The 72089-nt window shown below is 43.6% G+C and overlaps 3 protein-coding genes and 1 pseudogene across 3 annotated transcripts; all 4 read right to left on the bottom strand.

Moving 5' to 3' along the window:
• Window positions 1–24659: 24659 nt before the first annotated feature.
• Window positions 24660–26474, bottom strand: LOC123083533 (uncharacterized). Its single transcript, XM_044505556.1, has 2 exons — window positions 25714–26474; window positions 24660–25306 (listed from the first exon to the last, which is right to left on the bottom strand). Exon 1 carries the CDS (start codon window positions 26471–26473, stop codon window positions 25826–25828), a length of 648 nt encoding a protein of 215 aa, XP_044361491.1. The 5' UTR covers window position 26474; the 3' UTR covers window positions 24660–25306; window positions 25714–25825.
• Window positions 26475–27720: 1246 nt separating this feature from the next.
• LOC123083532 (putative disease resistance protein RGA3) lies at window positions 27721–29218 on the bottom strand. The gene has a single exon (XM_044505555.1). It carries the CDS (start codon window positions 29029–29031, stop codon window positions 27721–27723), a length of 1311 nt encoding a protein of 436 aa, XP_044361490.1. The 5' UTR covers window positions 29032–29218.
• A 5712-nt stretch (window positions 29219–34930) lies between these two features.
• LOC123084494 (putative disease resistance protein RGA3) lies at window positions 34931–40742 on the bottom strand (annotated as a pseudogene).
• A 6221-nt stretch (window positions 40743–46963) lies between these two features.
• Window positions 46964–52969, bottom strand: LOC123083535 (disease resistance protein RGA2-like). The gene is made up of 2 exons (XM_044505557.1): window positions 52348–52969; window positions 46964–47031 (listed from the first exon to the last, which is right to left on the bottom strand). Exons 1-2 carry the CDS (start codon window positions 52967–52969, stop codon window positions 46964–46966), a joined length of 690 nt encoding a protein of 229 aa, XP_044361492.1.
• Window positions 52970–72089: the final 19120 nt, after the last annotated feature.

The raw sequence follows: 72089 nt of genomic DNA on the forward strand, positions 1-72089 counted from the left end.
TTTTGCTAAATTTCTTTGAGCGACAATCAGAGCAGAAAATTCAGCATATTTCACTACAACAGCACTGTAAAGATGAAGAACAGTTCTATAGCAGCCCATTTATATACAATAGCATCTTTGGTCATACCAATTTCTGAAACAATTCAAATCTGAACTGTATCTTTGGTCATACAAATCTCTGAAACTATACAAATCTGAAATATATATTTGGTCATACAAATTTATGGACCTAATCAAATCTGAACTGTATCTTTGGTCATACAAATCTCTGAAACTTTACAAATATGTGGTCATAAAAATTTACGGAACTAATCAAATCTGAACTGTATCTTGCGTAGGCACCACTACTGCAAGTGCCATACTACTGCAAGTGCTATACTACTGCAGGAATGGAGGATCATCATACACATATATATGTGTAGCAATTGACAGGAGCTGCATCATTTTTAGTAACAATACATATATATAGCAATTGGAAGCAAACAGATGTACACATAAGATAAAAATGTAGTGCTGAAAGTTTAATGCTTAAGACTTGCTGAAATAGTGAAAAATATGGAGTCACCAAGATGGCTAAGAAACTCCCAAAGTCCACTAGCAAATCCAAGATCTAATCCTGTTACACACATGATAACAATTTAAGATAATTAGGATAGGGATAGTAGGAAATGAAAAATAATAAAAACCTAGTCCTAGAAGTAAATAAATCCTAAAAGAAAAGAAATCCTAAAATCTGGAGCAAGTCCTAGCAGTAGTAGTCCAACTAGATGGCCACCACTACTACTCCTATCACTAGAGTAAACAATAGTTGTGTGTTCAACATCTTTACTAATAGTAAATTGGCAGTACTCCATTATCTACTCCTGCAACTTCAACTACAATAACATCCTACAACTACTACAACAACATAAAACTACTATGCATCATCTTCCTACAACTACTCATCTTCAATAGCAACAACATAAAATTCCTGTTTAGTTAAATTCATGTTAATAGCCTGATCCAACCACTCAAACAGAACAAGAGCAAGAAACCCAGAAATGAATCATGAATTGTTATTCATAGCTGAGACAAATGAGGGCCCCATCTGTACAACAATCTGTTACAATTTTTATTTATTTACAAGTAAAATGAAATGAACTGTCTTTTTACAACATGATGATGATGGTTACACTAAACATTGCTGTCAAACTAAACCTGAGTCGAGGTTAACTATGATGTACAATTTACAAATGAATGAAGCAATGCAAATATGAATGAATTGGGTGGATTAACGGATCAGAACTACAATTAAGTTGTGCAACAATCAGTGGTGAGATGAGATGATTGATTGTATCATCATCACCATCTCATCTGATGACGGCCCTCGAGTGCCTCAGGATCATGCTGAACGGCGGCGCGGGCGGCCGCACCCGGAGCGGACGGCTGCAGGCCAGGGCGCGGCCCCGCGACCAGGGAATGGACAGGGGCGGGGTGAGTGCGGTCTGGTGCGGCTGGGTGACAGCCGGAGGTGAGGTCAGGAAGTGGGCAGCACGTTGCAGCCGCGCACAGAGCAAGGCCCGACCATGGCGGATAGTGGTGCGACAAAATCACAAGGGCGGCGCTAGGGTTTGCAGGGGAGGAGTGGAGGAGAAGGGAGGAATCACCTGGGGAGGGGATGGAGGAATGGAGGAAGACGCCGGCGTTGAAGCTCCTGCAGCGGCTGGGCATTGAAGCTTCGGTGACACACGGCGGGCTCCTCCACTCGCATGTCTCTATGTCCCGCCCGATCCGTTCCACGCGGGTGCCCTCGAGGCTTGGGCGGGAGGACGTCGAGGGAGCGGGCTCGGGCGGAGGGGGGACGGCGAGGGAGGCGGCGCTCGGGTGCGGAGGGGGCTGCGAGCACGGCTGGGGACGGCGAGCACGGGGGCGTGCTGGCGCGGCGGCGGCGTACGGTTGGGGCGGAGGGGGCAAAGTTAGGTCGAGTGGGGGGATCTAGCGAGGGAGGGGAATAGGTGGACTAGGGGGAAGCTTACTAATGGCGCACCCCGCAGAGGTGCGCCATGAGAATGTTTTTTTTACAGTTCGAGCACTCAGGTTATATTCCACCTAACCCAATCCACATCAAAACCCGCCCACTAGCCCGATTGGTCAGCACGTAGCACACACATCAGGAGGTCCTGGGTTCGATTCCCAGGCTCCCCAATATTTTTTTATGCATTTTAAATGCTGTTTGATATTTATTTGTGTTTAAATATGTTCAAACTTGTTTAAATCATAACATTTTTTTTTTTATAAAAACAGTAATAATTTTTTTAAAAAATATTTTCAAATTTGTTACTTGAAAATATCATCGGCGGCGGCGGTGGAGCGGGGGAGGGTGCGGGGGGTGCCCGTTAGCAGTGGTGGAGCGGGGGAGGGTGCGGCGGGCCGGGTGCTTGTCGGTGGCGGTGGAGCGGGGGAGGGTTGCGGTGGGTCGTCGGCGACGGTGGAGCTAGCGGTGGAGGGTGCGGGTGGGATCGAGATGGAGGGGGATCGAGATCGAGATGGAGGGGGAATCGAGATCGAGATGGAGGGGGATCGAGATCGAGTGTCCTCGTGAATTCAAAAAGTGCCCATGAAATTTAAAAATATTCATGATATCAAAAAAGTTCCCATGAAATACAATCGAGAAATGAAGACTATGATTTAAATACAATCGATCTTAGCTAGCTATCTGTTCACAATCTTCTTGCCCTTCTTTTTTGCAAATGGAGTTCTTCTGTGGAACGGACGTCCTTTAGGTAGGGTGGTCCTACTTCTTCTTGTGGTGTGTGCTGCTACTTCATCGTCGTCGTCATGTTCGATCTTTGGGTTGCCGTACTTGTCAAAGTCTTGCTCATTGGCTACTCCATCCATTCCGACGATCTTCCTTTTGCCTCTCCTCACGACAACACGACTGGTTTTGACGGGTCGGTAATGAAGAAGCATTGGTCCACTTGGGAAGCCAGTACCCATGGCTCATTTTTCGCGGTGACGTTTGCGCCCGCGGTCTTGGATTTGACTTCGGGTATAGCCATGGTGGTGAAATACCGGTCTTCTTTTAGGACGCTCTTGGCCCATCTGACATGGAACATCGGGACCTTCTCTCCAGCGTAGCTCAGCTCCCAGATCTCCTCGATCCTTCCGTAGTATCTGCCCTTGTCGCTACCGGTGTAGGATTCCATCGTTACCCCGGAGTTCTGATAACCATCGCTCTTCATGTCCTTGTTCTCGGTGTAGAATGTGTAGCCGTTGATATCGTACGCCTCACAGGTCATCAGGTTGTGCTCGGCGCCCTGTGACAAGGCGAATATGAGTTGTTCTTCCGCAGAAGAATCCTCATGTGAAGGGTACGACAGAAGCTTCTGCTTGAACCAATGCGTGAAACATGAGTTGTGCTCTTTGATTATATCTCCGTCCGTCCTCTGTTGGCCTCGGTCATTGTACGTCTTCTCAATAAAGGTTTTGTTCTCTACCACCCAAGGATCCACCACGTCTATGTGTTGTAGCGCGACTAGGTTTGCTCTTTCAAAGTCGGCGAGTCGACCCTCGAAGTCGACATGCATTTCGCGGCGACCCTCACGGTGACCCCATCCAGCGAGCCTGCCGAGGTGCCTGTTGACGGGCAGACCAACGGGGTTCTCGATGCCTAGATAATTCATGCAGTAGGAGATGCACTCTTCGGTTAGAAAGCCCCTAGCTATACTTCCCTCTGGACGTGACATGTTGCGAACGTATCCTTTGATGACACCATTCATCCTTTCAAACGGCATCATGCTGTGCAGGAACGTCGGCCCGAGTTGGATGATATCCTCCACGATATGGACCAGCAGATGCACCATAACACCGAAGAATGCGGGCGGGAAGTACATCTCAAGCTAGCATAGTATCACTACGATCTCTTCCTGTAGCCTTCTGAGTTGCCTCACGCCAATCGACTTCCGAGAGATGACGTCGAAAAAGTTGCATAGGCCAAATAGCATTTCACGGACGTGCGCGTCCATGATCCCATGGATTGCAACTGGAAGTATCCGCGTCATCAGCACGTGACAGTCGTGAGACTTCATCCCGCTGAACTTCTGCTTCGCTGGGTCTAGGTATCTGCTTATCTTCCCCGCGTAACCGTAAGGAAGTTTTACTCCTACGAGGCAGGTGAAAAAACTGAGCGATCCCCTCCTGACTTAGAGTGAAGCACGCGGGAGGGTAGTCATTTCCGGTCTTCTTGGCCTTTTTGCCTTTGCGACGAGTTTCTGTGTCCTGCTTCGCCTCATCATCATCATCATTAGCGTGAAGCTCCTGCCTGATGCCCTTTGATTTCAAGTCTGCCTTTGCTTTCGGCCCATCTTTGGTCCTCTCTGGCATGTTGAGCAGGGTACCAAGAAGACTCTCGCACACGTTCTTCGTGATATGCATGGCATCAAGGCTGTGAGGCACACAGTGGATCTTCCAGTATGGCAAGTCCCAGAAAACAGACCTCGTTTTCCATACCTTCAGCAGCGGCTCTGGCGCCTTTCGCTTCTTTCCCGGCTCTGGCGCCTTTTGCTTCTTTCCCGGCAGTGGGCAATCTTTCCAATTTTTCAACAGCTCGTCTATTTCCTCGCCGCTCCTCGTACGCGGGCGTTTTCGGGGTTCGGCTTCACCATCGAAAAGATCCTTGCGTTTCCTCCGCGGGTCATCGTCGCGAAGCCACCTTCGATGTCCCATGAACATGGTTTTCGAAGACCCGGGATCTCTATCTAGCCGGCGATACGTTGTGTCATCCATGCACCTTACGCATCCAGAAAATCCATGGACTACCTGCCCCGCGAGATATCCGTAACCGAGATAGTCGTGCACCATCGTGAGCAGTGCGGCTCTCATAGGGAAATATTCTTTCTCTGCGGCGTCCCACGTATTGGCTGGCGTTTTCCACATCGTGTCTAGCTCCTCTTTTAGCAGCCCCAGATACAGATTGATGTCGTTCCCTGGTTGTTTCGGCCCTTCAATTAGCATACTCATATGAATGTACTTCCTCTTCATGCACAACCAGGGGGGAAGGTTGTACATCCACACAAACACAGGCCTTGTGCTATGTGTGCTTCTCTGGCTGCCAAACGGATTGACTCCATCGGTGCTCACGCCCAGCACGATGTTCCTTGGATCCTTCCCCAATTCTGGGTATTCGAAGTTCAACGCTTGCCACTGGCTCGCATCCTTAGGGTGACTCAGCATCTTGTCTATTTTATTTATCTCCGGATCATTTCCATCATCTTCCCGCTTCTTCTCCTCCCTATCTGCGTGCCAACGCAGAGCTTTGCTACCTTAGGGTCTGCGAAGTACCGCTGCAGACGAGGATGAAGGAAGTATGCCCTAGATGCAATAATAAAGTTATTATTTATTTCCTCATATCATGATAAATGTTTATTATTCATGCTAGAATTGTATTAACATGATACATGTGTGAATACATAGACAAACATAAACGTCACTAGTATGCCTCTACTTCACTAGCTCATTAATCAAAGGTGGTTATGTTTCCTAACCATAGACATGTGTTGTCATTTGATTAACGGGATCACATAATTAGGAGAATGATGTGATTGACATGACCCATTCTGTTAGCCTAGCACTTGATCGTTTAGTATTTTGCTATTGCTTTCTTCATGACTTATACATGTTCCTGTAACTATGAGATTATGCAACTCGCATTTACCGGAGGAACACTTTGGGTGCTACCAAAGTTCACAACGTAACTGGGTGATTATAAAGGAGTACTACAGGTGTCTCCGAAGCTACATGTTGGGTTGGCGTATTTCGAGATTAGGTTTTGTCACTCCGATTGTCGGAGAGGTATCTATGGGCCCTCTCGGTAATGCACATCACTATAAGCCTTGCAAGCAATGTAGCTAATGAGTTAGTTACGGAATGATGCATTACGTAACGAGTAAAGAGACTTGCCGGTAACGAGATTGAACTAGGTATTGGATACCGACGATCGAATCTCGGGCAAGTAACATACCGATGACAAAGGGAACAATGTATGTTGTTGTGCAGTTTGACCGATAAAGATCTTCGTAGAATATGTAGGAACCAATATGGGCATCCAGGTTCCGCTATTGGTTATTGACCGAGAATAGTTCTAGGTTATGTCTACATAGTTCTCGAACCCGTAGGGTCCGCACACTTAACGTTACGATGACAGTTTTATTATGAGTTTATAAGTTTTGATGTACCGAAGTTTGTTCGGAGTCCCGGATGTGATCATGGACATGACGAGGAGTCTCGAAATGGTCGAGACATAAATATTGATATATTGGACGACTATATTCGGACACCGGAAGTGTTCCGGGTGTTTTCGGAGAAAACCGGAGTGCCGGAGGGTTACTGGAACCCCCCCCCCCCGGGAGAAGTAATGGGCCTTATGGGCCTTAGTGGAGAGAGAGAGGGGCAGCCAGCATGGGCCGCGCGCCCCCACCCCCTCTGGTCTGAATTGGACTAGGAGAGGGGGGGCGGCGCCCCCCTCTTTCCCTCTCCCTCTCCCCCTTCCTTTCCCCCTCCTAGTAGGAGTAGGAAAGAGGGAGTCCTACTCCTACTAGGAGGAGGACTCCTCCTCCTTGGCGCGCCCCCTAGGACCGGCCGGCCTCCCCCCTTGCTCCTTTATATACGGGGGCAGGGGGCACCCTAGAACACACAAGTTGATCTACGTGATCGTTCCTTAGCCGTGTGCGGTGCCCCCCTCCACCATATTCCACCTCGGTCATATCGTCGCGGAGTTTAGGTGAAGCCCTGCGCCGGTAGAACATCATCATTGTCACCACGCCGTCGTGCTGACGAAACTCATCCCCGACACTTTGCTGGATTGGAGTGCGGGGATCGTCATCGAGCTGAACGTGTGCTGAACTCGGAGGTGCCGTACATTCGGTACTTGGATCGGTCGGATCGTGAAGACGTACGACTACATCAACCGCTTTGTCATAACGCTTCCGCTTACTGTCTACGAGGGTACGTGGACAATACTCTCCCCTCTCGTTGCTATGCATCACCATGATCTTGCGTGTGCGTAGGAATTTTTTTGAAATTACTACGTTCCCCAACAGTGGCATCCGAGCCTGGTTTTATGCGTAGATGTCATATGCATGAGTAGAACACAAGTGAGTTGTGGGCGATACAAGTAATATTGCTTACCAGCATGTCATACTTTGGTTCAACGGTATTGTGAGATGAAGCGGCCTGGACCGACATTACGCGTACGCTTACGCGAGACTGGTTTCACCGTTACGAGCACTCATGCTTAAAGGTGGCTGGCAGGTGTCTGTCTCTCTCACTTTAGCTGAATCGAGTATGGCTACGCCCGGTCCTTGCGAAGGTTAAAACAACACTAACTTATTTGTGGGCACTGCCGTTTAGGTCATATCGGTGTAAAGCGCATGAAGAAACTCCATACTGATGGGCTTTTGGAATCAGTTGATTATGAATCACTTGGTACTTGCGAACCGTGCCTCATGGGCAAGATGACTAAAACGCCGTTCTCCGGAACTATGGAGCGAGCAACTGATTTGTTGGAAATCATACATACTGATGTTTGTGGTCCAATGAATGTTGAGGCTCGCGGCGGGTATCGTTATTTTCTCACCTTCACAGATGATTTGAGCAGATATGGGTATATCTACTTAATGAAACACAAGTCTGAAACATTTGAAAAGTTCAAAGAATTTCAGAGTGAAGTGGAAAATCATCGTAACAAGAAAATAAAATTTCTATGATCTGATCGTGGAGGAGAATATTTGAGTTACGAGTTTGGTTTACATTTGAAACAATGCAGAATAGTTTCGCAACTCACGCCACCCGGAACACCACAACGAAATGGTGTGTCCGAATGTCGTAATCATACTTTAGATATGGTGCGATCTATGATGTCTCTTACTGATTTACCGCTATCGTTTTGGGGTTATGCTTTAGAGACGGCCGCATTCACGTTAAATAGGGCACCATCAAAATCCGTTGAGACGACGCCTCATGAACTGTGGTTTGGCAAGAAACCAAAGTTGTCATTTCTTAAAGTTTGGGGCTGCGATGCTTATGTAAAGAAACTTCAACCAGATAAGCTCGAACCCAAATCGGAGAAATGTGTCTTCATAGGATACCCAAAAGAAACTGTTGGGTATACCTTCTATCACAGATCTGAGGGCAAGATTTTCGTTGCTAAATTCGGATCCTTTCTAGAGAAGGAGTTTCTCTCGAAAGAAGTGAGTGGGAGGAAAGTATAACTTGATGAGGTAACTGTACCTGCTCCCTTATTGGAAAGTAGTACATCACAAGAACCGGTTCCTATGACAACTACACCAATTAGTGAGGAAGCTAATGATATTCATCATGAAACTTCAGATCAAGTTTCAACTGAACCTCGTAGGTCTACCAGAGTAAGATCCGCACTAGAGTGGTACGGTAATCCTATTCTGGAAGTCATGTTGCTTGACCATGATGAACCTACGAACTATGAGGAAGCGATGATGAGCCCAGATTCTGCAAAATGGCTAGAGGCCATGAAATCTGAGATGGGATCCATGTATGAGAACAAAGTATGGACTTTGGTTGACTTGCCCGATGATCAGCAAGCCATTGAGAATAAATGGATTCTTAAGAAGAAGACTGACGCTGATGGTAATGTAACTGTCTATAAATCTTGACTTGTTGCGGAAGGTTTTCTACAAGTTCAAGGGGTTGACTACGATGAGACTTTCTCACCCGTAGCGATGCTTAAGTCTGTCCGAATCATGTTAGCAATTGCTGCATTTTATGATTATGAAATTTGGCAAATGGATGTCAAAACTGCAGTCTTGAATGGATTTCTGGAAGAAGAGTTGTATATGATGCAACCAGAAGGTTTTGTTGATCCAAAAGGTGCTAACAAAGTGTGCAAGCTCCAGCGATCCATTTATGGATTGGTGCAAGCATCTCGGAGTTGGAATAAACGCTTTGATAGTGTGATCAAAGCATATGGTTTTATACAGACTTTTGGAGAAGCTTGTATTTACAAGAAAGTGAGTGGGAGCTCTGTAGCATTTCTGATATTATATGTAGATGACATATTATTAATTGGAAATGATATAGAATTTCTGGATAGCATAAAGGGATACTTGAATAAAAGTTTTTCTATGAAAGACCTCGGTGAAGCTGCTTATATATTGGGCATCAAGATTTATAGAGATAGATCAAGACGCTTAATTGAACTTTCACAAAGCACATACCTTGATAAAGTTTTTAAAAAGTTCAAAATGGATCTGGCAAAGAAAGGGTTCTTGCCCGTACTACAAGGTGTGACGTTGAGTCAAACTCAATGCCCGACCATAGTAGAAGATAGAGAGAAAATGAAAGATGTTCACTATGCTTCAGCCATAGGCTCTATCATGTATGCAATGCTGTGTACCAGACCTGACGTGTGCTTAGCAAGCTTGGCAGTAAGGTACCAAAGTAATCCAGGAGTGGATCACTGGACAGCGATCAAGAACATCCTGAAATACCTGAAAAGGACTAAGGATATGTTTCTCGTATATGGAGGTGACAAAGAGCTAGTCGTAAATGGTTACGTCGACGCAAGCTTTGACACTGATACGGACGATTCTAAATCGCAAACCGGATACGTGTTTTTATTAAACGATGGAGCTGTAAGTTGGTGCAGTTCTAAACAAAGCATCGTGGCGGGATCTACATGTGAAGCGGAGTACATAGCTGCTTCGGAAGCAGCAAATGAAGGAGTCTGGATGAAGGAGTTCATTTCCGATTTAGGTGTCATACCTAGTGCATCGGGACCAATGAAGATCTTCTGTGACAATACTGGTGCAATTGCCTTGGCAAAGGAATCCAGATTTCACAAGAGGACCAAGCACATCAAGAGACGCTTCAATTCCATCCGGGACCAAGTCCAGGTGGGAGACATAGAGATTTGTAATATACATACGGATCTGAATGTTGCAGACCCATTGACTAAGCCTCTTCCACGAGCAAAACATGATCAGCACCAAGACTCCATGGGTGTTAGAATCATTACTGTGTAATCTAGATTATTAACTCTAGTGCAAGTGGGAGACTGAAGGAAATACGCCCTAGAGGCAATAATAAAGTTATTATTTATTTCCACATATCATGATAAATGTTTATTATTCATGCTAGAATTGTATTAACCGGAAACATGATACATGTGTGAATACATAGACAAACATAAACATCACTAGTATGCCTCTACTTGACTAGCTCATTAATCAAAGATGGTTATGTTTCCTAACCATAGACATGTGTTGTCATTTGATTAACGGGATCACATCATTAGGAGAATGATGTGATTGCCATGACCCATTCCGTTAGCCTAGCACTTGATCGTTTAGTATATTGCTATTGCTTTCTTCATGACTTACACATGTTCCTGTAACTATGAGATTATGTAACTCCCGTTTATTGGAGGAACACTTTCGGTGCTACCAAACGTCACAACGTAACTGGGTGATTATAAAGGAGTACTACAGGTGTCTCCGAAGGTACATGTTGGGTTGGCGTATTTCGAGATTAGGTTTTGTCACTCCGATTGTCAGAGAGGTATCTCTGGGCCCTCTCGGTAATGCACATCACTATAAGCCTTGCAAGCAATGTAGCTAATGAGTTAGTTACGGAATGATGCATTACGTAACGAGTAAAGAGACATGCCGGTAACGAGATTGAACTAGGTATTGGATACCGACGATCGAATCTCGGGCAAGTAACATACCGATGACAAAGGGAACAACGTATGTTGTTGTGCGGTTTGACCGATAAAGATCTTCGTAGAATATGTAGGAACCAATATGGGCATCCAGGTTCCGCTATTGGTTATTGACCGAGAATAGTTCTAGGTCATGTCTACATAGTTCTCGAACCCGTAGGGTCCGCATGCTTAACATTACGATGACAGTTTTATTATGAGTTTATAAGTTTTGATGTACCGAAGTTTATTCGGAGTCCCGGATGTGATCACGGACATGACGAGGAGTCTCGAAATGGTCGAGACATAAAGATTTATGTATTGGACGACTATATTCGGACACCGGAAGTGTTCCGGGTGCTTTCGGAGAAAACCGGAGTGCCGGAGGGTTACCGGAACCCCCCCGGGAGAAGTAATGGGCCTTATGGGCCTTAGTGGAGAGAGAGAGGGGCAGCCAGCATGGGCCGCGCGCCCCTCCCCCTCTGGTCCGAATTGGACTAGGAGAGGGGGGCGGTGCCCCCCTCTTTCCCTCTCCCTCTCCCCCTTCCTTTCCCCCTCCTAGTAGGAGTAGGAAAGAGGGAGTCCTACTCCTACTAGGAGGAGGACTCCTCCTCCTTGGCGCGCCCCTAGGGCCGGTCGGCCTCCCCCCTTGCTCCTTTATATACGGGGGCAGGGGGGCACCCTAGAACACACAAGTTGATCTACGTGATCGTTTCTTAGCCGTGTGTGGTGCCCCCCTCCACCATATTCCACCTCGTTCATATCGTCGCGGAGTTTAGGCGAAGCGCTGCGCCGGTAGAACATCATCATTGTCACCAATGCAGCTGAACGTGTGCTGAACTCGGAGGTGCCGTACGTTCGGTACTTGGATCGGTCGGATCATGAAGACGTACGACTACATCAGCCGCATTGTCATAACGCTTTCGCTTACGGTATACGAGGGTACGTGGACAATACTCTCCCCTCTCGTTGCTACGCATCACCATGATCTTGCGTGTGCGTAGGAAATTTTTGAAATTACTACGTTCCCCAACAGAGGAGTGATCGGAAAGTACCACACCGATTTTCGAGGAGCTTTCTTCCTCTTCTTGTATCGAGTGACGCCGCACACCGGACATATGGTAGACTCTGCGTGCTCGTCCCGATAAATGATGCAATTGTTCATGCACACATGGTATTTCACGCGCGGTAAATCCAGAGGACACATGATTTTCTTCGCCTCCTCGAAACTGGTCAGGAACTTATTCCCCTTGGGAAGACGTTCGTGCCAGAATGACATGTTCTCGTCGAAGCATGCGTCGGTCATTTTGTGTTTTACCTTCATCTCCAGAGCCATGAGCGTTACTTTCAGGCGGGTATCCTCGGGCCTGCATCCTTCATACAATGGAGTAACCGCGTCTATCTCCAGTTGATCCAGCTTGGCTTTCTCTCTGGCGGCAGCTCTTGCGTTATCCGTCTGCTTGAGAAGCAACTCCTGAATATGGGGGTCCTGCACCCAGCCACCATCTCGTCTGCTCCGGCATCTTCATCTTCATGATCATGCCCTTCGTCTTGATCTTCCTCATCATCATGTACGACATCTTCTACATGATGACTGTGTACAGCATCACCGTCGTGATCATGTCCTGAAGATTCTTCATCTTCTCGCCCGCCCTCGCCGCGGTGGTTGTCTTCTTGCCCTTCCTCATTTCTTGCCCTGCCCCCATGGACGACATCATAGTCATCTTCATCACCTTGCCACCGATAGCCATCCATGACACCACACAAGAGCAGGTGGTCCCGCACCTGCCCGGAATCCGGGTCCGCAATAAGGCTCTTCAGCTTGCATCTTCGACACGGACATCTTATCTCCGTCATTCTTTTGAAGCATCTCGGCCTTCGCAGAGCTCAAAAACCTATTCATGATGCCTTCGGTCATCGTGCGGACCATGGTCGCCTGCGGGGTAGAGCAAAACGATATTTTAGAACCAAGAAAAAATTTGGCATGACCTTCCCTAAAAATAGGACCAAAAAGAATGCATAGTGCCAAAATTCTTGCCGAAACGGAAATGAATCAACATTCCAGCAAAATATTGGCAACTATCGCATTTCAAATACCGGTACCTGCAAACACAAACATATATGCAACACCACAAACATACATAGATCTAGCTAGGCCACAAAAAGTGCATGTGCACGTTGTTGGAGCGAGCTAGGGAGAAAAAAAGTAGATCTACATCATGAAGATAGCTTTCCCCTTACTTACCTATCAAAAAAAGGTAATTTCACCACTTAATTTTGATGAATCTATGGTGCAAATGAGGTGAGGAGAAGGAGGCAGCCGAAAGCTTGAAGAAGGAGGTGGAGGGAATGAAGTGGGGAAAGTGAGTGGGTAGGTGTGGCTGTCCAAAATATCTTGTTGGGGTCCCAGGTTACTAATGGCGCACCACCTGCCAATGCGCCAACCCTGGTTACTAATGACGCACCTGCAGGTGGTGCGCCATTAATAGTTTTGCAAAAAAGTATATATATATACTAATGGCGCACCATGTAGTAGTGCACCATTACTAGTTTAAACTAGTAATGGCGCACTGTGACACGGTGCGCCATTAGTAGTTTTGCAAAAAAAATAAGAAAAAAAAGAATACAGTACTGGCGCACTTTGTGGCTGGTGCGCCATTACTAGTTAGAACTAGTAATGGCGCACTTCGGTCGGATGCGCCATTAGTACGTATGGAAAAATGAAAAAAAAATATCACTAGTGGCACACCTTTTGTCTAGTGCGCCATTACTGTCTTCCACACTAATGGCGCATCACCAAGTGGTGCGCCATTAGTATATAGTAGTGGCACACTACTTCCCTAGTGCTCCATTAGTGTCCATCTCATCTATAGCCCTTTTCCTAGTAGTGGACTACCAACACTATCAGATGTCAAGTTTCAACTGCGTTTTGTGGGATTAGTTCTTGATAACCATTGTGTTCCTTGCAGTTATGGCTTGTCCTTTTTGCCGTATGCCTGGTGGCCCGTGTTCTTCTGTTGATTCTTCTGTAGATGGGTTCACTGTGGTCCTGGATCAGTGTTATTGGAGGCGTGTTGTAAGAATGTCATTTTATAATTGTTCAATTTTTGGCACACACGCTTATTTCTTTTGGTGCTGCCCATGCTGTTTAGATTTTGATTATGCTCCTTTGTTTTGATTTGTTGTGCAGTATGTTCCTTGTAGTGTTAGAGCTCATCTTGCTCGTTACATCGAGGAGTGTAGGGCTTTAGCCATAAGGAGGGGTGACGAAGATACTGATCTTTCTCTTTAGTGCAATCAGGGTTATTTGTATGGTGTTCTGTTTAGTCATGGTCGGGTGAGGAGCAAATTCAATGGTCCTTCCTGGGAACGATTGGTCAGTGATTATGGTGTCCGTCCTCGTGATACAATGACCATTAGGCTTGAACATTATGGAACTTGGATTAATATTGATATTTATCATGTTGGTCATGGAGATGCGTTGTCTCCTTTACCGTCTGTTGGTAAGGTTTATTTTAAGGAAGTTTTTATCTTGTTTTATTGTACATTTTGATTTTTCTGTTTCCTTGAGCCTGTGTAATTATATTTTGTAGCTTTACATGGTTTGAGCGACTTTGAGAAGGAACTTGTTGGGAGTTGTTATTACACCCGTGGTGTTTTTCTTAATTATCAGCAGATGTATTTCATGAGGTGTCAACTATTTGATGGTGAGTACATACCCTGTTGTCCTTTTGTTCACAGGATTGAATCCATGAATGTTAATCGTCATCATATGGTCAGATTTTTTTCATTGTTTTTTCTTTGTTTTTGTTTATTTATTTATTTTTATTACCTCTTATATTTATAGTTTTGAATTTTTATTCTAATTCTGATAGCTTGATGTTTTTTGTGAGGTTATTCCTGGTATTGTTGTGAGGAATTTCAAGGAGTTTGTGACTTTTCCTAGGACTGACGTTTTAACTCTTGAAGTTACTCTGGAATCTGGTGATGATGATATATATGTGAGCACTCCTTGCTCCTACTTTATTGGTTTGGGTAATAGAATGGTGTTCAAATAGGAAGGTTTCAGTGATTTTCTCTAGGCATCGTCTATTCAAGTAAACAGCTTGGTGTTGATAACTTTCAAAGAGCGTGTTGGGAGGCTTGTTGTTATGTTCAATCTTCTGCCGCAGTGATGTTAGTTATAGCCTTTGAACATAATGTATTTTGTTTAAAAATCTATGCTGCGGTTTAATGTTATTTAGATATATGAGACGACATGAACCTAACTGTTCATTGCTGTTGTTCGTTTGTAGAAGAGGCGTGGTTGTGCATCTCTTTTAAAGATGTTTTTTGGACGGATGTTATTTAATTGTGGTCATAGTTATAAACACAGTAGAGGCACGTGTGTTGTTTACTCTGGGGCATGGCTGTGCATCTTTTTTATGTGAATTGAAGTCAGAATAGGCACGGTTGTGTGGAGGCACGTGTATACTAAGAGGAGCGTGTGTGCAGCACCAAAGTTGGATAGGCGATCATGCGTGCGGAGCATGTAGAGTTACTGTGGGTTTCATGTGAGGCACGTGGATTGAGCAAACGGAGGCATGGAATTGCAGTCAGTACAGGCACGGTTGTTTAGAACACGGGCGATGACGCGTGTTCAGCATCAAAGTTATACTGAGAGGAACGTGTGTGCAGCACCAAAGTTACACGCGCAATGACGCGTGCCGAACACATAGAGATACTGTGGGTTTCATGCGAGAGGCACGTGTGTGTGTAGCACATAGAGCTACAGTGGGTTTCATGTGAGGCACGTGGATTGAGCAAATGGAGGCACGCACTAGTAGAAAAGGGGCCAATGGTCCAGGCCGGTCCAGCCCATAGGCCCGGTTCAACCCAGAACCGGGACCAATGGGGCATTGGACCCGGTTCGTGAGCCCCGGGGGCCGGCTGGGCCACGTGGGCCATTGGTCCCGGTTCGTCTGGACCTTTTGGTCCCGGTTGGTGGGACGAACCGGAACCAATGGTCCTCGCTCCTGGCCCACCACCATTGGTCCCGGTTGGTGGCTTGAACCGGCACCAAAACCAGCCCTTTAGTCCCGGTTGGTGGAACGAACCGGGACTAAAGGGGTGGTCCTCATTGCGGCCAGAGTTTAGTCCCACCTCGCCAACCGAAGGGGGCTCACACCGGTTTATAAGCCCCTCCCTCTCTGCCTTGTTGAGCTGCTCTCAAAATGAAAATAGATGCCCTTATACAGGAAATTTGACCTAAATTCATATTGAATTTCTCTGAAGTTAGTAGAAATTTATTATGAATTTAGGTCTAATTTTCTCTATAAGCGCGTCTATGCTCATTTCTGAGTAGTTTTTTATATAGTTTTTTTTCTGCTATATTTATTTTTTTCTTTTTATTTCTGAGTTGTAATAAGTCATTAAAAATAAGCATCTATGCTCATTTTTTAATTAAGTTAATCACAACTATTTTTTCTTCTATTTATTTTTGAGTAGTTTTTTATATAGTTTTTTTCTTTTCTGCTATATTTATTTTTTTATTTTTATTTCCGAGTTGTAATAAGTCATTAAAAATAAGCATCTATGCTCATTTTTTAGTTAAGCTAATCACAACTATTTTTGCTTCTATTTATTTCTGAGTAGTTTTTTATATAGTTTTTTTTTCTTTTCTGCTATATTTATTTTTTTCTTTTTATTTCTGAGTTGTAATAAGTCATTAAAAATAAGCATCTATGCTCATTTTTTAGTTAAGTTAGTCACAACTATTTTTTCTTTTATTTATTTCTGAATTGTAATAAGTCATTAAAAATAAGCATCTATGCTCATTTTTTTAGTAAAGTTAATCACAACTATTAAAAATAAGTCATTAAAAATAAGCATCTATGCTCATTTTTTAGTTAAGTTAATCACAACTATTAAAAATAAGTCATCAAAAATAAGCATTTATGCTCATTTTTTAGTTAAGTTAATCACAACTAATAAAAAAGAGGCGGAATGCTCGTTAATTTGCTTCAAGCCTTTCAGAATAGTGTCAACTGCACTGCGCATAGCTCTGTACAGTCTACCCTATTCCTCAAGGCTTGAAGCTAACCAACGTGCAGGTGAGCATTGAGCCTCTTCTTCATCGTCTATGCACTCGGGGCTTATAAACAGCTGTGAGTGCCTCTCGCTTGGCGAGGTGGGACTAAAAAAACAGCTGCAGAAAGAATCAACTAAAAAACAGCTGCAAAATAAAAAACTAGACGGGTCCATTGGTACCGGTTGGAGGCGCCAACCGGTACCAATGCCCCTCTTTGGTCCCGGTTGGTGCCACCAACCGGTACCAATGCCATCCTTTTGTCCCGGTTGGAGCCACCAACCGGGACCAAAGGTCCTCGTTTCCCGCCCTTTGGGCTGCCGAAAAGAGGCCACTGGTCCCGGTTGGTGGCTCAAACCGAGACAAAAGGCAAGCATTGGTACCGGTTTGCCGTACGAACCAGGACCAAAGCCTTTGCTATATAAGTAGCACTGCCGCCCCGCCCCGACTTCGATCTCTCCCGACGCCGTCCCCTGCCGCCACCTCGCCGTCGCCGCCCCGCCCTGACGCCGTCCCCTGCCGCCCAGACGCGCGCCGTCGCCCCCGCCCTGCTGCCGTACGACGTCGCCGCCCGCCCTGCCGCCCCGACGTCGCCGCCCGCCCTGCTGCACCTCGCCGTCGCCGTCGCCGTCGCCGTCGCCGGTCGTGAGCAACTTTACTTTATTTTTGTTAGATTTTTTTGTATAGTTCATAGATTTATTTGTTAGATTAGATGTGTAATTAATTTGTGTAGTTCATATTGTGTAATTTAGATTGTGTAATTAATTTGTTCATATTATGTTAGATTTTTTTTGTTAGTAGATTTTTTGTTAGTAGATTTTTTTAGATTAGATGTGGTTCATATTTTTGTTAGTAGATTGTGTAATTAATTTAGATTTTTTTTGTTAGTAGATTTTTTTGTTAGTAGATTTGTAGTAATTTAGATATGTAGTTCATATTTTTTCTGTTAGTAGATTTTTTTGTTCATATTATGTTAGATTTATTTGTTAGATTAGATGTGGTGTAATTTAAATATGTAGTTCATATTGTGTAATTTAGATTGTGTAATTAATTTGTTCATATTATGTTAGATTTTTTTCTGTTAGTAGATTTTTTTGTTAGATTTTGTTAAATTTTTTATGATTTTTGTTAGATTTTGTTAGGATTTTTTGTAGTTCATAGAATTTTTTGTTGGATGTGCAGTAATTTAGATGTGTAGTTCATAGATTTTTTTGTTTTCATAGAATCTTTATGATTTTTTTCTGTTGTAATTTTGTTTATAGAATTTTAATGATTTTTTTGTTCATAGTATTTAGAAAAAGGAAAAAAATAAGAAGAGAAAGTGTTTAATATAATTAGTTAGAAAAATACTAGTTTATTTTTAGTAAGTACTACTTTATTTTATTTATAGTAAGTGCTTCATATATAGTTGAACTAGCTAGTTGATTTAATAAACTACTTTATTTTACTATATATAGAAGTAGTTTGTTTTTACTAACTACTACTTTATTTATTTATAGTAAGTGTTTAGTAGTTGAACTAGCTAGATGATTTAAATAATAAAACTACTTTATTTAACTATATATAGAAGTAGTTCCCGCATCGACGTCGGCGATGCGTATCCCGCATCCTCGTCGTCGTCGACTCGGCGGTGGAGGCTTGCTTGATGAGGGCCATGTTCGGGACTGGGCTCCGCCGGGCTGGTATTGAGAGGTGCTACCTTCCGGGGGACGTAGGTTGGTGAGGAGGCAGCCCGTTGTTGACCCGATCCTTGTTTGGTGGCGGTCGCATGGGCCAGTGACGGTGCCGAGGCTTCCGGACACCGCGGAGGTGGTACGTCACCGTGTCAGCGAGGAGGACGAGCACGTCCGTCGCTACATGGTTCCATTGGAGGGCAGGTTCGACAATACCTGGCAGGTTCTTCAGGGATCTCACTGGAGCTATGATCCTGTGATGGTTCCTTATCTTTGGGTGTCCACCGCCCGCGTCGATACCCGTGGGGCGCTATAGTTCTAGTTGTATTAGTGATGCTATATTAGTGATAATATTCGACGATGTACGGAGACCAAGAGATGATGTACTTTTGCTTATAATTATTGAATGCATGCTAATTTGAATACTACTTTATTTTATGATTTGGTTTTGCTTATTTTATGATTTGGTTTTGCTTATTGAATGCTCATATTGGATAAGTTCTCCTTCATTCCCGTGTGCTAGACAATTTGGTGTAATAATGCACTCGGGAATGAAAGGAGGAGCTACGTACATCACCGATAGTCAACCCGTGATTAATAATAATGATCTAGTTTAATATTTGAATTATGAACATAGGCCGGAAATGTCGTACTCATCGGACGACGAAAACCGCCCGGGGGAGTGCGACTGGTGCCACGACGACCGAGGTATCTGCGACAGGTTCATTGAGCTGGACGAAGATCGTCGCTTCAGCATTAAGCTCGAGGAGACCTTCGATGTTCATACGGTACGCAACCGACGACAATAGTTTTTTTCGTAATTAATCATGACTTCAACTATTTTAATCATGACAATATTTTTCATCTTTTCCAATTCGACTAGCTTATCCCATGTTTTGCAAGACGCTATGTCTTGGAGAGGATGGGTTTTGAAGACCATGAAAGTTTCGAAACCAAAAAAATTATCCTAAGTACCCATCATGGTGTGGATTTTCAAGTAAACCTGTACAATGCTCAGAGTGTAAACCATTTTGGTTGCAAAAATTGGGAAGCACTTTGCAAGATGTATGGTCTTGATGAGGGTATGCTTGTCACCATGGATCTTGGTGATCCTACAATCGAGCAAGAGAGACCTTCGATTTGGGTCCTTGTGGATACACCTCCAATTCTTCCCCCATGTGAGCTTAACATAGTTATTAAGTAATTTATATTGTTTATTTCAAAATAGTTGACAACTTATCTCCATTGACATCTTATTTTCATTCTTCAAAGAATGTGCGGAAGATGGTAGACAGAACCTACTACAGCGAAGGCTCCGAATTAACTTATCAGGAGAAAATCATCTGGTCGGATTTTATACTGATCTTGAGAATTACAATATCTACAATCAAACTCCTCAACATTATGGTCAATACGTGCCACTAGTGCACGTGTTGAACTACGGTAACTACCATGGAGATACCCTGGTAAGATTATTTTTTACTATTACAACATCCGTGCATCTTTTTGCACACTTCTAGAACTAGTACATCATTGCTAACTACGAAGTTATTACTATATTTTTCAACAGATAATCCCGAATGATTGTGTGCCTCATCTGATGTATACGCATGGTAGCCTTCATGTTTTGAACATACAACCAGGTCGTCCTACGAATCTCAACTGTCCATACCGGGTTTCTAAAAGAAGTGGAGACATAACAATCAAAGAATGGAAAAAATGTATGGACAGTCGTAAGGAGCTTCTTGGAAGCAATAAGCAGCGAAGGGCAAGAATTGGAGACAGGATGATCGCCATTCTTCATAATGGAGAGTCAGGGTCTATATTGTTTTATGCTATTTTACCTTAAGGGTGTTTAGGTCCTACCTGAGATACTGATGATCATGTGCTAAGAACAATTATGTAGGGTTGGGTTCGATGACTATGAGGATGATGATCGTATGACTTATTATTAATAACGAGTAGAAGTTGTATGATGATGCATGATTAGTAGGACTTGTTATTATATATGATGATGTATGATGCGAGCATGCATGAGCATGTTATATCTGCGGGTGCAATGAACATAGCAGCAGCGTTGATAAACCAAGGACGAAGATATAAGAGGGGACACTTCTCTCTATTAGCTAGCTAATAACAACCTAAAAATAACCCCCAAAACCCCTAAAGCAGCCACTTTTGTAGAAAAAAATGACTTTTGGTCCCGGTTGGAGCCACCAACCGGGACCAAAGGCCCCCTGACTGGGCTCGGTGCACAGGGCCACGTGGAGGCACATTGGTCCGGGTTCGTGTTTGAACCGGGACTAATGGGTGGAGGTATTAGTAACGACCCATTAGTCCCGGTTCATGAACCGGGACTAAAGGCCCCTACGAACCGGGACTATTAGGTGTTTTTCTACTAGACACGGTTGTGCGGAGGCACGGGTATACTGAGACGAGCGCGTGTGCAGCACCAAAGTTGCACGGGTGATCACGCGCGCGGAGCACGTAAAGTTACTGTGGGTTTCATGTGAGGCACGTCGTGACCCTAGAGTTACTTCGGAGGCACCGAAGTGCAGTCAGTACAAGCACAGTTGTGTGGATGCATGGTTTTGAACCCTCTTGCTGCTGTCAAGTGTCTAGAGGCACGGATGTATGGCATCAGAGGCATCGGTCCGAATATTTGGTTACAGAGGCACGGTTGTGGATGCACAGGTGTGAAGTCTCTAGGGTCACGGGTGCGTGGCACCAGAGGCATGGGTTGAGTTGACATTTAGAGAGCCACGGTTGTACATAGGTCAGTTGCACACGGTGGTGTAGTTTTGTGGCATCGTGAAGAACTGGTGTACGGAGAGTAACCTGTGTGCAATAGCAAGGATGTTGTGAATGGACGGAGCGGTGTTTGATGTGAAATGGTTGTGTTGTGTGATTTTAATTTTTTTTCAATGTGGTCAAAGTAGCAAAGTTCTTGTCCCTTGCATCTGTGTACCGAATGTTCTTCTGCAATATTTATGAATTGTTCATGCCAATGTTGAATAAGCATTCTACGGAAAGTTTACAACGATACCATCACATATTCTTGTAAATGCACGATGCATCTTGTAAAGGTTGAGTATGAAAATTATAATACAATATTGTGCGGCATATCTCTCGTTCTATGGTCATGGATACAATATATGCTTGCTCAATACTGGGACATAACTTACTAATTGCATTTAGACACGCACATCACTGTGTTCAAAGTTGAAACGTAAAATAGTAATACAATACAGACAACATCTTTGAGTAACAACAAACAGATTTACAATATGGGTTCATTCAACCTAAATTATCATAATAGTTGTGCCACGCACCCGATCCCTCGATCATGGCAGATCAATCAATCACGGCACGATCCTACTAGTTTAATATAGACATCTATTTTCTCGCAATTTACCAACCATTGTTTCCCTTCCAGCGCTTCCAACCACTGAAAGATCCCTCGTCTTTGTTCTTACGTGGGCGGAGTCTTTCTTTCACTGGTTGTTGGTGGAGGTGACGTAGCACATTCTTGATGATTAGGATTCTACGGTACAACTCGTAGCTAACATACCCGTCCTTTGCCGCGTACTCAAGGTGTATCGGGGAATGTGGCTTCCACTCCCAGAACTGGTGCTTCTCCTTTGGGAATGATTTCTTCATGTTCTTGTATGTGGGGTCGATGATGGCCGCTGCAAGGTCACCCATGGAGTCCCTTTCTCCACCACCCTTGATGCAGAATAGCCTCTGAATGTCGACGTGATACTCGTCTGGAATTTTGATCCATGCACGGGCAAGCATGGTCTTGTCGTTCCTGGTGTCGACGCTAGTGAAAGTTACCGCTTTCCGTTGCAGGAAGTCAACTAACGCCTGGGAGCGCTCGGACCTGCAGTAGTGGTATACAAGAACATGCTCGCGCATGGCAAGTTGAATGATGGCGATCCCTTGTCGTATGTAACTGCTCTTACGGATTGTATGCCAGGGTTCCATGGCAATATAAGATTTGCATTGAATATCTTCTGAACTAGATAGCTAGCTCTCAAATGGCTGCTCACAGATCTTGTGCAGGTGTTGACCCGTGGGTACAAACAAAACAACCGACAGCCGAAGGCGTTGGTGAAACATCCGGCTGTGGTATCCCCTTCTCTTTGCTACACCAATCCATTTGAGTGATCAGTGTGCTGCTGCAAACCAGAGGTGGTGGCCATGGTGGTCGTATCTCTACAGGAAGGAAACCGACGTCAAGCACCTGACACACAGGGCTGATAGAAAATCGTGATAGTGGCGCCACAAAAGACATGTTCCTCTCCGGACTGTCCTTGTCGATGCATTCTTCAACGATGGCACTTGTCACCATGGACTGTATTGGGACGACAGTGACGATGGCGTTGAGCTCCGCTGACCTGGGAATGCAGATGGATTCATGGGCATCCAAGTGCGCAGAGGTGACAGGCATGACCAAAGTTGTTGGCAGTGACGACTCCATGATTTTAGTTGCTGACTTTGCTTGTATCGGATGTGTAGCGCTGCTTCGGAATTCAGTCGAACAGTGGGTAGGCGTCATTGCTGCCATGGTGGAGCGGTGGATATGACCTTTGGAGCTTCGATCTGAATCACGGTATGGCTTGGACACTCAGTTGAACAGTTGGTGGGCAGCTGTGTCAAGGCTTGCGCATATGAAGGAGCCACTGCCCTGGCTAGACGAAGGCTGCGCAGGGGCGCGCCGATGACACTTGCCGCTGTGGGGGTGGGAACGGAGGTGGTGAGGGCTGCAGTACACGTGGTGGTGACCGCAGGAACGCAAATCGGAGCGGTGGTAGTGGTGGTGACCACACCAGGGGTAACGCTCCGAGGAGCGTTGCAGACGGCAATAGAACGGGCGGCGGCACTGATGGCGGCCATGGCGGCAGCATGGGCGGCAACCAAGGCGGTCCATGCAGCAGGATCCCCTGCCAAAGCACGGATTGGAGAGGGAGAGGTTGTGGACGAGCGGTGTGGCACAGCTTCAGCGGTGGCGGAGGTCGGACATGGCAAGGACTCGAGCCACAACGGAACCTTCTCCCTTCGCTGTCGATCTGCGTAAGCCATAGGGATGGGATTTGGGTTGGGAATTTTAGAGTGGCAAAGCACAAACCCTAGACAAAATTCATCCAAATCAAGTCGATGCCGAGGAAGGAGATGGCTCTGAATACCATTTGTCAGATCCCGGATGGATCAGCCATGGATTTGAAGTGGATCAAGAACAAGAAATTGGGGAAAGGTATGAAATCACCAAGAAAGAACAGTGAGGAACTTGTGTATATAGTGTATGTATGTAAAGGTACTGTTGTATTGATAATAACCAATAGTATTCGGCTGAATAGTTGATCGATACATCTCCTCTAGTTACCATATACCTTATATATAGCCTTAGGTTATAGAGAGTAACTCGAATATAGAAATAATAACAAGGACGGAAATGAATAAACGTTGACAGCCGTAGATCTTCTGCCATTGGGTTTCCTTTTTATCCTGGCCATTCAATCTGCCATGACACGGCAAGTCCTCCTCCGACTAGTACCTGACATGACACGGCAAGTCCTCCTCTGAGTAGCACCTGACAGGGAAGTGACTGCCGAAGCTCAAGTACGTGGACGCCATGGGGCTCCCCACTGCCGACGACATCACGCACCTCACCACGCAGGCCCACATCCGGCTTGGCAAGATGCTCGCTGACGCATACATCGCCACACTCTGATGATAATCAGTTAGTGTGCCGGCATCATTAGTAGTGTACACTGGAATTCTACTACCATTGATTTCACGGAAGAGTTAATTTGGTGATGATTAGTTATGGGCAAGAGCTGAATAAATCTGCTTTGGTCTGTACTCTGTAGTAGTATTAGTATCAGGATAATTCATGTCAGGCTCCCAAAGGTTGCAACCAAATGAAGGAAAAGACACAAACTCAGAATATTGCTCCCATTCTTATGCACTTTGTAGGAACTGGAACAATCTCATCCGCATTACGATATTACTGTTGTGCGGAAGTAAAATTGTTTGCTCTGGCAAGTCTATCTACCTGAAAAGAAGGCTTGTTGTTACAGTATAACTCTGACTATCTACACAGAAAAAATACAACCACTGTACTCATAGATTGGAATCAGAAGAAGCAGACCATAAGAAACTCTGTTGAGAAAGGCAAACATATATTATTTGCAATGCTGTGGCCAAAAAAAAGGGGAAGGCTCAACCAAGCCCGCTGTGGCAAAAAAAAAGGGAAACAAAGAACTGAAAAGTTACAAAATGTTTGCAAGATGCTTGTGACTATATGGGGTTATAACATGCAAATACATTGATATTCGCAGGGAAGCTGGGTACGTGGTCGAAAACGGCAGGAGCTACTACTCCCGGCGTTCCAATTTACTCGTCGTGGTTTTAGTTCAAATTTGAACTAAAATCACGATGAGTAAATCGGAACGGCGGGAGTACTTTCCAGGAATATCCATTAAGCTAAGCCGTGTATAATAACTACTCCAAACTTACATGTGGTGCTAATTCCATCGTGCTTCGAACCCACCGTCCCTGCTGCTGGCTGCTCCATCGGGCCTCCGCTGTCCCATGGCGCGCATTCTCTGCTCCTTCCTCTCGACTCCATCAATGCAAGTAAATCTCGCTCCCTCTCCTGCATGCCCGCCCACGCCGTCGAAGCACCGCCCCGGAGTGCGCCCTGGGGTCGAGGACGGTGATTGCCTAAGGCCACGGCACGCGGAGCGCCAACCTTCCTCTTCCCCCTCTACGCCCTGTCGAGGAGTATGGCGGTTGGCTGGGTCGCGGCCACGCACAAAGGCAAGATGGGGGCGGATCGACGATTGCCTCCTTCAATTCAGAGGCGGAGACAGGATTTAGGCATTGATAAAAAATCCGGTGCGGAAGAATAAGTATGATAACATTGTATAGTGTCCAACCGCTTGGACACTATACAAAGATCATTATGTTTGCAATGGTTAAAGTTGGTTTCTAAAAATTTCAACAAGATCAAGAAACAACTTAGCTTAATCGTATCATAACGTTTCACTCTTGCACTACAAAAACAAGATTACATTTGAATTAATCTTTATGGTATTTGACACATTTTTCTCTTCATAATTACAAGTCTTAGAATTAGCATCACATGTCACAACCAAAAGAATTAATATTTTAATGTATAATTTTGATATATACAAGATAAGAGTTCAAAGAGATTAGTAGAAGTTGTAAACTAGAAAGTAATAGGCAGTGCTAACCTTGGCTAGTTCGTCACTTGGGAATCGACTAGTATAGCCACTGCACGATCGCTCGTCGACTGTCCGCACCTGCGCTGATCGATTGTGCTACTGCTAGCTGGACAATCGCAAATCATATCATCAATTCCCTAAGAGAAGTGAGGCCACACATCCCATCAGGCAGCGCTTTCAGGGCACTACACGAACCCACATAGAGACTTATCCGGTTGGCCAGATTTCCAAGGTTCCAAGGCAACTTGACCAGATGTTTGCAGAACGAAATATCCAATTCCTCCAGGGACAGCGGAAGTGTCCCCTCAGACGATGAAATGTCCCCCTCCTGGATGTCACAATCTTCAATACGCAAAACGCAGAGGCGATCAAAGCACCCGAGCTCGTCTGATGGCCAACGAACAAGATTGTTGCACCCGCGAATCATCAACGTTTCCACAAACCGAAAGCATTTCCAAGGCATAAGGCGTGATCTAGACAATCCAGACCTTGTGTCCAAGCTGCTAGGACCTCGCAGAGCCAAATACTCTAGTTTTTCAAGAGGTCTTTCACTTTGGATTTGCTGGGCGTCTAGAAGCAACATGGCCATGTCTTCCTTAGACTCCATAGTTAAAGCTACGAGAAATGGCCAAGAGCCCAAACGGATGCACATAAAAATGAAATTGACTGTTGTACCGTGAACTCCAACTATACTCATATCCCTGACAATGGGGATCACTAGAATACTTGCAAGCTTGGGGCAATTTTCTATCCTTAGCACTTCAAGCATCGGGAACTTTAGCAAGATATCAGAAGGCTATCCCACACTATTTTCTGCCCATATCTCGAGGCTTGGTAACTCAAACAACCTCATCCTCTTCAACCTTTGGAAAATTTGGAAAGGAGTAACGTGTCCTCCACCTTCCACATCAAGGCTATTACATAATGTGGTCAAGTTATCCATCTTTTCTATGGACAAAATCTCTAGAGAGACCGAGAGCCATACTACTGGTATACTCTTGCATCATGGGCAGTTTGACATTTTGAGTTCTTTCAAACAGTTAAACATCTCAGGCTTTCTCATCCATTGTGATATTTGTAGACCACCATATCCGCGTATCTCCAAATTTTGGATATTACAATGAGGTTCTAAACATTGGAGCACTTCTTCGACATCTTTAGGCTCATCATGAAATTTTTGGTCCCAAGACAGTTAAATTTTGCTTCTGACTAAGGTTGGCTTCTTTTGCATTCTCCACACTCTTTATCTTGATCAAATTCAATAGCTCCAGCCTATTGCTAAGGTGTTGCAAGTCTTTGAGCTGCTCTATTCCAAGGCCATATCCAGTATCCACAACAAATGTTGTCAATATGTGAAGGTTGTTCATTACACCAAAGTTTGGAGACATACTTCTGAGACTATCAAAACCAAAGAGATAAAGATTGATGAGCTTTCTCAATCCTATCATGTCTTCTGGTAACTTCTGCAGCTCCTTGCAAGCTACGAGCCTCAACGTTTGCAAGTGCGCAGACTCTGAGCCTCAACGATGTCAGACACGGAGAGGTCAAGATACCGTAAATGTTTTGCATTTATGGCCTTGCAAATGGCAATTGAATAAGGGGGACAACGCAATGCTCTTAGTGATGATGATATTTGTAGCAACTCTTTAAAATCCTTGTGTGACAATCCTGAAGGACCTAACAAAGTGCGGATGCATGTTCTTCCTTTGCATAACCCCTTGATTTGTTCCAATTCATCAGCCTTTGAAATTTGCATGTGAAAAACATCTTTTAACAATGCTTTCTGCTGAATCAGTTCTTCTATACTTGCACATTCATTGCTGACTTATTTTGCTAGATCATGCATTAAGTCATGCATTTTACATACTACCATTGTCGAATATTCTAGCACTTTCTTATCTTTGAGGAAGGATCTCCAAACCAACTCATCAAAAATGAATTCTCCTTTCTGTATTAAATCCATTGTTTCCTCTTCTTGTATAAAACCATTTGCCATCCATAGTTCGATCAGACCTTCTACAACTCATAATCCTTGGGGAAAATTGCACATAATGCAAAACATTGCTTCATTTCAGATGACAGGTGTTTGTAGCTTAACTTTAATATGGGCATGACCTCATATTTTCCTCCATCATTATCCCTTATGCTACTTGCTTCAATGCCCTTCCATTCATGTACATGTTTCTTTGAACTCAACAAGCCACCCATTGTCTTGAGAGCAAGAGGCAACCCTCCACATTTGTTGACAATACGCCTTCCAATGCTGACTAATTCTGCTGGCTCCTTCACACCATTGCTAAATGTTTTGTTTGAAAACAATTCCCATGAATCATTTGCGCTCAGAAATACTAGTTTATGGGGCTTAATTGTGCACATTATAGAGGCCACTTGCTTGCTTCGACATGTGACCACTATAACACTTCCTGAGCCACCAACAGAACACAATAGTGGCTTCAATACATCCTCCCACATTATCTTATCTTCATTCCATACATCATCAAGAACAAGAATAAACCTTTTTTGGCCAATGACTTGCTCAAGTCGCTTTTGCAATAGTTCAATGCTGCCATGCAGGTCACAACTTCCATTTGTAGCCAACTCAATGATGGATTTCAAAAGAGCAATTGCATCAAAGTTGTCTGACACGCAGTGCCACATCTTCAATTGAAAGTGTTGCTTGACCTCCTGGCTATTGTACACCATCTTAGCAAGAGTCGTCTTGCCAAGACCTCCCATCCCAAAGATGGGCAGGACCTGCACCTTCCGCTGATCTTGCTGGTTCAACAACAACTTCACCACCACCTTCTTATCATCATCTCTTCCAAAGATTATGGTAGAGTCGTCCAGTTTTGAGTGTGTCTGCTGCCAAGGATGTCGCCGCTCCTCCTTATGGACAGATTTCTCCAGGCCAAACTTGTTCATCTCCTCAACTAACTTATTGACCTTCTCAAGGACGTTCTTGAGTTTCCTGCTCATTTCAAAACGGAAGAGCAACGGGTTGCGGCGCGTGATGTAGCCAAGTACCTTGTGGGAAGTGGACCTGCCGATTTTAGACTGGCGGCGTAGTGCCTCGTACTGGAAGTCGTCAAGCACGTCGTCGGCCTTGTAGGCGACAGATTTGAGCTCCTTCATCCAGCTCTTGACATAGCCATTTGTCATGCTCCTCTCCTTGGCGTTGGCCAGCTTGCACTCGACGGGTAGCAGCTGGCGCTCCAACGTTCCGCGATCATCATCGAGGCCACACACGCGGGTCACCATCCCGACGACTGCGTCTGCAGCCTTGCTGGCCACGTCACGCACTAAAGGGAGAAGCGGCGATTCTGCCATGTTCTTGCAGGCTAGAGGAACAAGAACTGTTGCATATATGAAAGAGAAAAGGAGAGGTTAAGTACCAACAGAACGCGAACAACCTTAAATTCCTCCTTTTATTTTACTTTATTTATAAGTTCCACACTAGCTTAGCCTGTATAGCTCTTGTTCATCCCTTTTGTACATACTTTTTGATTCATATAAAAAAATCCCAGTGGGCCTTTGCCCTACTGGACAACTAAAAAAGCAGAACGTGTCTAAAAAAACAAAAAAACAGAACAACCGGAGAAGAGCGGAACATAATAAGGATTGAGCAGAGGATTCACCTCAACAACGCCCAATTTTTTTCTTGTCGAAATAGGTGAAGAGCAACAATACTGCTGCTCACTCTGTCGCCGCCTCTGTGTTGGTCTGTTGTGTGCTATGAGATTGCGTGGTTGCTGGAGAAGGGATGGAAGGAAATGGAGATAAGATCAAGGAATCCAACAGATGTATAGAAAAGGGCAGTGGAAGGAAAAAGATGGAAAGCGCGTGAGGTTTGGTACATTCGTGTGGAAATATTGTATAGGCCGACAACACTTCCTTTTCACTTAATAAATATTTAGATATCGATATTCAAGCTATGCTCTATGTCTTGCCTGCAACTTGCACATACAAACAGTTGTCTGTACCATGCATCATTTTCCAACTCGTAGATAGGACAATAAGCGGCATCTGCTATGAAGAATGAAGACTTTTCTCACTTGTGTCACTAACGGTTCATCAGGAATATGCAAGAAATTGTTTTCGACCTGTCACTTGCTCTATGATGAAGAAGACAGGAGGCGCGGCACCCGGACCTGGTTATCCTTTTTCTCCTTCTTTTGTTGCTATACATCAGTACAATTGTAGAATATACAACAGAAATTCATATCGTGGTGAATTATTTCAGTGAACCCAGAGTTATGAGATAAGCAGATTTTTGAATTTGAGAAAAGTTATATTATACATGATGCATAGAAAGGATTTTTGCACCAGCTTTGTTCATACTGACAATATTAATTTCTGCTTTTATGATAGTTGAATAATAAATAATTGAGAAGCGACTGAACATGATACCTTAGTGAGGAAACATGCACATCATTTTTTTTAGTGAAGCAATAGTTTGAAAACTGTTTTGGGGAAAAAAGTTTTCTGAACCAACAAAAGGCACACAATCGCAACACCATCTATTGTTTTCGCCGAGGTGCAGATCAATACTCGACACACAACAGAATCATGTAGCCAAAGCACGCATGTAATTAGAGGTTTATTACTTTATTTATATGGGGTGCTGCAGTGCAAGGCTCATTAATCTGGTACCACTGATGCGATGCAGTACTGGCTCGTCTAATGTATCATGCACAATCTGAACTGGGTATATGAAACTACATGCCCTGGCCAATCATGCCGAAGCTGAAGGGCAACAGGGGCAGGTTGGAACTGAAGAAACTGAAGATTCGTCAACCAGCGCAGTGCAAAGCTTCAGAGAAGGTAGTCATCAGAAGAGAAAGATATGGGAGTTGGGGCCCGCAGGTCAGCCAAAGTACTCCAAGTATTCCAGTGACGATGGGGTCAAGGTGTAGATGGAGGGCCACCTGTAAGTGCGGTGTGTTACGCCCCGGACGCAGCGACCCTGGGAGAAGCGCCGAGACCACGCTGAAACGAGCAGCAACAAAACAAGAAGAGAGCAGGCTGAGGAAGTTAACTGACGAAACTGAAACTGAAGAAATGTGAGGCAACACCAACGTGGGAGAGCAACTATTTATTGTTTGAGAATATCCACATGTACCACCGATTGTCCGCAATAATTTCAATTTCGCAACAGTTTAATGAGCTTCATCAGGAATTATAGCAGCCACTCCACAACAGCAGCAAAGCAACAGGAGTCAAAAACAGACATATTTATCCACAACCAAGGCTTGTACAATTGTTGATCCAAACATTTTTGTTTTTGTTTTTGTTTCTCTTGGATACTGCTCCAGGATAAATTGAACACCAGAAATCATATAATAAGGAGGAAATTTCTGTGTGGAATGCATTACCTATGCTAGGCCAAGAAAGTTGTGAAGAGGCACTCCTGCATCACCTCTTTTCATGGGCAAGTTACTGACGAATAATATGCTGCTTGATAAAAAATGACTGAAGATGAACTCCTTTTCCAGAGTGATCCTGGTCTTCACATAATTATGGGTGGTGCTCCTGGCTATATATATTCTAATAAATGAACTGCAGGTCGTCTGAACTGTCACTAAATCATAAGCTAAGGCTGGCCATAGTGGGGGTAACATAAGTAGTATCATGCACTTGGGACTCGCAAACATGCTTATGTGGCAGACAATTAAAGAAGAGAGAGATGGTTATAGTAACATAGGTAGATATCGTAACATAATAAATGTGATGCTACTATGTGTCTTGCATGGCAATAAATGAGACCACTTATGATACTAATCTATGATAATATGCACTATAGAGGTAGCAAGGCCAACTCCACCGCGCGACCCTATCCTGTCCGGCCCGGTTCGTTTGGGGTAAAACGTACAAACCGGGCGGCCCAGCGCGCGGGAGCAAACAGACTTTTGTTCGTTCTGTGTCCGCTTTTGACCCATCCGCGGCCCAAGTTTGCGCCGCTTTTGGGGCGAAACGGACAGCGCGCGGACAGGCGGGACGCGCGCTTGTCCGTCCCTGGCCCGCATGTCGGCGAACAAAGCAAAAAAACCCTGCGGCCCCTTTGGCGCCATTCCCCCTCAAACCCTCCCACGTCCCACTCCCTCCCGCGTCCATGGCCGACGCCAAGCCGAACTCCGGCAGGCTGGCCGTCGACCCGCCCGGAATGGCCAAGAAGAAGAAGGGCAAGGCGCCAAGGAAGCCGCGGTCGGAGTGCACGCCGGAGGAGATCGCCAAGTTGGACGCGGAATCGGCGAAGAGGAGGAGTCGGAGGGTGGTCGCCAAGACCAACGTCGCCACGGCCAAGAGAGCCGCCGAGCGTGCTACGATTGAGGCCGCGCGGCACATGGCCGAGGTCGAGGAGAAGGAGGCCATCGTCATCAAAGCGCACGCCCTTCTCATGGCTGGCATTTGTCGTCCGCCCAGTTTCTCTGGAGGGGTCGTCGGTCCGGCGAGCACAGGGTCGTCGGTCACCCGGCCTCCGCACTGCCAGTCGCGGACCACGCCCTTGTCGCCCGGCTTTCCTCCGCCAAGGCACGACGGCTAGACCCGTTTCGGTGGGTCGCCGGACGTGAGCGTGATCGCGCCGTCCACACCACGCCCCTCGGCCATCATCGACCTCAACGTCACCCCTGGGTCCAGCAGCGGCGGTCGGCCGTCCGTCGAGATGCAAAGAAAGCAAGCACGACCGCCATTTACCGGCACCATGCCGTCCCCCCGCGTCTTGTTCGACAGAATGCCAACACCAACAGCACCGGTCGACGACCCTACTACGACCAGTTCATGGAGGAAGTGATCTACGAGGGTGGTCACGTCCCTGTCTACGACCCCGAGGAGACCCAAAGTCAGTATGGCTGCGGCCAGTTCACTGCCGATGAAGAGGCCGACGACCATGCTGACTACGACCATGGTGACTCGTGGCATGAAGACGATGACATCTATGTCGAAGGTGATGGTGAAGAAGAAGAAAGCAATGACGTTGACATTAGTGGCGAGCCATTGTTCATCGACGAGCTGACACAAAGAGCGGAAGCACAAAAGAAGAGGAAGAGCATTCGCACGGGTTCATACACACAAGATGAGGACAAGTTGATTTGCCAAGCTTGGATGGAGATTAGCCAAGATCCAAGGACTGACGCACAACAAAAGGGTATTGTTTTGGACGAGAGTCCACAAAACATTCCATGAAAGGAAGTTGTTTGAGCCCTACCAATTTGAAAGCAATCGTGGCGTCGGCTCGATTCAAAAAAGATGATTGTTCATCCAACAAGAGTGCAACAAGTATCAAGCCGCATTTGAGAGCGTTCAAGCACGGCCCGTGAGTGGTACCGGCGTTGGGGACATGGTATGCTCTCCTTCTTTGCCCTTTCCTTGCTACCGCCATGAGACTTCGGCCTTGTACATGTTTGCATGTTCACTTGTTGTTGATCATATGGTGTAGGCATTTCAATATTTGGAGGCATTCAAGGCCCGACACAATGACAAGCCGTTGACTCTTACACATTGTTGGACTATGATCAACAATTGCCCTAAGTTCAAGGACCAATACCGTGAACTCCAAAGGAAGAGAGGCCTGAAGACGGCCAAGTTCGCCGGAGGTGGAGATGGCGAGGTGTTGAAGAGGCCGAGGGGCAAGACCAACTCCAACGTTGACGACATTCGTGATGCCTCATCCATGGCATTGCATGACACTTTGCATGGCATGCTGTCGCAAAAGGATGTGAGGGAAGAGAAGAAGCGGCAAAGCAAAGACGAGCAAATGAAGCAATACCTAGAGCTTCAAACGAAGAAGCTTGAGATGGAGGAGGCGGCCAAGAGAAGGAAGCTTGAGATGGAGGAGGCGGCCCGGCAGAGGCCTCGACATGGAGGAGGCGGCCTGGCAAAGGCAGCTCGACATCGAGGCCGAGAACGTCAAGGCCAGGCAAAGGCAGCTCGACATCGAGGCCACCAATGCCGCCACCAAAGTGAAGGAGGTGGCCCTCGCGATCATGAGCGTGGACTTGTCGAAGATGAGCGAGAAGACGAGGGCCTGGTTCGAGGCCAGGCAGAAGGAGATGCTCGACGCCGACGGCCTGAACTAGGTCGTCCGATCGGCCGTGGCCGTTCTTTTTTGGAGGCTGGCATGGGTGCCGCCTTCCCGCTGGGCCACTGGCCGTGTGCCGGCGAGAAAAACATTTATTTTGAAGGCCGGTTGTGTTACCGGCCGCTGGCTGTGTTGTCGGCGAGGACAACCATTCATTTTGGAGGCTGGCTTTGTTGCCGGCGTGCGTGATGAACTGTGCCGTAGAGCTTGGCATTTGAAACGTTTCTATTTTTTTTAAATGGATGTGGACAGGATGGGGTAAAAAGATGCGGCCACGCGCTGGATGCACGACCACCGCATCCCAGGACAGGCCCGGACAAGACCCCATCCCCATGTCCAAACGGACAGAATCCGGACAAAACAGACGTCCGTTTGGAGTTGCGCGGTGGAGTTGGCCTAACTAGTCTAAGTTACTTCTCACTAGTTTAAGTTACTCCCCGCTATGACCAGCCTAAAACTCCCAACTAACTATCTGATTTAGTCGTTGCTGATGGAACGATTTTTGCAGTTGAAACAATCGCATGGATGGGAGAACTGGCACCCTGTTTCCTTTCAATTTCCAAACAGGACTAGCTATCAAGCTAAGCCGCATGTAACAAAGTAAGAAACTTACATGTGGTTGTCATATCATAATAACACCTAAATAAATACCAAATGATATAGTAGAAATCTACGGGAGTCGTACCTTTTTTTTTTGAGCAAAACGGGAGTCGTACATCAGGCTGGACGAAACGGTCCGGTCCGCCGGTCCGGCTCGCGGACCGCTTGGTCCGGCCAGGCTCGGTCCTGGCCCAGCATAAAATCTAGCCGGTCCGGGCCCTGCAAACGGGACCAAAAATCCCTCAGTCCGGTCCGGTGAAAGCTCGGTCTGACCGAGCGGACCGACGAGCACGAGCTATGGCATGGCCAGGGCGTGGCGGGGGCATGTCTGGACGAGGCGGGGCCGTGGTGGGGGCGTGCCGAGGTCGTGGCAGGGGCGTGGCGAGCGCGTGGCCAGAGCTGCATGGCGGGCGCGTCGGTCGTGCGCTGGTCAGCACCGCCGTCGTTCATTCGCGCGGCCACCTGCCTCCCTGATGCTAGCAAACATGTCTAGTGGATGCACCATGCTCGGATCTATTACCTGGAAGGTAGAACTTGAAGCAGGAGGCCCTACACTGCCGTTGTACACCGGTCGTCGTGCACCGGCCGCCGTGCCAGATTCTTCGTCGCTGTTGCTGCCTGAGCTCTGCCTGGCCGCAGTGCAGTCCATCTTGAGTCAAAGAAGTCGCCGGACACCTCCACGACAGGCCCCGCTGCGTCCAGCGCCCTCCCCGCGTCGCCGTGCTCCGGCGCGAGCTCTGGGGTGACCACCGGCCGGTCCAAACGAGCCGCTCGGTCCGGCTCGGGCTTCCGTCGCTGCGGTCCGGTCCCTGAAAACAAGACCGCGACGCTGCTCGGTCCGGTCCGGTCCGGACCGCCGACGGCCGGTCCACGCGACGCTGCTCGGGGGAACGTAAAATATGGATGTTTGAGGGGGCCAAAGGCTATAATTTTTTCTAATCCAACCGGTTCCTAAAAAAAATTCTTCCTAGTTTTTGCTAAGGCTGGGGGCCACGGCACCTGCAGCAGTGCACGTAGCTCCGCCGCTGATCACTAATAATAGAAGTCATGCAGTCAGAGGCAGCTCGAGCAGTCCTTACATTCAGGTCAGCAGTCATAGAACTCAGCAATTCCAATGTTTCATGACTTCTGTTCTCTTTGCTGAAAAGAAAAATAAATACCCCCAGCGTACATGGACGCCATGGACGGCATGGTGCAACATGCATCCTCTGATCTGTTGGGCCTCTGCTGCCCAGAACTTGCATCCTCTGCTCCTTCCTCTCGGCTCCATTAGCGCAGTCAAATCTTGCCCCCTCTGCTCCATGCCCAGGTGTGCACTCTGGCGAGAAGAACGGTGGTTGCCTTATGCCGCAGAGGGTGCAGCGACAACCTCTTACAGTCCTTCCCCCTCTGGTCTCTTCGCCCTGCCGAGGAGGACGGCATGCAGTTGCCTCCTTCATCCCAACCTGCAGGTACATATCGATTCATCACGCTAGCATCGCATGTTACCACCGGATTCGATGTGAGAAACATTATACAAAAGGGAGATTGATTATTTACCGATTTACTACACCGCTTGGATTTGCATGACACCGTCATCAAAAATAAGTTGACGGTATCCACTTGTGCGGGACAGTAGAGACCAAGTGGAAATACTCTCCACCTTCTCTGCATCGTCGTCCCAACTCCGGGCAGTCTTCTATGCTTAAGTATTCGAGGGCTGGCAACCGCTCCAGGAGACCATGCGGGAATTCTTCCATAGCTGGACAATCCCAAATCTTCAATTGCCTAAGAGAACCGAGGCCACACATCCCATCAGGCAGCGCTTTTAGGCTACTGCAGCCACACACATAAAGACCCCTCAGCTTGGCCAGATTTCCAAGGTTTGGAGGTAGCTTGACCAATCTTCTGCAGTATGAAATCAGCAATTCCTCTAGGGACAGTGGAAGGGTGTCCTCCTTAGACGATGAAGTGTTCCCCTCCAGGTTGTCACAATTTTCGATACACAGACCGTGGAGGCGAACCAAGCACCGGAACTCCTCTGTTGGCCAGCGGACAAGATTGCTGCATCCCTCAATCGTCAGCTCTTCCACAAAAGAAAAGCATTTCCAAAGCATAAGGTGTGATCTGGACAATCCAGAGCCTATGACCAAGCTGTTGGGGCCTTCCAAAGTCAAACACTTAAGTTTTTCAAGAGATCTTTGGCTTTGGCTTTGCTGGGTGTCTAGAGGCAACATGGTTGTGTCTTTCGGAGACCCAAGAGTTAAGCTGCCGAGAAATCGTCGCCAAAATCCCGAACAGATCCTCACAAAAACTGAACTGACTGTGGTACTGTTAACTCCATCTCTTCTGCACTCACTAACAATAGGGATTACTGGAATACTTGCAAGCTTTGGGCAATTGTTAATTGTTACCTCTTCGAGCATCGGGAACATTACCAAGCTACCACTAGGCTCTCCCACACTATTTTCTGCCCACATCTCCAGCCTTGGTAACTCAATCAGCCTCATCTTCTTCAACTTTGGGAAAATTTGCAGAGCGGTAACGCGTTCTCCAGCTCCCACATCAAGACTATTACATAATGTGATCAAGTTATCCATCTTCTATGAGGACAAAATCTCTAGAGAGGCTGAGTGCCACACTACAGGTATACTCTTGCATCTTGGGCAGTTGGACATTTCAAGTTCTCTCAAGCAGTTAAACATCTGAGGATTTTTCATCCACACTGATATTTCTAGGCCACCATATCCACGTATCTCCAACTTTTGGATATTACTATGAGGTTCTAAACACTGGAGCACTTCTTCCACACATGTAGGCTCATCATTCATTTCTTGATCCCAGGAGAACATCAACTCACTTAGATTTTGCTTCTGGCTGAGATTTGCTTCTTTTGCATTTTCCCCACTCATTATGTTGCTCAAATTCAATAGTTCCAACCTATTGATAAGTTTTTGCATGTCTTTGAGCTGCTCTATTCCAAGGCCATCTCCAGTATCCACAACAAATGTTGTTAATATGTAAAGGTTGTTCAGTAGACCAAAGTTTGGAGACATACTTTCGAGATGATCACAACCAGAAAGATAAAGATGGATGAGCTTTCTCAGTCTTGCCATGTCTTCTGGTAACCGCCGCAGCTTCTGGCAATGTATGAGCCTCAATGTTTGCAAGTTATACAACAAGCATATTGAATCTGGCAACAAAACAATGTTAGACCCAGGGAGGTCAAGATATCGTAAATGTTTCGCATTTATGGCCTTGCAAATGGCTACTGGAGAAGTGGAGCAATTCAATGCTCTTAGTGATGTTGATACTTGTAGCATCTCTTCAAAATCCTTGTGTGACTTAAAATAATGATAAAAATAATAATCATCGCTTGATTCTGAAGGAGCTAACAAAGTACGGAGGTATGTTCTGCCTTTGTGTAACCCACTTATTCGTTCCAAGTCATACTTTGACATTTGCATGTGACAAACATCTTTTAACAATGCTTTCTTCCGAGTCAGTACTTCTATACTTGCACATTCATTTGTGACATCTTTTGCTAGATCATGCATTAAGTCATGCATTTTACATACTATTGTCTCGTATTTTTGGTTATCGCCATAGACAATAGATTTGAGTACCACTTTCTTATCTTGGAGGAAGGACCTCCAAACCAACTCATCAAAAATGATTTCTCCTTTCTGTCTTAATACTATGGTTCCCTCTTCTTGAAAGAAACCATTTGCCATCCATAGTTGGATCAACATATCCTTCTGCATCTCATAATCCTTGGGAAAAATTGCACAAAATGCAAAACATCGTTTCATTTCAGATGATAGGTGTCTATAGCTTAACTTCAGTACGGGCATGACCTCGTATTTGCCTCTATCATTATCCCCAATGTTACTTTCTTCGACGGCCTTCCATTCATGTACTTGTTGCTTCGAACTCAGCAATCCACCCATTGTCTTGAGAGCAAGAGGCAACCCCCCACATTTGTTGACTATACGCCTTCCGATGGTGACTAACTCTGCTTGCTCTTCCTCTACACTGTTGCTATATGCTTTTTGTGCAAACATTTCCCATGAATCTTGTTCACTTAGAAATGCTAGATCATGCGGTCGAAGGGTCTGCATTATGGAGGCCACTTTTTGGCTTCAAGTTGTGACGACTATTACGCTTCCTAGTCCACCAACAGAACACAAAAGATGCTTCAAAGCATCCTCCCACTTCCTCTCATCTTCATTCCACACATCATCAAGCACGAGCATAAACCTTTTTTGGCCAATGACTTCCTCAAGCCGCTTTTGCAATAATTCGATGTTGTTAGGTAGGTTGCAACTTCCATTCGTAGCCAATTCAATAACGGATTTCACAAGAACAATGGCATCAAAGTTGTCCGACACACAGTGCCACATGTTCAACTGGAAATGTTGTTGGACCCGTTGGTCATTGTACACCATCTTAGCAAGAGTCGTCTTGCCAAGACCTCCCATCCCAAATATGGGCAGCACCTGCACCTGCTGCTGATCTTGCTGTTCCAGCAGCAACTTCACCACCTCCTCCTTATCATCATCTCTTCCAAAGATCTTGGTAGACCAATCCAGTTTTGAGTGCGTCTGCCGGCAAGGATGTTGCCGCTCCACCCTACTAACAGAATTCTCCAGGCCAAACTTGTTCATCTCCTCAACCAACTTGTTGATCTTCGCAAGGACGGTCTTGAGTTTCTTGCTCATTTCAAAACGGAAGCGCAGCGGGCTGCGGTCCGTGATGTAGCCGAGTACCTTGTGGGTAGTGGACTTGCCAATCTTAGACTTGCGGCGCAGTGCCTCGTACTGGAAGTCGTCCAGCACGTCGTCAGCCTCGTAGGCTACGGACTTGAGCTCCTTCATCCAACTCTTGACATAGCTATTTGTCTCGCTCCACTCCTCAGCATGGGCCAGCTTGCACTCAACGGCTAGCAGCTGGCGCTCTAGCGTTCTGCGGTCATTGTCAAGGCCACACATCTGGGTCACAGTCTCGACCAATGTGTCTGCGGCTTTGCCGGCCACACCGCGCACCAAAGGGAGAAGTAATGACTCTGCCATGATCTTGCAGACCAGAGGAGTAAGAAACTGCAGCATATGAAAGAAGAGAAGAGGGGATAAGCATTGACAGAACACAAACAGCGTTGCAATTCTCCTTTTCTTTTACTTTTTATTACTTAGTTCCGCAATAGCTTAGCTTGTATAGTGGGAAAAAACAGAACGCTAAGAACAACAGAAGAAGAGCAAAACAAGTCTTGATCATGCACCTCAACAACACCCTGGTTGCCCAAATCGGTGAAAGAGCAACAATACTGCTGGTCCTTCAGTCACCCCCGCGCAGGCCCCTCGCACGTCAAGGCTGCTATATATGGGATGGAGACAGGATGGAAGCAAATGGGGGATAATATCAAGGTGTGTGTTCCCTGTGCGGTTGTTGGACAGAGGATGGAAGCAAATGGAGATAATATCAAGGAACCCAAGAGCTGAGTTGTATATTGACTGATAATATCAAGGAATGCAAGAGCTGAGTTGTTTTTTTTTTGACAGTTCCAGGAGCTGAGCTTTATTTCCGACTATACATCACTATTGTTGAATACTTCTATAATTTTCTTAATTAATTTTGAGTTTATCCTGCAACTTGCATATACAAACAATTGATTTACCATCATCCCAGAGGACTCCAAACACATAATGTTCAACCCCTGGGGCCTGCATTATTTTCTAACGTACTAGAATAAGGAAGAGCATCTGCTGTGAAGACTGGTTCAGCAGGAATAAGCAAGACATTGTTTTCGATCTGTCACTTGTTCTATGATATACTAGAATAAGGAGGGGCAGCACGTGGACCTGGTAATTTACCAGTTTCATATTTTTGTTTTGCTATATAACTTAATTTTTTTTCATACTTAACTTTTTTTATGTTTGATACTGCTCCAGGACAAACCGAAAAGCAGAGATCGCGTAACCAGAAAGAATTTCTGCGGGGACAAATTCTACTACCTTTGTTATGCCAAGAAAATTCAGAAGAGGTGCTACTGCATCAATTCTTTTCATGACGCAGCGGACCAAACGAAAACTCAATTATCTACGGTAATTAGATTTTCTAGCACACTCACTTCTACCTCTAGAGTTTAGAGCACTAAACAAATATAAGTTTTAACAATGGCTGCAGGAGCGCACATAAGTAAACTAATAATGCTATTTTTTAGAGATTGTCTCAGGCTCAGCTGACTTGAATTCTTCCTGTGTAAACACTTGTAGCATGCAATTGTTTGTTGAACTCCGTAACCTTCTTCGGGTTTGTATAGGCATTCTTCTGCTACTGCACAATGAGGTATGGTGTTGATCAAATTTATGATCATCGGGACAAACAAATAAAGTACGATATAATGGTGAAAAACAGCAGCTGCTACTTGCAAGATGATAAAGCTGGGTCTTAAAACGCACTTGTCATCATCACCGGCCCATGCTTGCAGCATGGAAAGAACGATTTTTCCAGTCAGCTAGCATGTTTCCCTTTATGTTTGTTCTCCAATATAATAAGCAACTATTCAAGCATTATTAGTTAGATGAGGAAGGAAGTTTAGAAACATATATAAGATAGCGTCATAACTCTGTCCCTGTCACACAAAACCTCCACGGCGGCTGCCTAGCATGTATTTGGAACCTTGCATATGCATATCTCTAGGCTTTTGGTCGTTAATCAAGGGTACTTGCTCATACACATCAAGAATACATTGTTGCTCATATGCATATGAACTAGGGTTACGCCATTGTATTTAGAGCATTTGTGTGTCACTGGTTAAATTAACATACTACGTAATTCTATGCAAAGCCAAGTTTTATACATGCATGCTAGTTAGGATGGGTACCTTATGTTGGAAAATACGTTGGCATCATCACTGATGCCGTTGGGATCATCAGAAACGAGTTGGCGTTGTGTGCAAGGGCTGGTGCACCTTTTCTTGGTGTGAGGTTATGCTATTGAAAATTTAATCGCTGCTGCCACAAGAGAAACCACACGAGACAAAGACGGAGACGCAGGGGTCTCTTTCGAAGAGGGAAATCACCGCCAAACCTCGTCGTGATCGTCACTACGTTGCTCTCGGATGAGACGATGGTAGAAATAATGCGCCGCTCTTTGACATTTCCGAAAGTGATAGTTTTTAGGCACAAAATTAGAAGTTTTTGGTAGTTTTCGGTCAGTTTTTAAGAAGTGGAGTTCTGTGGGACGAAAACCCCTAAAGTGGTAGTTTTTTGTCAAACACTCAGTTGATTTAGATATGTTTTTTTTAATAGACGCGGAGGATTGTACATTTAAAAGCAAAACAGTGCGGCTCGATAGGCACAAACTCATGTATGGCTGGCCCATTCGCTCAAACAGCCCATTACATAATTCTCGGCTTGCCAAGAATTCTGTTCCTACAGAATCCGCTCGACACCATCGTAATATGGCGGATATGGCTGCCTGCCCTATATGTAATGAAGCGGAGGACTCTTGGCGACACGCTTTAGTGGACTGCAATATGGCGAAATATGTTTGTGCTCTAATATAGTAGGAGCATAAAAATATAGCTGGAGGAAACAAATATCAGTTTCCAAACCAGATGCTCCATCCTCATGTTCAGTCGTCTATTAGTACTTGCAGGAATTGCTCCTGTGCCAGCAACATGCAACTGTTTGCTGAACTCTAACCTTCTTTGCGGTTCTATCGGCATTCCTCCCCAGCTGCACAATAAGGTAATGTATACATCAACTTTATAGTCATCAGGGTTCTATTTTGTCTCAGTAATGTATCTCAACCTTTGCAGGTGAATCGATCTGAGATATAGCAGAAGAACAGGTGGAAATTGCTACCGAAGTTGAGGGAAATACCATACAATGGGGTTCGACTTGTGAGAAGGGCGCAGGAAGCTTCCTAGAAATTTTATACCATCGTAATCTGGTTACAATTTCTATGATGGCGATGGCATTGTGAATTCCAAAACCAATCCATTCTGACCTGCTACTTCGTCTCTTAGCTACACATCCTGCCAACTTTTGGGATTAGATTTAATTGAGCGATAAAGCTCCCCTCATCAACCACCCCTGCCGGCCTGCACGGAAGAAGACATACTTCTACAAAGGACGTGGTGACTGTGACGTCTTCTAATATCACAGTACATGTTTCCCCTCTCTTTTCAGAGACCGGATATTTCCGCTGCAAGAAAGGTAGGGGAAATTTGGAGCTTGCAGCCACGTCCCGCCATCTTCAGCTCGTCAACCTAATTGATGACATCACTCTCATTAACCACTCCATTTGTTCAGTTAGAGTAGGATGATGGACACGGTCAGGCAAGGTCCGGTCCCTAAATGAGCTTTCATTTGGACTGCCAGGAGCGTGAGCCGGCCTGGGCCGGCTAGGCTCCTGCTCGGGCTAGACCGAGTGGCTTGCTGGAGTTCGCCGCTGCATGTGCTGTCGACGTCGGTGGGATACCTAGAGAGTTTCAGTGCGCAGGCAGGATACTTGGAGAGTTGGAGAGCTTCAGCGCCCAGGCGGCGATGAGGCAGCGGGATATCTAAATGTTGGCTAGCAAGCAGAGAAATTCAAATACAGAATAAGACTAACATCACAATATTGTAAGATGGTACAAGACTGATTGTTTATTATAGCTAAAATATCTTACAAGACAGATTGGAACAGAGGGTTCTGCACATGAAAACAGAACTCCTTGTATCATATCCAATTTTGGCGTTTTTGCAATCAGAAAAAACAATCATTGTCCAATGATTTTTTTCAAAAATCATAAACATTTTTAAAATTGCAAATACTTTTAAAATCACGAAGAAAATTCAAATTCCTGAACATTTTTTGAAATTCATAAACATTTTTAATTTGAATATGTTTTGAATTCCTGAACATTTTTTGAAGTTCATAAATTTTTTTAATTTGAATTTGTTTTGAATTCCTGAACATTTTTTGAAATTCATAAACATTTTTAAATTGAATTTGTTTTTAATTCCTGAACATTTTTTGAGTGAACGAACATTTTTTCAACTCTTTGGGAAAAAATTCTAAATTAGCGAACATTTGTTTAATCAGAAAATAATTCTTGAAGATTTATCAAATTTGTGAAGACTTTAAAATTTTGGAATATTTTTTAGAATCATGAACATTTTCTGAATTTCAAACTTTTTCTGAAATCCAGTGACATTTCTAAATTTGTGAACGTGCTAAAAAACCAGAACATTTTACAATATCATGAAAAAATTGATTCCACAAAATTTAATTAAAGAAGTAAAATTAAAAACATAACAAAAAAAAGAAAAAAAGACAAAAGGGAAAAATGAAGAGAGTTATATAGGAGGGCCCCCATGTTTTTGCTATGGGAGCCAAACATGGTTTAAGTTTGTTACACGGTTATATGAGTTGATGGTGAAAGGACATGCGGTGCCCCCATGTGGGGTTTTGATAATTGATGACATTCTCTATGGACTAAGGGTTGCATTGAGTTATATTTGAAGGATTTGTCCATAGGCCTTTTTTGAAGTCCATGTATTGGTTTCAAGAAGTTTATGAGTTGACCAACAGTAGTAGAAAACAGGGCTTTGGTTCGGGCCTGGCCAGCCCATTAGTCCCGGTTCTTCATAAACCGGGACCCATGGGGGGCATTAGTCCCAGTTCATGAGCCCAGGGGGCCGGCCGGGGCCTCGTGGGCATTGGTCCCGGTTCGTCTGGATCCATTTGTCCCGGTTCTAGGATTAGTATTACTTTCGACTTGCACCACATGTTGCCTTCACTTCAATCTAAGCCATGTTTAGGCATAGCAGTAGCGTTGGTAAACCAAGCACGGAGATATAAGAGAGGACACTTCTCTCTATTAGCCAGCTAATAACAACCTAAATTAACCCCCAAAACCCCTAAACCAGCCCCTTTCAAAAAATAAACCTCAGCTCCAGCCAGCTGCTGACGCGTGGATGTCTTTTGGTCCCGGTTGGCGTCACCAACCGGGACCAAAGCCCCCCCTGCCTGGGCTGGCCGCAGCGGCCACGTGGAGGCCCATCTGTCCCGGTTCGTGTAAGAACCGGGACTAAAGGCCAAGGGCATTAGTAACGACCATTGAGTCCCGGTTCCTAAACCGGACAGAAGGCCCTTACGAACCGGGACAAATGGCCCTTTTTCTACTAGTGCAAAGGTGCTATTAAGGAATTATCCAAAGATTGGTCATGTGAGTGTTGAGCTTATTGCAAGCATGTCCTGAAGAAGAAGAGTGTGTGATCATTCATGTCTACCCTCAAGATATCATCCAAATGAAGAGAGTTGGAAAGATTCAAGGTTGACCAAAACTAAGTCAAGAGTGAATCAAGTTGATCAACACACAAAGCGTACAAGATGTACCGAGGGATCAATTGATCCCATGGTATGGTAAGCATTGTCCATTACGCTTTGTGTACTAACCCATGGTATTCGTGAGAGTTCTTTGTGGGGTTAGGTTGCGGTGTGCAAGTTCAAGTGGAGCATCACGAAGAGATCATCCTTGAAGCTTGCCGTCCATTGTGGTGTCAATGGACTTGTGAAGATGTGCCGAAGAGCGGCTTACCCATAGTAGAGTATGGGGGAGCAATCATCTAGTCTTCCTAGAGCCAATGCAACCAAGAAAGGTGGTCCAACTTGAGAGAGTCAAGATCGTCATCACCTAGCTCAAGTGGACTATGTGCAAGGCCAATGTTTGGCCTTGATAGGTTCTCTATTTTACTGGTCTCATGGTGGTAGTTTGGAGACCGGGTTATAGGATCGATTGCCGTACTATCAAGGGGGGCTCTCAAGTGAGTAGCTTGATCGTATCGTTCGTAGAGAGCTCAAACCATTGCATGCTTGCACCATCTTTCTTGGTTCTTGTTTGGTTTTCTCCTAGTGATATTTGGAGCTTATGTTCATCTTCTTCACAAGCTCGAGTTCATCGAACACAGAGTTCACATGCTTCTTTTATTACATTTTCGGTGTTGGAGGTTTTACCAGTCTTATTCGAGGAAGGGTTCTCACCATTTTCTTATGGGCCTTTTCTATTTTCATTCTTATTGTTATTTCTATCAAGATTGTGTTATCCCTTGTCGCTAGCTTTCCAACAAACTTGGTTTCATTAAATTTGGAGTCCGTTTGCAGAAGTTGTGTCAGTTTTGGTGTCCTTAAAAAGGCTGCAGCGGTACTACCGCTTGGAGAGGATGTAATTTTTTTACTATCGCTCTTGGGAGCGGTACTACCACTTGGAGCGGATGTAATTTTTTACTACCACTCCAGAGCGGTACTACCGCGGCTACTTCCTTGGCTACTTCCGCTCTGGACCAAAAACTCGTCTTAAGTCCAACGGTGATAGGCACAGATGTATTTTTTTTAGTATCGCTCACAAGCAGTAGTACCGCTACCCTTAGCGGTAGTACCGCTACCCCTAGCGGTAGTACCGTGAGGACGAGTGGTAGTACCGCTCCGGCGGTTCTACCATCCTTTTGCCTCCTTGCTGTTGTTTTTTAAAGGGCTTCCACCGCCCTAGCGGTAGTATCGCTCCCAAGAGCTGTAGTACTATGAGCATAATGGTTAGATTTTTCCCCGCCTATAAAAGGGGGTCTTCTTCCCCAATGAACCATATCTTTTGAGCTCGTGTTCTTCCCCCATTGTTGACCTTCTTCGAGCTTGTTATCTCCCAATCCATCCATGGATTCTTGCTAGTTTTTGGGGGAAAAGAGAGAGGAGATCTAGATCCACATTTCCACCCTTCACTTTCTCCTCTATGTGAGGGGAACCCCTTAGATCTAGATCTTGGAGTTCTTGGTGTTCTCCTTCTTATTCTTCCTCTCATTTTCCTCCCTAGCATTAGTTGCTTTGGTGGGATTTGGGAGAAAAGGACTTGGGCACTCCGTGTGTCCTTGCCATTGCATTTGGTGCATCGGTTTGAGTTCTTCACGGTGATACGTGAAAGTTACAAGTTGAAAAGCTTTTTACTCTTGGGTGCTTGGTACCCTCGAGCTTGTTCCTCTTGGGTGCTTGGGCTCTCTAGAAAGTTGCTGGTGTTCGGAGCTCAATGATTGTGGTGTAAAGCTCCGGGCAAGCGTCGGGGTCTCCAATTATGTTGTGGGGATCACCCCGAGCAATTTGACGGGTTTCGGTGACCGCCCCAAGGGTTGCCAAAGTGTACGGGTTCGGTGACCACCCCCAAGGGTTTCCATTTGTATGGGTTCAGTGATCACCCTCAAGGGTCCCTTAGTGGAATCACGACATCTTTGCATTGTGTGTGGGCATGGGTAGATTAAAGTGTCCCTAGTGGCTTTTTCGGGAGCATTGTGCCTCCACATCGCTCCAAAGGGAGATTAGCATCCGCAAGGGTGTGAACTTCGGGATACATCGTCGTCTCCGCGTGCCTCGGTTATCTCTTACCCGAGCCCTTTACTTATGCACTTTACTTTGTGATAGCCATATTGTTTCTTGTCATATATCTTGCTATCACTTAGTTGTTTATCTTGCTTAGCATAAGTTGTTGGTGAACATAGGTGAGCCTAGTTGTTATAGATTTTGTGTTCGACAAATTAACCGCTAGGTTTATTCCGCCTTTGTTCAATCCTAAACCGTAATTATTTTAAAGTGCCTATTCACCCCCCCTCTAGGCGACATCCTTGATCTTTCAGATGGTAAACTGGTTTTGCTAAAAAAAACGCAACCAAATAAGCAGTTCGATCTTGTTGATAGACGATTGAGATGGTTTGGATGTACGTCATTTAGTTCTTTTTATTGGCTAGTCTTTGTTACTTAAAAAGAATCAAAGGTTCCATGTTTTAGTTTTTCCTCACCGCCCCTTTGTCCGACCTTCCACGTACGACCATCACCCTTCCAGTGATTTTTTTCCCCAGCCGTTCGCTATCCCTAAACCGTTTTTAGCCTACCGTTGTAAATAAACCAATTTTTATCAATCAAATCAAATCAATTTTGGTATATTTGGTAATGCCATTATGGAAAGGAATTAATCACTCTGACTCTCTAAAGGTCTAATATTTGGTAACGCCATACATATTACAGATAGTAATATCCTCCATGCTTTCATTTATCCATCCATCCAACTTTAATTCTGCTAGATACGATGTATGCGTGCACAATATATCTTACATTGTATTTGCAAAATTAGGCATATCAAAGCAATATCTACAAGCACACCACATATCACATATCTCCATTTGTTTAATTCTATATATTGTTTAGTTCCGATGTCAATTTTTTAAAAGAATGTCAATCTGATGCATATTTTGGTGCAGTAATCAATAAGTTGGTTTGGTGTTTGTCTGTTCTTGCTGCAATGGCTGCAACATACCTTGGATTTGCATGAGTGTTGGGGATTATGAGAGGAATGTGCCATTAACAGTGGTGAGCATGGATTGGGAAGAAGAAGAGTGATTGAAAGGTAAAAAAGGCGATGCCGTTATTTGATGCGCATAAGGATCCTAACCACATATATTCAACATGATGATGTTGAACTACTAGAATATGTATTCCCCATTGCAGCGCATGATCATTTACCTAGTAGATACAAAACAATATTTGAGGTTATTTAAATAGTGTTAGTTTACAAGAAATGGAAGAAAAGGAATTATTTACCAGGTGTACGACATAAAAGGAATTATTTAACAGGCGTACACTTGGGTCATGCAAAAAATGTTTGAGGTTATTTAAAAATAACAGTTTACGATAAAAAATGAAATATTTACCAGGCGTACATGTCATACGCTACAAGAATTCAATTTCAATATCCAGTTGGGTTGTTGGATGTGCAAACCGCACATGTTGGGGTGGATGTGCTCTCTTTTTGGCACATCTACACTCAAATCAATCCACGTCTACGAGCATAGGATAGCAGTATAATCATAACGTAGTAACACCTTGGGTTTGAATGCAATGCAATCGGTTCCTACCTCATCAACTACTTGCCAATATCCACATGTTATCAAATCCTAACCATGCAATGTTTGAGGGGTTGAAACTAATGCATAAAAACTGGATAATAAAGGGATATGATCAAAGTGAGAACTTGCCTTGTACTGTTGATGAAGATGATACACACTGATAACTCATGATAGTTCTACTCATCAAACTCTGGTCAATCTATCATAAGCAAGCAATAGTAACCACACATAACCAATCATACAAAAAGAATCGAAGAAAGATCTCGGAAAACTTCAAAAACAAGCAATTAACTCTTGCAATAGATAACAATTTCTAACAGTACCAAAATTGTGTGGATTTGGTCTTATCAGAAAGTTTAGGTCAAGAGCTTCAACTAGCAAAAAGAATCAACTAAATCGGAGTTATAAAACTCGAGTTATGATCAAAAGAAGTTTGAATTCAAATCTGTTTGCAATCAAATTTTAAACTTTCAAAAACATGTTTAAGTTGTTTATCTGGACAGAGGGGATCAATATGAAGAAGTGAGCGTTGGTTTCGTTGGATTAGGACAAACGAGTAAAAAGTAGCGAAGGTTTGAAAATCCGGGGCTAAACTTTAAATAAACTAATTGCATCTAGGTCCCTGGCCAAAAATAAACAGAAAAAGAAAAATCTATTGTACAAATGTCCGCTGACAGAACCTAACGAACGAATTCGTTGGTTAAAATAAACTAACGGGTGAACGTTCGTCAAATAATGAACTAAAATAAAACCGATCTAAACCTACCTAACCGAAAAAAACTGAAAAAGAAAATCGACGGTTTTATACCGGTTAACCGGACTTGGCCGGCGGCTCGGTGAACGGCGGGCGAAGACCAACAACGGCGGAGGATCTCCGGCGACAGCAGCTTGCGGGCGAGGCAAGGCGAGGCCTGGCGATGGCGGTGGCGGCGCGGAACAGCGGCGCTGTTGCAGCAACAACAGGCGGCGGCGGGGCAAGGCGCTGGCGGCGATGACGCAAACTCGGTGGCGGCGGCTATGACTTTCGTGGAGGCGGCGGTGCGAACTCGGCGAGGAGAGGGGGTGGTGGCTGCGGCATTTATAGGTGGAAGGGGGCAGGTGGTGGCATGGAGGAGGGGCAAGGCGTGGCGGCATCGGACTTCGGGAGAGTTTCGGTCGCCCACGACAAGGAAGGCGGCGCGGGAGCGGGCCTGCGGCTGGGCTTCGGCCCAGCTAACCCGAAGTTTTTTTAACTCCGACAAGAAAAAATATAAAATAAATAGAAAAATAATAAAATTATTTATAGGCATATAATATATCAAAATTTTCAGAATTTTTTTTCTACAACATGAACATTTTTCTAGCGTCAAATAAAATCCACAAGAACTTAAATAAAGCAAAGAGTGTTGCTGATGCAATTAAACCCAATAAAAATTATTTTAAAAATACCAAAATAATTTCAAATTTATTTCTCTCCAATTTTGTAATGTAGGGAATCATGTTAGCGTAATTTCCATGTATTTCATTTTTGGATAAAAATAATTTAAATAAAACCCATATAACTTCAAATTGAAAATAATTTCAAAAGGACTTTTAATTTTAATTCTTTGAAACTTCCAACTCATATTTCATACGATTTGAAGAAGTCATTTTATCTTCTCTCATGAAAATCATTGAGTTGCATAAAGTTTCTGAGTTTGAAATATTTCCAAATGAAATTCAAATATTTTCAAAAACCCTTTTCATTTATTTAAATGGAATAAGTCATTTCATCTTCTCTCTAGGGTTTTGTATTTGAAAAGAATTTGAATTCATGGAGATCATAAATGCGAAAATGAAAGTTTGGGAAAGTCCTTTTATTCCCTCTCATTTAACTTTCAAAAAAGTTTCAAATTTCACTCAACTCCACACATCACAATCAAGCAACAATCAAAACTATCTATTTAATATAACATTCCAAAATTTAGAATTTTGGGATGTTACAATGGGTATGTCTTCTGGAGACCCAAGAGTTAACGTGACGAGAAATGGCCAAGAGCCCAATCGGATGCTCATAAAAACTAAAGTGATTGCAGTACTATGAACCCCAACTATTCTCAACTCACTGACTACGGGGATCACCGGAATGCTTCCAAGCTTGGGGCAATTTTTGATCTCTAGCTCTTCAAGCACCGAAAATGTTACCAGGTTATCACTAGACTCTCCCACGCTATTTTCTACCCATATCTCCAGGCTTGGTAACTCAATCAAGCTCATTTCTTCAACCTTGGGAAAATTTGCAGAGGGGTAATGCTTCCTCCACATTCCACATCAAGCTTATCACATAATGTTATCAGGTTGTCCATCCTTTGTAAGACCAAAATCTCTAGAGAGACTGAGAGCCATATTACAGGGATACTACTGCATTTTGGGCAATGAGACATTTTGAGTTCTCTCAAGAATTCAAACATCTGAGGCTTTCTCATCCATTGTGATATTTCTAGGCCATGATATCCATATATCTCTAGTTTTTTGGATATTACTATGAAGTTCTAAACACTGAAGCACTTCTTCCACATCTCCAGGCTCGTCATCTATTTCATGGCCCCAAGAGAACAATAACTCACTTAGGTTTTTCTTCTGACTGAGATTGGCTTCTTTTGGATTCTCCCCACTCTTTATCTTGCTCAAATTCAACAATTCCAACCTATTGCTAAGGTGTTGCAACTCTTTGAGCTGCTCTATTCCAAGGCCATCTCCAGTATCCACAACAAATCTTGTTAATATCTGAAGGTTGTTTAGTACACCAAAGTTTGGAGACATACGTTTGAGACTATGACAACTAGAAAGATAAATATAGATGAGCTTTCTCAAACTTGCCATGCCTTCTGGCAATAGCCGCAACTTATAGCAATTTGTGAGCCTCAGTGTTTGCAAGTTATATAACACACATATTGAATCTGGCAATGTAATGATCTTAGACCTAGAGAGATCAAGATACCATTTTTTTTGCATTTATGGCCTTCCAAATAGCAATTGAAGGAGGGAGGCAATGCAACACTCTTAGTGATGACGATACCTGTAGCAACTCTCTTAAAACCGTGTAGTATTTTGAAGGAGCTAACAAAGTGCGGATGTATGTTCTGCCATTGCATAACCCACTGATTAGTTCCATTTCAGCCCCTGTCACTTGCATGTGACAAACATCTTTTAACAATGTTTTTTGCGGAATCAGTTCTTCTATACTTGCACATTCATCTGTGATAGCTTTTGCTATATCATGCATTAAATCATGCATCTTACAGTTAACAGCCATATAATTTTCTGTACCATAATTGTCTATGCACCGTTGCTTATCTTGGAGGAAGGACCTCCAAACTAACTCGTCGAAAATGAATTCTCCTCTTGTTGTTAAATCCACTGGTCTCTTCTCTTGAATGAAACCATTTGCCATCCATAGTTGAATCAACATATCCTTGTCCATCACATAGTCCTTGGGGAAAACTGCTAAGAATGCAAAACATTGCTTCATTTGAGATGATAGGTGTCTGTAGCTCAACTTTAGGATGGACATGATCTCATCTTTCCCTCTAACATTATTATCCCTAAAATTTCTTTCTTTGACGGCCTTCCATTCTTGTACTTGTTGATATGAACTTAGCAATCCACCCATTGTCTTGAGAGCAAGAGGAAGCCCCCCCCCCATTTGTTGACAATACGTTTACCAATGCTGATCAAACTCTGCTTGCTCCTGATCTACACCTTTTCTATATGCTTTCTGCACAAACAATTCCCACGAATCTTGTTCACTCAGGCATGCTAGCCTATGGGGTCCAAGGGTCTGCATTATTGAGGCCACTTTCTCACTTCGAGTTGCGAGAACAGTTATGCTTCCTGGTCCACCAACGGAACACAAAATAGGCTTCAGGACATCCTCCCACTTCCTCTCATCTTCATTCCACACATCATCAAGCACGAGCATAAACCTTTTTTGCCAATCAGTTTCTCAAGTTGCTTTTGCAATAGCTCAATTGTGTCAGGCATGTCACATCTTCCACTTACAGCCAACTCAATGATGGATTTCAAAAAGAGCAATGACATCAAAGTTGTCGGACACACAGTGCCACATCTGCAACTCGAAATGTTGCTGGACCCCTTGGTCATTATAGACCATCTTAGCAAGAGTCCTCTTGCCAAGACCTCCCATCCCAATGATGGGCAACACCTGCACCCTCCGCTGATCTTGCTGGTCCAACAACAACTTCACCACCACCTCCTTATCATCATCTCTTCCAAAGATCTTGGTAGCCTCGTCCAGTTTTGAGTGCGTCTGCCGCCAAGGATGGTGCCGCTCCTCCCTATGGACAGAATTGTTCAAGCCAAACTTGTTCATCTCCTCAACCAACTTATTGATCTTCTCGAGGACGTTCTTGAGTTTCCTACTCATTTCAAAACGAAAGAACAACGGGCTGTGGCGCGTGATGTAGCCAAGTACCTTGCTGGTAGTGGACTTGCCAATCTTAGACTGACGGCACAGCGCCTCGTACCGGAAGTCATTGAGCACATTGTCCGCCTCGTAGGCGGCAAACTTGAGCTCTTTCATCCAGCTCTTGACATAGCCGTTTGTCTCACTCCTCTCCTCGGCATTAGCCAGCTTGCACTCGACGGCTAGCAGTTGGCGCTCCAGCGTTCGGCAGCCGTCGTCGAGGCCACACATGCGGGTCACGGTCTTGACGAGTGCGTCTGCGGCCTTGTCAGCCACACCGCGCACTAGAGGGAGAAGCAATGACTTTGCCATGATCTTACAGATCGTAGGAATAGGAAACTTCAGCGGATGAAAGGAAAGAAAAGCAATTAAGCACTGATAGAAAACCGAAAAACCTTGTTATCTTCCTATGGAGCTAGGAAACATTGTGCTCCAAGATTCAAAGCATGGTTTACCACCTTGCAATCCTCCTTCTATTTTACTTTATTTCTTAGTTCCACAATAGCGTAGCTTGTATATATCTTGTACGTACAGCTAAAAAAACAGAAGATGAACAACTAGTGAAGAGCAAAACAAGGTGTAAGGATTGAGGAGAGCATTCACCTCAACGACGCCCAAATTTGATCTGTGGTGAAGGAGCAACGATAGTGCTGCGCGCTCGCCGCCGCCCCTGTGCAAGTCTCACGCGTCAAGGCTCCTTGGTATGGGTGGGATTGTGCGATTGTTGGAGAGTGGACTTTGGCAAATGGAGACAAGATCAAGGAATCCAAGAGCTGGGCTGTTTATTGACTAATACTGTACATGTACCTACCGGTGGTTCCTCAATTATGTGCAACTATACGCCATTACTGTTGAATATTTCTATAATATTGTGCAGACAGTACATAGGAACAATAGTCGGTACAGAATAATGCACATTTTCTAACTTTCAGATTGGACAATAACCGAAGAGATAAGAATGGCATGCATGCATCTGCTGTGAAGACTGGTTATGGCGTACTTGATGGATGATGCCAAGACATTATTTTTCTAAATAGGAAATACGCAAGACATTGTGTTTTCTGTCACTTGTTTATGGCGTACTTGATGGATGATGCCGCACACAGAGCTGGTAATTGATCCATATCATATTTTTGTTTTGCTGTATAACATAATCTTTTTCATAATAATTTTTTCTCTGCTGGACTGCTCCAGGACCAATTGAAAACCAGAAATCTCAACAAAAAAAAATTCTCATAACCAGGAAGAAATTCTGAAGAGGCACTCCTGCACCAAATGAAAACTCAATTCCCTGCCATCGATTTTATTACCACACTACTACCGTCACCAAATAAATATCAGTTTTAACGGTTGCTTCAGGACTATAAATGATCAACATATTTTGAAATATTTGTTGAAAATTTTGCAAATACTTGTTCAACATTTTTTTTCAAATGCTTGATTAACATTTTTATATACATGATCAATATTGTTTTCCAAATACTTGTTTGATATTTTTCAAATACTTGTTTAACATTTTTCAAATGTTTTTTGTAGAGTGTTTATTGTAAATATATAAATATATATATACACACACGCAATATTTTAAAGTATAAACAAAAGCACAAAAATAAAGAAGAAAAATAAAACAGAAAACATAAAAAACAGGAAAAATAGGATGTGGCCTCCCGCGCATGTGGGCCGGCCTAACTCGCTCGCCCCTTCAGCGAGTCGGCCGACTCGCTGAAGGCAAGATATAGGGGTGTCCGGGCAGATCGGCTCGGTGGAGTTTGCCGCTGCCATGCATTGTCGCCGTCGACGGGATAAATAGAGGACTTCAACGTGCAGGCGGCGGCAACGAGGGAGTGGGCACTAGTAGAAAAAGGGTCAAATGTGAAGCACATTAGTGCCGGTTTGTAAAAACACCGGCACTAATGTGATCAATAGTGCCGGTTCGTGGCTGCGATCAATAGTACCGGTTCGTGTTGAGCCTTTAGTACCGGTTCGTGCCACGAACCGGTACTAAAGGGGTAGTGGCAGGCTGGCGTCAGGCCGAGTCCCCACGAGCCCCTTTAGTACCGGTTTGTGTTACCAACCGGTACTAAAGGTCTAACCTATAGTACCGGTTCATGCCACGAACCGGTACTAAAGGGGACAAGCCTTTAGTACCGGCTCGTGCCACGAACCGGTACTAAAGGGGCCAATTTTCAAACTCTACCCCCCCCCCCGGTGTATCGCCATTTCAGTTTTGAAAAAATCAAAAGAAAATGATAAAAACTTCAAAAAATAAAATCCTTCGAGAGGTAGTTATATTACTATATCTACTAGTTAGGAAAATTTGAAAACTTAAATTTGGACATGTTTTCCAAAAAGTGTAGGGAAAATGTAAAACGGCTATAACTTTTGCATACGATGTCGGAAAAAAACGTATAATATATCAAAAAATTCAGCACGAAAATCCGCATCCGATGGAGACAGCCTATAGCCTGTTTGGAATTTTTTAGAATCCTCAAATTCAAAAAGGAAAAAAAGATATGGTCAAATTTCAGTTTTTTTAAAAAAATTTGGTTAAATTTGGTCAAACTACTTATTCAAGAAGTATTAATGTTACTACATAATTATTCAAGAATATTAGTGTTACTAAATAATTATTTCAATTTTTTGAATTTTGGTCAAACTATGGTCAAACTATGGTCAAACTTATTCAAGAAATATTAGCGTTACTAAATAATTACTGTTTTTTTAGAATAATAGTTTCAAACTCAAACGGCGAAATGTGTGACTTCATGCTCAAGCTAAACTCGGAAAACAACAAGTGCAGACTCGGAAACAAAGGAGAATAGAACCCGAAAGTTAAGCGTGCGCGGGCTGGAGTAGTGAGAGGGATGGGTGACCGGTCGGGAAGTTAGATGATTTGGAATGAGTGATCCACACTTGAGCAGTTAAGAGAGGTGATTAGAGACTAAATCATCAAATAATTCAGAAAAATTAAAAATCGAAAAAAATCAAATTTTTTTTTCCAAAATTTTAAAAAAAAATTTCAAAAAAAAAACCTTTAGTATCGGTTGGTAACACCAACCGGTAGTAAAGGTCCCCCATACTAGGGCGCGAGCTCACGCCACGTGGTGGCACTTTAGCGCCGGTTCGTGCCGAACCGGTACTAAAAGGGGGGGGGGGCTTTAGTGCCCACACTTAAGTGCCGGTTCCATAACCGGGCACTAAAGGCCCTTACAAACCGGTTTTAAAGCTCCGTTTTCTACTAGTGGGATATCTAAATGTTGGCTAACAAGCCGAGAAATTTAAATACAAAATAAGACTAACATCACACTATTTTAAGAGGGTATAAAATAGATGGTTTATAGCTAAAATATCTTATAAAACTGATTGCAAAAGAGGTGGCAAAGGATTCTATGCATGAATGGAGAAAGCCTCACTCGTCTCTGATTTGTCGTTTTTGGAACCACAAAGATACCATTGTATCAAATTTCTTCAAAGAATCTATGTTGCCTTCGATTTCGCCATGTTCTGAATCTTCCTTGTATAGGAAATGAAAGGAAATGTTATTCAATACACAAAGCACATCAGAATGATTTCCCTACAGGCCCATATAATCATGAGATGGCCACTTGGTAACTAATCCAGAAAACCATTGGATATATCTTAGTGCAAGATCATACACATTGTTCAAACATTATTCTACTTCTAGTATACACCCTATGTCTTGGAGATGGACTGATAGCCACAACAACAAACTTTAAAATCTCATTGTCCAACGATCTTTTTCAAAAATCACAAACAATTTTTGAATTTGCGAATATTTTTTTAAATCACAAACAAATTTCAAATTCATGAACATATAAATAAAATTGATTTTTTTTGAACTCGTAACCTTCTTTGAAATTCCTGAACATTCTTAGATTTCGTGGACAGTTTTTGAATCGACGAATATTTTTTCAATTCTTTGGGTACAATATTTGAAATTCGCAAACATTTTCTTAATCAGCTACATTTTTTGAAAATTCATGAAAATTTATTGGAATTCATGAAAATTTATTGGAATTCATGAAAATTTATTGGAATTCATGAAAATTTATTGGAATTCGTGAACATTTATCAAACTTGAGAACACTTTAAAAAATTGAATGTTTTTTGAAATCTGGGAATTTATTTTAAACATATGAAAATTTTATAAAATTTGTTTTCTGTGAAATCCGGGGACATTCTAAAATTTGTGAACATTTTACAGAAAAGAACATTTTTAAAAATATATAGAAAATTTGATGTCCCAAAATTTAACAAAAGAAGCGAAAATAAACAGAAAGGAGAAACAAAAAAGACACAAAAATGAAAAATGAAAGAGAAAAGCAAAAAAAGGGGGGACCTGCCCAAGCACATGGGCCGACCCAAGAGCACGCACGTGGAGAGTGGGCGGTCCGCGACGCGCATCGCACCACACGCTAAATAGGAGGCCCCCCATGTTTTTGCTATGGGAACCAAACATGGTTTAAGTTTGTTACACGTTTATATGAGTTGATGGTAAACTTGTTTTGCTAAAACAACGCAACCAAATAAGCAGTTCGATCTTGTTGATAGACAGTTGAGATGGTTTGGATGTACCTCATCTAGTTTTTTTATTGGCTAGTCTCTGTTACTCAAAAAGAATCTAAGGTTCCATCTTTTAGTTTTTCCTCACCGCCCCTTTGTCCAACCTTCCACGTACGACCATCACCCTTCCACTGATTTTTTTCAGCCGTTCGCTATCCCTAAACCATTTTTATCCTACCATTGTAAATAAACCAATTTTTATCTGTCAAGTCAAATCAATTTTGGTATATTTGGTAATGCCTTTATGGAAAGGAATTAATCACGCTCACTCTCTAAAGATCTAATATTTGGTAACACCATACATATTACAAATAGTAATATCCTCCTTGCTTTCATTTATCCATCCATCCAACTTTAATTCTGCTAGATACGATGTATGCGTGCACAATATATTGTACATTATGTTTGTAAAATTAGGCATATCAAAGCAATATTTACAAGCACACCACATATCACATATCTCCATTTGTTTAATTTTAGTACATTTTCTATATGTCAAATTTTTAAAAGAACGTCAATCTGATGCATATTTTGGTGCAGTAATCAATAAGTTGGTTTGGTGCTTTCCGTTCTTGTTGCAATGGCTGCAACATACCTTGGATTTGCATGAGTGTTGGGGATTATGAGAGGGATGTGCCATTAACAGCAGTGGTCAGCATGGACTGGGAAGAAGAGCGATTTAAAGGTAAAAAAGGCGGCGACGTTGTTTGATGCGCATAAGGATCCTAACTACATATATTCAACATGTGATGTTGAACTACCAGAATATGTATCCCCCATTGCAACGCATGATCATTTACCTAGTAGATACAACACAATATCTGAGTTTATTTAAATAGTGCCAGTTTACGAGAAATGGAAGAAAAGGAATTATTTACCAGGTGTACGACATAAAAGGAATTATTTTACATGCGTACACTTCGGTCATACAATAAAATGTTTGAGGTTATTTAAAAATAACAATTTACGATAAAAAATGAAATATTTACCAAGCGTACATGTCATATGCTACAAGAATTCAATTTCAATATCCAGTTGGGGTTGCTGGATGTGCAAACCGCACAGGTTGGGGTGGATGTGCTCTCTTTTTGGCATGTCTACTAAACATCCTGGCGGTCTTATGAATTGGTATGCTTACATTAAGCTATGCCATGTCGAATTGAATTCCGCCTCTGCCACCAAAAAGGGCCCACCTGCCCTCTCGCCCTAGATCAAAGGGCGCCGCACCGTCGGACGGTAGAGTCACTTGACCCAAAAGTTTTAAATAGCCGGCTATAGCTCCGCTATAGTCTGCTATAGCCTTTTCAGCAGGGTGCCGCTAAATGGTCGCCTTTATAAATAGCCCGCTATAGCTGATTTGAAGGCCTGCCGCTAGTTTTCATAGCCCGCTATTTAAAACAATGCTCGACCCTGAGCTCGAACGAAAGCAACCGACAACCACCAGGGTAGAAACCCACCACAACCACCCACCTAAGACGAGCTCTCCGTTGGATCAACACCACCGCCGCCTACCGCAGATTGCATCCACAGCCCACCGCTGCCCGACGACCACTGTGGGACACGCCGCAGCTCCGGCCTTTGTGGCCAGATCAAATGGGACGTACCATCCTATCGCACACTAGTAGAAAAGGGGCCAATGGTCCAGGCCGGTCCAGCCCATTAGTCCCGGTTCAATCCAGAACCGGGACCAATGCGGCCATTGGACCCGGTTCGTGAGCCCCAGGGGCCGGCCGGGCCACGTGGGCCATTGGTCCCGGTTCGTCTGGACCTATTGGTCCCGGTTGGTGGGTCTTACCGGGACCAATGGCCCTCGCTCCTGGCCCACCACCATTGGTCCCGGTTGGTGGCCTGAACCGGGACCAAAGGATGACCATTAGTCCCGGTCCATTCCACCAACCGGGACTAAAGGGTTGGTCCTCATTGCGGCCAAAGTTTAGTCCCACCTCGCCAACCGGAGGGGAATCAGACCGGTTTATAAGCCCCTCCCTCTTTGCCTTATTGAGCTCCTCTGAAAATGAAAATAGATGCCCTTATATAGGGAATTTAGGCTAAATTCATACGAATTTCTCTTGAAATTTGGTATGAATTTAATTTGAATTTCCTCTATAAGCGCATCTATGCTCATTTCTGGGTAGCTATTTATATAGTTTTTTTTCTTTTCTACTATATTTATTTTTTTCTTTTTATTTTTGAGTTGTAATAAGTCATTAAAAATAAGCATCTATGCTCATTTTTTAGTAAAATTAATCATAACTATTTTTTCTTCTATTTATTTTTGAATTGTAATAAGTCATTAAAAATAAGCATCTATGCTCATATTTTAGTAAAGTTAATCACAACTATTTTTTCTTCTTTTTATTTCTGAGTTGTAATAAGCCATTAAAAATAAGCATCTATGCTTCTTTTTTAGTACAGTTAATCACAACTATTTTTTGCTTCAATTCATTTCTGAGTATCTTTTTATATAGTTTTTTTTCTTTTCTGCTATATTTATTTTTTCTTTTTATTTCTGAGTTGTAATAAGTCTTTAAAAATAAGCATCTATGCTCCTTTTTTAGTATAGTTAATCACAAATATTTTTTGCTTCAATTCATTTCTGAGTAGTTTTCTATATAGTTTTTTTTCTTTTCAGCTATATTTATTTTTTCCTTTTTATTTCTCAGTTGTAATAAGTCATTAAAAATAAGCATCTATGCTCATTTTTTAGTAAAGTTAATCATAACTATTTTTTCTTCTTTTTATTTTTGAATTGTAATAAGTCATGAAAAATAAGCATATATGCTCCTATTTTAGAAAAGTTAATCACAACTATTTTCTTTTCTTTTTATTTCTGAGTTGTAATAAGTCATTAAAAATAAGCATCTATGCTCCTTTTTTAGTACAGTTAATCACAACTATTTTTTGCTTCAATTCATTTCTGAGTAGTTCTCTATATAGTTTTTTTTTTATTTTCAGCTATATTTATTTTTTTCTTTTTATTTCTCAGTTGTAATAAGTCATTAAAAATAAAAAAGAGGCCCAATGCTTGTTAATTTGCTTCAAGCCTTTCAGAATAGTGTCAACTGCACTGCACATAGCTCTGTGCAGTCTACCGTATTCCTCAAGGCTTGAAGGTAACCAACGTGCAGAAGCATTGGGCCTCTTCGTCATCGTCTCTGCACTCAGGGCTTATAAACAGCTGCGAGTGCCTCTCGCTTGGCGAGGTGGGACTAAAAAAACAGCTGCAGGAAGAATCAAAATAAAATAAAAAAATAAAAAAAGTGCCACCTAAAGGGCTGCCACAGCCTGAATACGACTAGAAACCAACAATGGGCCAGGATTCAGGCCCGCAATAGGCCCAATAGGCCCACAGGCACATATAGTGCGTTTAGGCCCGTAAGCCTGCATTTGAGAGGAGCTCGAGAGGGCAGCGGGACTGGGGCTTATAAACCACTCTCGAGCTACCTCAGCTAGCGAGGTGGGACTAAACTTTCGTGCCGCGACGCGGGTAGCACATGGCTTTTAGTCCCGGTTCGTGGCACCAACCGATACCAATGCCTCCCCTTTAGTTCCGGTTGGTGCCACCAACCGGGACCAAAGGCCTTCGTTTCCTGCCCTTTGGGCTGCTGAAAAGAGGCCTTTGGTTCCGGTTGGTGGCACCAGCCGGGACTAAAGGGGGGCATTGGTCCCGGTTGGTGCCACCAACCGGGACCAAAGCTTTTGCTATATATACAACACTTAGCGCGACTTCGATCTCTCCTGCTCCACTCCCGTCGCCGCGCGTCTCTGCTGCCACCTCGCCGTCGCCGCCCCGCCACGCACCGACGCCGTCGCCGCCCCGCGCCGTCGCCGCCCGCGCGCCCCGCCCAGCCCGCCCGCGCCGCCCCGATCGATGTCGCCGCCCCGGCCCGCGCCGCCTCGACGTCGCCGCCGCCCCGCTCCGCACCTCGCCGTCGCCTTCGCCGTCGCCGTCGCCGGCCGTACGTGAGCACCTCGCCGTCGCCTTCGCCGGCCGTAATTTAGATATAATTAGATTTTTTTGTTAGATTTAATTAGATTTTTTTGTTAGGTTAGATGTGTAGTAATTCAGATATGTAGTTCACAGATTTTTTTGTTAGATTAGATTTTTTTGTTAGATTAGATGTGTAGTAATTAATTTGTTTATATAATGTTAGATTTTTTTGTTAGATTAATTAGATTTTTTTGTTAGATTAGATGTGTGTAGTAATTTAGATTCATAGATTTTTTTGTTAGATTAGATTTTTGTTTGTTAGATTAGATGTGTAGTAATTAATTTGTTTATATTATGTTAGATTTTTTTGTTAGATTAATTAGATTTTTTTGTTAGATTAGATGTGTGTAGTAATTTAGATATTTAGTTCATAGATTTTTTTAGATTAGATTTTTTTGTTAGATTAGATGTGTAGTAATTAATTTGTTTATATTATGTTAGATTTTTTTGTTAGATTAATTAGATTTTTTTTGTTAGATTAGATGTGTAGTAATTTTGATATGTAGTTCATAGATTTTTTTTGTTAGATTAGATTTTTTTTGTTAGATTAGATGTGTAGTAATTAATTTTGTTCATAGAATTTTAATGATTTTTTTGTTCATAGTATTTAGAAAAAGGAAAAAAATAAGAAGTAGTTCATATATAGTTGAACTAGCTAGTTGATTTAATAAACTAATTTATTTTACTATATATAGAAGTAGTTTGTTTTTAGTAAGTACTACTTATTTATTTATAGTAAGTGCTTAGTAGTTGAACTAGATAGTTGATTTAATTAATAAAACTACTTTTATTTAACTATATATAGAAGTAGTTGCCGCATCGACGTCGGCGATGCCTATCCCGCATCCTCGTCGTCGTCGACTCGGCGGTGGAGGCCTGCTTGATCAGGGCCATGTTCGGGACTGGGCTCCGCCGGGCTGGTATTGGGAGGTGCTACCTTCCAGGGGACGTAGGTTGGTGAGGAGGCAGCCCGTTGTTGACCCGATCCTTGTTTGGTGGCGGTCGCGTGGGCCAGTGACGGTGGTGAGGCATCCGAACACCGCGGAGGTGGTACGTCACCGTGTTAGCGAGGAGGACGAGCACGTCCGTCGCTACATGGTTGCATTGAAGGGCAGATTCGGCAATACCTGGCAGGTTCTTCAGGGATCTCACTGGAGCTATGATCCTGTGATGGTTCCTTATCTTTGGGTGTCCACCGCCCGCGTCGATACCCGTCGGGCGCTACGGTTCTAGTTGTATTAGTGATAATATTCGACGATGTACGGACACCAAGAGATGATGTACTTTTGCTTATAATTATTGAATGCATGCTAATTTGAATACTATACTTTATTTTATGATTTGGTTTTGCTTATTGAATGCTCATATTGGATAAGTTCTCCTTCATTCCCGTGTGCTAGACAATTTGATATAATAATGCATTCGGAAAGAAAGGAGGAGCTACGTACACCGATCATCGATAATCAACCCGTGATTAATAATAATGGTCTAGTTTAATATTTGAATTATGAACGTAGGCCGGAAATGTCGTACTCATCGGACGATGAAAACCGCCCGGGGGAGTGCGACTGGTGCCACGACGACCGAGGTATCTGCGATAGGTTCATTGTGCTGGACGAAGATCGTCGCTTCGGCATTGAGCTTGAGGAGACCTTCGATGTTCATACGGTACGCAACCGACGATAATAGTTTTTTTCGTAATTACTCATGACTTCAACTATTTTAATCATGACAATATTTTTCATCTTTTCCAATTCGACTAGCTTATCCCATGCTTTGCAAGACGCTATGTCTTGGAGAGGATGGGTTTTGAAGACCATGAAAGTTTCGAAACCAAAAAAATTATCCTAAGTACCCATCATGGTGTGGATTTTCAAGTAAAGCTGTACAATGCTCAGAGTGTAACCCATTTTGATTGCAAAAATTGGGAAGCACTTTGCAAGATGTATGGTTTTGATGAGGGTATGCTTGTTACCATGGATCTTGGTGATCCTACAATCGAGCAAGAGAGACCTACGATTTTCGTCCTTGTGGATACACCTCCAATTCTTCCCCCATGTGCTTAACATAGTTATTAAGTAATTTATATTGTTTATTTCAAAATAGTTGACAACTTATTCTCCATTGACAGCTTATTTTCATTCTTCAAAGAATGTGCGGAAGATGGTAGACAGAACGTACTACACCGAAGGCTCCGAACTAACTTATTAGGAGAAAAATCATCTGGTCGCATTTTGTATTGATCTTGAGAATTACAATGTCTACAATCGAACTCCTCAATATTATGGTCAATACGTGCCACTAGTGCACGTGTTGAACTATGGTAACTACCATGGAGATACCCTGGTAAGATTTTTACTATTACAACATCCGTGCATCTTTTTGCACACTTCTAAAACTAGTACATCATATCATTGCTAACTACGAAGTTATTACTATGTTTTTCAACAGATAATCCCGAATGATTGTGTGCCTCATCTGATGTATACACACGGTAGCCTTCATATTTTGAACATACAACCAGGTCGTCCTACGAATCTCAACTTTTCATACCGGGTTTCTAAAGAAGTGGAGACATAACAATCAAAGAATGGAAAAAATGTATGGACAGTCGTAAGGAGCTTCTTGGAAGCAACATTCAGCGAAGGGCAAAAATTGGAGACAGGATGATCGCCACTCTTCATAATGGAGAGTCAGGGTCTATATTGTTTTATGCTATTTTACCTTAAGGGTGTTTAGGTCCTACCTGATACTGATGATCATGTGTTAAGAACAATTATGTAGGGTTGGGTTCGATGACTATGAGGATGATGATCGTATGACTTATTATTAATAACGAGTAGAAGTTGTATGATGATGCATGATTAGTATAGGACGAGTACTTGTTATTATATATGTTGACGTATGCGAGCATGCATGAGTTATTATATCAGCGGGTAAAATGAATATATATAGCAGCAGCATTGGTAAACCAAGGACGAAGATATAAGAGAGGACACTTCTCTCTATTAGCTAGCTAATATAACAACCTAAAAATAACCCCCAAAACCTCTAAAGCAGCCACTTTCCAAAAAAACATGGACTTTTGGTCCCGGTTGATGCCACCAACCGGGACCAAAGGCCCCCTGACTGGGCTGGGCGCACAGAGCCACATGGAGGCACATTAGTCCCGGTTCTTGTTTGAACCGGGACTAATGGGTGGAGGTATTAGTAACGACCCATTAGTCCCGGTTCATGAACCGGGACTAAAGGCCCTCACGAACCGGGACTATTAGGTGTTTTTCTACTAGTGTCATGTGAGTAGAGATTGTAAGGGCATGTACAATGGTTGATAAGATAGTCTTATCTTAAGTCTTGCATGTAATTAAGAGATGACAACAAAACATGTCTACAGTGGGTCATCTCTTAGTCTTATCTTCAATAACTAGCTATTCCTAAAAATGTGATGAGACATATTGTGCTAAGAGATCATCTCTTGTCTTGTCTTAAATAAGAAAAGACAAGCCTTTTCTTATGAATTCTCTCTCCTCCACCTCATCATTTATCTTACGTGGCATTGCTAAGATAGAATCATTGTACATGCCCTAATCAGCTGAGCCATAAGCAAGCCCAAATGGGACGTACCATGCCAAAAACCGCGGTGTGGATCCGTAACACACCGTCCGAGATAGATGCCCTGTGCAATCAGGATTTATAGGGACCAGCAGTAATTAATGGAGCTTCCCTTTTGAAAAAGAAAAATCTCATCACCATTGTGATGCTGCCGTTGTGCAGAAGAAAAATTCTCTGCTTCGTTAAATTTAGATTGAATTCCGGTTTTTACCCCCTATTTTAAGATTTTTGACACTAGTTATCTCATTTAGTGGTATTCCATCCATTTTACCACATTTAGCAAAAGTTTTGCCACGATTTACCTTGTTTAATTTTTTGGAGTGTTCAGAACGGCAGGTCAATTTGTCAGACCAGTTGGCATATGCCACATCGACGGTTTTTGCCTGCAGATTTTTCTCTTTACTGAACCGGTCCTCGCAGCTTCTCCCTATCGGGCCGGCCCGATGGAGGTCGCCCGCATCGCGTGCAATGCACACGCCTGAGTCGGCCGCATGCCGCACTCACCCCAATTGATTGCATCGCCCATCCAGGCTTCTTGACCGCACATACCCGTCAAGCTCGCTCGAACCTAAGATTAGGGATTGTGAGTCAGGGACGCCGGTGGCGCGATTTCATATCTCCTCGAGCAGCGTTGTATGGTCGCGACATCAAGGCAAGAAATGACCCAGTGGAATCCGGCTCCATCAAGCTCGCCGATGTGGCGTGAGCACGTCCATGTGCATGACCCCATCAGGCTGTGCTCAGTCGTTCTCCTACTTTGGCGACATAACAAGGACCCCATCAGGTTGTGCTCAATTGTTCTCCTACTTTGGCGACATAGCAGGGACCCCATCAGACTATGCTCAGTTGATGGCGGGTCTATGGCGACCGCTGGTCCGACAAATCAGTGAGGGTGGTGAACAAACAAGCCCTCTCAGTCGTACCCCATTTCACATGATTTTGACCATCTCTATCATAACAATTTGTGTATTCTGAAATTTTCCTGACTCATGCATTGGCTGGTGAGGCGCTTGATTCACATAGAATTAAGATGATTATTAAAAGATTGTACATGTCACCCTTCTGCAACTGAGATACATTAATTTAATGTTTTTTTTCAACATTTTGAATATTGTCGAAATTCGTTTACTTCTTGGTCTGCAGTAGAACTGTGCGTGTGATTCGAAGGAAGGCGAGCGATGTGTGCTGTGAATATTGGAGGCCAGAGTGGTGCGGCCCGACTCAAACATTCTGCGTTGGACGTGAGCGACCTGCTCTAGTGCGATCATATCGGCCAGCCCGGTCGGGAGAAGCTGCGAGGACTGGTTCAACATGGAGAGAAATAGGCAGGTAAAAACCGTCGATGTGGCATGCCAGATGGACCTGACAGTTGGGACATGCCCGTCGGAACGCTCAAAAAAAATGAAACAGGGTAAATTATGGCAGAAGTTTTGCTAAATGGGATAAAACTGATGAAATCCTGCTAAATGAGGTAATTAATGTCAATTATGTCAAAATAAGGGGTAAAAATTAGAATTCACTCTTAAATTTATCTACCCGAGAAAAGAAAACTTGTTGTTATACAACACAGACGGATTATCTACAGACACAAAAATAGAATTATAAAGGCCACCAGAGGGATCAATGCTTTCAGGTTTAAAAATTGTGTTTTCCAGCCACTGGCATTATTCACATGTTAAACATGCTTGCGACAATCATGTTCTTGCATGGTCAGTGTTGTAATGAACAACTGTAAAAATATTCTATTTAATTAGTACACGCGGGTTTTTAGGAAAAGGAAAAGAAAAGTTATTAACATTGACTGAAAAATATTTAAAGGCTCGAATAATTTTTTAGAAGAAAAAAATACAGTACAAATGTAGACGCTCACAAATGCGAACATATACTCGCCCTGTGAATGCAGGTACGCGGACCCTATCCTTACGAGCATAATAATACTCCTGTCCGTAAACCAATTTTTGTCCGAGTCTAAACACACTTTATTAATCACTCAATGGTGTTCATGGTAATACAAGAAAGGTTTGGAGGCTTCACAAGCCAAGCATGACGACCAAATCCGAGCCCGAAAGTGTGTCTAGCAAGGCTATGCGCATCAATATTTGTGTCTCACCATTTGAAGATGAAAGAGCAATGTTGTAGCTATGGTCGATGGCGTATCCCTGATCTCCCTGATGATGACAGCATACGTACCACCTGTCCCATGCTTAATGTCATTTACAACACGTTGTTAATCCAATGCCACTGCCTCCTGATGACCCACAACAAGTATATGGTATCAATTGTAGCTCTTTCAATAAGAGTGTTGAACCCAACGAGGAGCAGAAGGAAATGACAAGTACTTTTCAGTAAGGTAATGTCTGCAAGTGCTGAAATTATAAGTAACTGAGTAGTTTGATAGCAAGATAATTTGTAACAGGCAAGTAACAATAGTAGTAACAAAAGTGCAGCAAGATAGTCCAATCCTTTTGAGGTAAAGGACATGCCAAAACGGTTTCTTATAATAGGCAAAGCGTTCTTGAAGGTACACGGGATTTTCATCTAGTCAGTTTCATCATGTTGGTTTAATTCATGTTCGGTACTTTGATAATTTGATATGTGGGTGGACCGATGCTTAGGTGTTGTTCTTACTTGAACAAACCTCCTACTTATGATTTACCCTCCCGCAAGCATCCGCAACTACGAGAAAAGTATTAAAAATAAATTATAACCATAGCATTAAACTTTTGGATCCAATCGGTCCCTTACGGAATAGCGCATAAACTGGGGTTTAAGCTAATGTCACTCTCGCAACCCTTCATCTAATTGCTACTCCACAATGCATTCCCTTAGGCCTAAATATGGTGAAGTGTCATGTAGTCGACGTTCACATGGCACCACGAAGGGAATCACAAAATACACACTATCAAAATATCGAACACATATCAAATTTACATGATTACTTGCAACATGATTTCTCCGGTGACCTTAAGAACAAAAGTAACTATTCACAAATGATAATTATGTTCAATGTTAGAGGGTTATTAAATAACGTATTGGATCTGAACATATAATCTTCCACCAAATAAACCATATAGTAATCAACTACAAGATGTAATCAATGAAGAAAATATGCCCTAGAGGCAATAATAAAGTTGTTATTTATATTTGCTTATATCATGATAAATGTTTATTATTCATGCTAGAATTGTATTAACCGGAAACTTAGTACATGTGTGAATACATAGACAAACAGAGTGTCACTAGTATGCCTCTACTTGACTAGCTCGTTGAATCAAAGAAGACATGAGTTGTCATTTGATTAACGGGATCACATCATTAGAGAATTATGTGATTGACTTGACCCATCCGTTAGCTTAGCACGATGATCATTTAGTTTGTTGCTATTGCTTTCTTCATGACTTATACATGTTCCCATGACTATGAGATTATGCAACTTCCGAATACCAGAGGAACACTTAGTGTGCTACCAAACGTCACAACGTAACTGTGTGATTATAAAGGTGATCTACAAGTGTCTCCGATGGTGTCTGTTGAGTTGTCATAGATCGAGATTAGCATTTGTCATTCCGAGTATCGGAGAGGTATCTCTGGGCCCTCTCGGTAATGCACATCACTATAAGCCTTGCAAGCATTGTGACTAATGAGTTAGTTGCGAGATGATGCATTACGAAACGAGTAAAGAGACTTACCGGTAACGAGATTTAACTAGGTATTGAGATACCGACGATCGAATCTCGGGCAAGTAACATACTGATGAAAAAGGGAACATCGTATGTTGTTATGCGGTTTGACCGATAAAGATCTTCGTAGAATATGTAGGAACCAATATGAGCATCCAGGTTCCGCTATTGGTTATTGACCGGAAGTGAGTCTTGGTCATGTCTACATAGTTCTCGAACCCGTAGGGTCCGCACGCTTAACGTTCGGTGACGATCGGTATTATGAGTTTATGTGTTTTGATGAACCGAAAGTTGTTCGGAGTCTCGAATGTGAGCACGGGCATGATGACGAGTCTCGAAATGGTTGAGACATAAAGATTGATATATTGGAAGCCTATGTTTGGACATAGGAATGGTTTCGAGTGGTTCGGGAATTTTGTCGGAGTACCGGGAGGTTACCGAACCCCCCTCCCCCCCTCGGGAGAAGTTATGGGCCTTATGGGCCATAAGAAGGAAGCATACCAGCCCACAAGGGGCTGGTGCACCCACCTTGGGTAGGAGGCCGAATTGGAATAGGTTTGGGGGGCGGCCCCCCTTTCCTTCTCTCCTACTCCTCCTTCCCTTCCTCTCCTACTCCAACTAGGGAAGGAGGGGAATCCTAGTCCCGGTGGGAGTTTGACTCCCCTCGGGAGCGCCATAGAGAGGGCCGGCCCCTCCCCTATCCACTCCTTTTTATATGGGAGGGGGGCACCCCATAGACACACAAATTGATCATTGATCTCTTAGCCATGTGCGGTGCCCCCCTCCACCATAATCCACCTCAGTCATATCGTTGTAGTGCTTAGGTGAAGCCCTACGCCGGTAGCTTCATCATCGCCGTCATCACGCCGTCGTGCTGACGAAGCTCTCCCTCGACACTCTGCTGGATCATGAGTTAGTGGGACGTCACCGAGCTGAACGTGTGTAGATCGCGGAGGTGCCGTACTTTTGGTGCTAGGATCGGTCGATCGTGAAGACGTATGACTACATCAACCGCGTTGTCATAATGCTTCCACTTACGGTCTATGAGGGTACGTGGACAACACTCTCCCCTCTCGTTGCTATGCATCACCATGATCTTGCGTGTACGTAGGAATTTTTTTGAAATTACTACGTTCCCCAACAGTCGTATCAGAGCCAAGTTTATGCATAGATGTTATATGCATGAGTAGAACACAAAGGACTTGTGGGCGTGGGTATATACATATTGCTTGCTGTCACTAGTTGATTCTTGATTAGGCGGTATTATTGGATGAAGCGGCTCAGACCGACATTACGCTTACACTTACGCGAGACTGGTTCTACCGCCGTGCTTCGCACACAGATGGCTAGTGGGTGTCTGTTTCTCCAACTTTAGTTGAATCGGTTTCAACGAACATGGTTCTTTCTGAATATCAAAAAGCAATCACTATACTATGTTGTGGTTTTTGATGCGTAGGTAAGAATGGTTCTTGCTCAGCCCGTAGCAGCCACGTAAAACTTGCAACAACAAAGTAGAGGACATCTACCTTGTTTTTGCAGGGCATGTTGTGATGTGATATGGTCAAGACATGATGAGATATAAGTTGTTGTATAAGATGATCATGTTTTGTTGAAGTTATCGGCAACTGGTATAAGCCTTATGGTTGTCTCTTTATTGCATAAGATGCAAGTGCCAAATAATTGCTTTACTTTATCGCTATGCGATAGCAGTAGTTGCAAGAGCAATAGTTGGCGAGACAACCATGTGACGACACGTTCATAGAGATCATCGTGTCATGCCGGTAACAATAGAGATCATGACGGTCATGCCGGTAACAATAGAGCATATGAGATGTTCCAAGAGCTGAAATTGGTATTTCAGACTCAATGCCTGAGTCGAGAGGTATGAGACCTCTGACAAGTACTTTGCCTACAAGATGGAGGAGAATAGCTCAGCTAGTGAGCATATGCTCAGAATGTCTGAGTACTACAATCACTTGAATCAAGTGGGAGTTAATCTTCCAGATAAGATAGTGATTGACAGAGTTCTCTAGTCACTATCACCAAGTTACTAGAACCTCATGATGAACTATAATATGCAAGGGATAACGGAAACGATTCCCAAGCTCTTCGTGATGCTGAAATCGACGAAGGTAGAAATAAAGAAAAGCATCAAGTGTTGATGGTTGACAAGACCACTAGTTTCAAGAAAAGGGCAAAGGGAAAAAGGGGAACTTCAAGAAGAATGGCAAGCAAGTTTCTGCTCAAGTGAAGAAGCCCAAGTCTAGACCTAAGCCTGAGACTAAGTGCTTCTATTGCAAAGGGACTAGTCACTGGAAGCAGAACTGCCCCAAGTATTTGGCGGATAAGAAGGATGGCAAAGTGAACAAAGGTATATTTGATATACATGTTATTGATGTGTACTTTACTAGTGTTTGTAGCAACCCCTCAGTATTTGATACTAGTTCAGTTGCTAAGATTAGTAACTCGAAACGGGAGTTGCAGAATGAACAGAGACTAGTTAAGGGTGAAGTGACGATGTTTGTTGGAAGTGGTTCCAAGATTTATATGATCATCATCGCACACTTCCTATACTTTTGAGATTAGTGTTGAACATAAATAAATGTTATTTGGTGTTTGCATTTAGCATGAATATGATTTTATCATGTTTATTGCAATACGGTTATTCATTTAAAGTCAGAGAATAATTATTGTTCTGTTTACATGAATAAAACCTTCAATAGTCATACACCCAAGGTGAATGGTTTATTGAATCTCAATCGTAGTGATACACATATTCATAATATTGAAACCAAAATATGCAAAGTTAATAATGATAGTGCAACTTATTTGTGGCACTGCCATTTAGGTCATATTGGTGTAAAGCGCATGAAGAAAATCCATGCTGATGGGCTTTTGGAATCACTTGATTATGAATCAATTGATGCTTGCGAACCATGCCTCATGGGCAAGATGACTAAGACTCCGTTCTCCGGAACAATGGAGCGAGCAACAGACTTGTTGTAAATAATACATACTGATGTATGCAGTCCGATGAGTGTTCAGGCTCGTGGCAGGTATCGTTATTTTCTGACCTTCACAGATGATTTGAGCAAATATGGGTATATCTACTTGATAAAACATAAATCTGAAACATTTGAAAAGTTCAAATAATTTCAGAGTAAAGTGGAAAATCATCATAACAAGAAAATAAAGTTTCTATGATCTGATAGTGGAGGAGAATATTTTGAGTTACAAGTTTGATCTTCATTTGGAACAATGCTTAATAGTTTCGCAACTCGCGCCACCTGGAACACCACATCATAATGGTGTGTCCGAATGTCGTAATCATACTTTATTGGATATGGTGCGATCTATGATGTCTCTTATCTATTTACCACTATCGTTTTTGGGTTATGCATTAGAGACAGTTGCATTCAGGTTAAATAGGGCACCATCTAAATCCGTTGAGACGACACCATATGAACTATGGTTTGGCAAGAAA

The sequence above is a fragment of the Triticum aestivum genome, chromosome 4A, assembly GCF_018294505.1.
Source record: "Triticum aestivum cultivar Chinese Spring chromosome 4A, IWGSC CS RefSeq v2.1, whole genome shotgun sequence".
NCBI classification, from domain to species: Eukaryota; Viridiplantae; Streptophyta; class Magnoliopsida; order Poales; family Poaceae; genus Triticum; species Triticum aestivum.

Bases quoted from the DNA above. Each gene is read 5' to 3' on its own strand.
- LOC123083535 (XM_044505557.1), bottom strand. From the start codon at position 52,969: ATGTGTGGCCTCGACGACGGCTGCCGAACGCTGGAGCGCCAACTGCTA. The intron at 47,032-52,347 runs TTGCTCTTTTTG...AAACCAGTTTAC, and splicing joins GTCCGACAACTTTGATGTCA to CATCTGAAAGATCAAGGATG.
- LOC123083533 (XM_044505556.1), bottom strand. From the start codon at position 26,473: ATGCTTGAAGTGCTAAGGATAGAAAATTGCCCCAAGCTTGCAAGTATT.
- LOC123083532 (XM_044505555.1), bottom strand. From the start codon at position 29,031: ATGGCAGAATCGCCGCTTCTCCCTTTAGTGCGTGACGTGGCCAGCAAG.